Below are 72,089 nucleotides of genomic sequence, written 5' to 3'. Positions count from 1 at the left end.
GATACGTTCCTATAAAGTTTTTTGTAACTAACAATCATTGCTAGTTCAGAGCCTGAAAGGCTCTTGGTGACCTTGACGTATTGTTGTATATATGTGCCCTCACATAAACCTGGGTATGCCTTGAACTATTTTGAGACCTGACATCTCTTCTGCTCTAATTAAATTAAATTATAAACATAAAATATTATTTAGAGATGTAATCATCCTGTCCCGTCACAATTATGTAGCGACTGAACCTGTTGCACTAAAACCAGCGCCAGGAGGATAACTACCTTATGGGAGCCGGCCAAAGCTAAGAATGTAGCTGGAGCCCCCTGGTGAAATAGTGTAACACAATGTCAATATCCCATACAGCATTGTACTTGTCCTGGGAGAACTTGCGTGAAAGATATCCTTTACAAACTTGATATCCGGGAGTGAACCCGACAGAGTGGGTCCCGTTTGTTGCAGCAAATATGATGGGAAGGCACGTTGGCACAGTTAATGGCCCTATAACCCAATTATTGTCAAAAGACCAATTAAAATGAACTCCAAGACAACAGTAATCAATACCGTTATAAATGTAACGTAGCATTAAACAAAATGCTTCCAATCTCTTGAAGAAGAAATGTACTGCTTTTTTGGTGCTATCCCAGCACTCTGGAGTGAACACATACAAGGATAGGTGTGACACCCTAGCCGTAGGGGCAGTCTATTCAGAATCTGCAGAAAATAAATTGATTTTATCATGCAAAGGCTGATTTCCCGAGCCACAGGCTGAACCAGCAAAGTGTTATGCCACATATTTTGGCAACCTGTGAATAAGCATGAAAACCAACATATTGATATTCGGTGTTCCATTGAACTAGAATTTCATAAATACTCTGATCCAACACACATTCTGTATTGTCATTGATCTGTACTTGATGATACACCAGTGACAAATGAGATTAGGTAAACTATTACAGGATACTTTTACTTGATTGCACCCATGTGACTAACATATGCCTCCATCATAGTGTATCAACCTGAAGTTGAGCATGCAGATTATGCATATTCGCTCAATCACTCTTTAACCCATAGAATGCACGTAGGGTCTATAGATAGTTGATACCAATAACTGAAGAATTGGTAAATCATGCAAATCTCCTTCACCTCCAAACTAGAGATGACATTTGCAATTTCCCACGGTAGGGCCATTAGCATTGATTTGCAATATAACTGAATTTTTTACTGACCGAACTACTGGAGCAATGCTGAATACTGTTTGTGCATCATTGTGACTTTGGTAGCTTCAGCTGGTAATAGCATAGGTGTGTTAACAATGACCTACATGGCACTTTAGAGTTTGCCATTTAGCATGATGTCAGTTCTCCCACTTGCACAGCTGAATCACAGCTATTATATTGCCAATTACTCTTAATTACTCTTAATTACTCATGTCTTATGAAGGGGGCGCTGCAGTGGCAGCAGCCTGTCAGCAGCGCGTTAGTTTTTTTTCAACTTTTTAAATTTTTTTTAGTATGTTTTAAAGTATGTTTTTTAATGTTTCTCGGTGTGTTTTGTGTGGGGTGGGGGGTGGTGTGGGGGGGTAAGGGGGAAACCGCTTTGGTCGCCTCCTCCACGGAGAGGCGACTTTTCCCAGGTCGCCTCCTCCGTGGCCTAACAGCAAGGATCGGCGCGGCCTTTCCCGGAGACGTGCCCGGGGCTTCAGCGGCGGGCGCAGCGTGGACTCTCTGCGCGGAGCGAGTGAGCCCTCGCTGGGGCTCGCTGGAGGGGAGCGCTCCGTTTCGCTGGCCTGGGGCTGCCGGCAGCCTGAAGCCGCGGTCTGCAGAACTCCAGCTGGTGCGGCGTCTACAGCCCGGGATCCCTCGTGGGGGACCCGGGGGAAGAAGAAGCCATCATTGCCGGCCCGCGGCCAACTTCTACCGCGGGGCCGGCATGGACTTACCATCACCCCTGGAGGGGAGCTTCCACCATCGGCCCTGCGGTCTGCGGTGCTTCTTGCTGCGGCGTGGCGGGAACCTTAAATCTTCGACCACCGGCCTGCGGCCTACACCAGCCTGAAGCCGCGGTCTCCGGTGGGGAAGAGCCGATCCTGGACTTACCTTGACTTTGACTTTGTCCCTTACCATCTGGACACCCGCAGCAACGGCTGCGGAGGTGGAGGTCCCGACCACGGGGGAAAATGGAGGAGGTCTGACCAAGCTCTGTGCCTTCCACCACAGTGATGAATGCTGTGGGGGATGTTTGTGTAAAATGTTTATTGTGGTTGTGTGTTCTTTATTACTGTACCGCTGCTTGCAACCCAATTACCACCGACCCTGGTTGTGTGGCAAATAAAATTCTATCTATCTAATGATTAGAAGGCTGCTTTATAACAACAAGGCTGTTACAGGTTTCTATTAACTCCAATCTGTTGCCCAGGGCGGAGTCATAGGCCAATTAATAGCTAAAGGTAAATCCCAATGACCAACAAGTCTATTTGGTAAGAACTTAATTTTAACTGGATAGAGTAGCCCAATTTCTCAAATATAGTTTGAGACTGAAACAGTGGATTTTAGCAAAATACAGCATTAAAATATCATCCAGACAAGACATAACAAGTGTTTTTGAACTCTGAGTATTCCGCTTTGAATGCTTTATTGTCATCATACTTATTATTGCCTCATCATAGCAATTGCCTCCTCCAATGATCGCTGTAAATGGGAATACCCTATGAAATCAGTTGTTAATCAGCCATCTTTCATAATGAACAGGCCACGCCTGCCATAATTTCATGCCTGCCTTGAAGGACAACTCTGGCCCGATTTCCGAGCCTGTTTTGCAAGACAATACTGGTCATAATACTGAGCCTGTCTCGAAAGACAATTCTGGCCACAATTCTGAGCCTGCCTCGAAAGACAACTCTGCCCATATTTCAGAGCATGTCTCAAAGGCAATTCTGGCCAAAATACTGAGCCTCCCTCAAAACACAATTCTGGCCCAATTCCAACCTGCTTGGAATGCTAACATTGTCCAGTTTTACATGGTTAGATGCCTCTAACTAGATGACAATGTCTTAACCATTTGTACAACCAAGTATAAATATTACCAACTTGTAAGTGGTCCCTTAGTTGTAGAGTAGAACTGGTAGAGTGCGTGGAACCTCTGGCCAGCTTTCATGCTGCCACCAGCTTCTGTGAACCGCTTACTGCCGATGAATACGTAGGGTGCGTTGTCGCCGAAATGATGAAGCTTTGCTCGTCGTTGGCCTTGATTGGTCCAACAGCTTGTGTTTCATCCTCCAGGTTTTGCCTGTTGAATTGGTCTTACCTGAATAGAAGATTCAGCGGCTGGCTCTAATATCCCCCTGATAGCGGTGTTCACTGCATTGTGTTGGGATGGCAAACCTTGCTGCGAGGAATGGTACCTCTGACACGTGCCCTTCTTCCCTTGGGGTATGCTCCACAGCTATACTCTCAGAATCGGCATCAGATTAACACTGACCCGGCATGCTCTCCAGCTCTAAGAGGGAGACATTAATCAGCCCTGTTGCAAGGCACTGCTGGCGCGGCTCTCCCATAGGCCGGCGCTGACACTCCTGCTGTTGGAGTGTATCTAGATGGAGCATCCTCTCCATTAGGAGCTCCATACTGGCCAACCTCCAAATTTTTATATATTACCGGAGGGGAACCCTCCCAGCACTAGGGCTGACCGTTCTGGTCAGTTTTACCCCATATCCTGGGGACCACTGCGGTCTGGGCGCCGCATTGCTGCTGGATTTCCCCTCCCTGGGAACCACAGCGTCTGGAAGTCACTGACCATCTTGTCAGTGACTGGGATCGCGAACCCAACATTCGCCAGCTACCCGCTTCCGCGGTCGGAACCAGGGTCTCCCCACAGCCCATAGCTGGTTCCCTCGTCGGCCTTCGCGAAATATCAGACAGTAAAAAAGAGGTTCCTGCCAGAAATCAAAACCAGGTAAGAAATACAAAACTTACCTGTAGTTTAAACTCAGCTGATAGGAGCGACGCGCCTACCAGTCCGGTGCTTCGCCATGCGAGCGACGATAATGACACGCATGCGGATGAGCGGGATCTTCAATTAGTCACTAACATGACTCCGAAGTAAAATAGAGCCTTGGTAAGACCTCATCTGGAATACTGTGTACAAATCTACTAATGGAAGACTATTGTTGTGATAAAGAGAGTGTGACAAACCATCCCTTGATTGATTACTTATTCTGCATGTGGAGATTAAAAGACTGGACCTACATTCGCTTGGAATGAGATGTACGAGAGGTGATCACACTGAAGAAAACTAAATTTAAATGATATGTTTTCTCTAGTGATGGTCATGAACTATCTGTCACAATTTCAAAATAAAGAAGTAATTTGAGGACAGGGATGAGTTGAAATTTCTCCATAGAGGTAGTAACATTTTGGAATTTCTGACCAGAAGGGCAGAAGAGACTTGATACCTGAGTATATCCAAACAAGAGTTTGATGGATATGAAGGGAATTGAGGGATATTGAAATAGTGCTGAGGTGAAAGATCAGCCACGAACTACGTGATTGGTAAGTTGGGCCAAGTGGGTGACTTTGTTTTTACTACTTATGTTGTGCGATTTCATCCTTTTTTCTAACTTCATGCATATCAGCGTTTATTTTTAATCAGTGTTGTGTTACAAAATTATGAGAGGCTTATATAGGGAAGACATTCAGAACCTTTTTCCCAGATTGGAGATGTCCAAGAGGGCATAGCTTTATGACGACAGTGGCAGAGTTTAAAGGAGTTACACAGGGCAACTGTTTTGAACAGTGGGTGGTGAATGCTTGGGGTGGTGGTGGAGGTAGGTATAATAGTGCCATTTAATAGGCTTTAAGAGAGGCACATAGACATGGAGGGATATGGATAATATGCAGGCAGATGAGATCGGTTTATCTTGATATCATGTTCAGCATAGACAGAAAGGCTCAGTGGGCCAAAGGGCCAGTTCCTGAGCTATACTTTTCTATATTCTATGTTAAGAAATTGATAATTGATTGATTGATTGAAATATGCAGCATTTGAAACTAGCCCTTCGGCCCAATGTGTCCATGCTGATCATCAATCATCCATTCACGCTCATTCTATGATGATGTGAGAAAGTTGCACATTTGAATTTTGTCAAGGGTAATCATTTGTTTCAGGTTTTAAATAATTGAGCTTTCTCTTCTGCTCCTTGGCAGTTTGCTGATATTCAAGTTGACTGCACACCTTTACTATTCTGTTTGATAGGCTTCACTCCACATTTAACTGCCATCACTAAAATCAGGCATTTCAATATTAAGCAACCTCACTCTCATTGTTGATAAATTAGTTTCATGGACTGGATCCCAGGTAACTTAGTCTTCATCTTGCACCACCTCAAATTCATTGAAGATGTAACTAGGAAAATGGACAAAGGAGAGCCAGTGGATGTAGTGTATCTGGACTTTCAGAAAGCCTTTGATAAGGTCCCACATATGAGATTAGTGGGCTAAATTAGGGCACATGGTATTGGGGGTAAGGATAGAAAATTGGTTGGTCGACAGGAAACAAAAAGTAGGGATTAACGGGTCCCTTTCAGAATGGCAGGCAGTGACTTGTGGGGTACCGCAAGGCTCGGTGCTGGGACCGCAGCTATTTACAATATACATCAATGACTCAGATGAAGGGATTAAAAGTAACATTAGAAAATTTGCAAATGACTCAAAGCTGGGTGGCATTGTGAACTGTGAGGAGGATGCTATGAGGATGCAGGGTGACTTGGATAGGTTGGGTGAGTGGGCAGATGCATGGCAGATGCAGTTTTATATGGATAAATGTGAGGTGATCCACTTTGGTGGCAAGAACAGGAAGGCAGATTATTATCTGAATGGTGTCAAGTTAGGAAAAGGGGAAGTACAACGAGATCTGGGTGTCCTTGTACATCAGTCACTGAAAGTAGCATGTGGGTACAGCAGGCAGTGAAGAAAGCTAATGGCATGTTGGCCTTCATAAGAAGAGGAGTTGAGTATAGGAGCAGAGGTCCTTCTGCAAGTCTACAGGACCGTGGTGCGACCACACCTGGAGTTTTGTGCCTAGTTTTGGTCTCCAATTCTGAGGAAGAACATTTTTGCTATTGAGGGAGTGCAGCGTAGGTTTATGAGGTTAATTCCCGGGATGATGGGACTGTCATATGTTGAAAGAATGGAGCAACTGGGCTTGTATACACTGGAATTTAGAAGGATGAGAGGATATCTTATTAAAACATATAAGATTATTAAAGGATTGGACACGCTAGAGGCAGGAAACATATTCCTGATGTTGTGGTAGTCCAGAACCAGAGGCCACAGTTTAAGCATAAGGGGTAGGTCATTTAGAACGGAGATGAGCAAAAACATTTTCACCCAAAGAGTTGTGAATCTGTGGAATTCACTGCCTCCGAAGGCTGTGGAGGCCAATTCTCTGGATGGTTTCAAGAGAGAGATAGAGCTCTTAAAGATAGCAGAGTCAAGGGATATGTAGAGAAGGCAGGAACGGGGTACTAATTGTGGATGATCAGCCATGATCACAGTGAATGGCGATGCTGGCTCGAAGGGCCAAATAGTCTACTCTTGCACCTATTATCTATTGTCTATTGCCAATTACAACAAGGAAGCTCAACACCCTCATTGGGTCACCCCTACCCTATAACCCATTTCCTACATACCTCAGGGTGAAACACCTTGAAGCTCCCCATGCTAAAGTCATGGGGCACCTGGACATCTACTCTCCGAACCAGTGCCCTTGCACTCATGTACAGTGCAGCTGAGTACGCCGCCCCAGCATGGTGCCACAGCGCTCATACTAACAAGCTAGACGCCATCCTCAAATACACCATGCGGATCATCACCAGCTGCCTACGTCGTACTCTGATAGATCTTCTGTAGGTGCTCGCTGGTATCGTACCCGCCAAACTTTACACAGAGTATTTCACCCACAGGCTGGTGTGCAAGGCCCCATCGTATGCCAAACATCCTTTGCACCACCTTGCCCAGGACTCACAGCAACTGGGACCTCAACGCATGTCATCTCATCGCCCCTTCGCCCATCACGCAGCGACCCTCTGTGTCTCCGGTTTCAACACACTAGGAGCTTGGAGAACTGGCTGGGAACAGACTGCGCGACATCCTCAAATCATTGTTGCACCGAACACCACAACCCCACCCAGAGTGGGTCGCCCTGAACCGGCTCCGTATAGGGCTCGGCCGGTTCAACGCCAACATGCATCGCTGGAGGCTGCATTCATCAGCAGCCTTCATGTGTGGAGCAGACCAGCAAACAGCGCAGCACGTCATACATCAGCTTCTTAACACTGAAAAGATTTAGAGTGTTTGATGGAAGTATATTGAATGTGGCAGCTGGAACCATAGATGGATGAGAGTTTATAAATGTAGTTTAAGCTGATTGCCATACAGCCACATTTGACCTTCTGTGCTTTGGGAGGATAAAGATAAAGTTATTGTGAAGTCTAGGTGCAATGGAATGCAGGGTTTAACTATTGTGCACCTCCTCCAGACGGCTCACCAATGGCACTGTCAGTTCCAACAAGACGATGTTTTTGGTCTCGTCTGAGACCAGGAGGATATCTGGCCTCGGGGTGGTCGTGGCAATGTGCTGTGGGACCTTCAGCTGTTTCACCAGGTCTACGGAAAGCTGCCAGTCCTGCGCAGTCGCCGGAATTCCTGATGGATTCCTGGCTCCTGGGGTTTTTGGCAGCTGCACTCCGGCCTTCACGAAGGTGACCATCTGGGTGGTCGGGTGTGCTTGTCTGCAGCTGCTGATTCCCATGCTGATGGCTTCTGCATTAGGTTTAAGAACCTGTTCGTGACACCAGGTGTACTGGCCTTGCCGAAGAGCCTTTGGACAGCAGCTCAGGGTGTGTTCCAATGTCCCCTTGCCTGAGTATTGCGGGCAATCTGGAAATTCCGCTTTGCCCTAGATGAAGAGGTTCGATGGGCTGGGCAAGACATCGTACACTGCCTGGATCAGGAACTTGATGTGCTGTGGTTCAGCCTGCGCCTCTCCTTCCCCTTGGCCTTGTCAAACTGGGGAGATGGGAAGATTCCCAGGCCGGCTCTTCCCCGAGTCACTGCTCTCACCTGTGGCGTATCTGAGACTCCACTTGCAGCACAGCTTTGCCGTCTCTCCACTTCCTCCTAGTTTTCACATCCACCCCTGCCTGAGCCACCTTGGGGTCGCTGGAGTCCCTGTACAGCATCACCTCTCTGGCCCGAGTCACCTTAAACTCCTCCTCCAGGGACCTCAGGGGCAGCTGGAGCTTGATGTTATTTCCATAAAGGACGATGCTGCTAAGGCTTCTGGGCAGTCCCAGCCACCTTCTGAGAAAGCTGCTGACTTTCCTCTCCACACTCTCTACGATGGAGATTGGGACTTTGTAGACAAGCAGTTGCCAGAGTATCCTTGGCAGGATACCATGTTGGTAAATCGATGCCTTGAACTTGCCGGGAAGCCCCGACCAGTCCACTGCTCTCAACCAGCTCTCCAGCTCCTGACAGGTTGCCTGGGCAGATGCTGTATCCTTCAGGCTGCTGTTAAACACCTTGCCAAGACTCTTCACTGGCCTTTCAGAGACAGTTGGGATTGGTGTCCCTTTGATGCTGAAGCGGAACCTGTCTATGACTTTGCCCTTCTTCAGCACCAGTGACCTTGATTTTCCTGGCTTAAACCTCATCCTTGCTCATCCAATCAGTCTCTCCAACCCCTGCAGGATCCACCTGCCTCCTGGCACTGACTCAGTGGTGGCAGTCAGATCGTCCATGAAGGCTCTGATTGGTAGTTGGCGCATTCCTGACTTAGTCTGAAGCTCCCGGTACTCTGGCTCAGCAGACTTGACGATCACGTTCATCACCAAGGCAAAAAGGATCACAGCCTGTGATAATCCCAACCTCCAGTCTGTGCCACTCTGATGTTACTGACCCTGGTGAGACTCTCATGCTGAACTCATTGTAATAGTCCAGGATGAGATCTGCCACTTGGCCCAGCACATGATGCTTGGCCATGACTGTCTGGATCAGCTTGTGCAGGATGGAGCTGTAGGCGTTGGTAAGGTCAAGCCAGAGCACTGTCAGGTCTCCCATATTCTCCCTGGCGTCTCTGATGAGCTGGGTCACCACTCCCGTGTGCTCTAGACACCCCAGCACTCCAGATAAGCCTCCCTTTTGCACTGAACTGCCAATGTAGCCATTGCTGGAGAGGAAGTTGGTCAGCCACCTCGCTATTATGCTGAAGAAGATCTTGTCTTCAACGCTTAGCAAGAAGATGTTCCTGAACTGATCAATTTTCTTGGAATCTTCTATTTTTAGGATCCAGACTCCTTCAGTGAATCGCCACTGCTGCGCCAGCTTTCAGTAACAAGGGGCAGTTCTTGTAGACCCTGTAGGGGACGCTGCTCGTGCCAGGGGCTGAGCTTGATCTTGCTCTCTTCGCAAAGTACTGGACCTCTTTCTGGAGTGGCTCTCTACTATCAAACTCCTTGATGGGTGGAGATTGTTTTATCAGGATGTTGCACTGGCCCAGCTCCTGCTGCCTGACGGGGTCACTGTAGGTCATCTGGATGTGCCGGTCGATCTCCTCCGTAGAACAAGCCAAACTCCCGCTGCGCTTCAGCACTAGCAGTTGTTTGGTGAAGCCGAAGGGGTTGGCTATGAAGGATGCTCGCTTCCTGGCTCTTTCCTTCTGACATCTTTGGTGCCATCAGCTCTACAGAGAGTCATCAGTTTCTTTCTCAGGATGGTTCACAGCTCAGCCACGGGGGGACGTTGTTCTTTGCTGGGCTCTTTGTACTGCTTCTTGAGCGACTTCAGCTCCTGCCAGATCTTGTGGATCTTTGTTGCTCTTTGTTTCATGGTGAAAGGTGTTCTGGCCGGCTTCTTCTCCACTGCTCCAAACCTTTCCACAGCTGGGCTGACAATGATCATCATCCGCAGCCTTCGATCCACGTCTTCCTTCGCAGCTGTTTCTAGCACCTTGTCGACGTCCTCGTCGAACTGATGCCAGACTGTCGTCTTGCAGGCATGTGGCAATTTGACTAGAACCTTCTCCGGAGGTCTGTTCTGAGGGGCTAGTTGCGCCACTTGGAGGCTTTGGGCTCTATGGGGTGCTTCCGGGCCCGGCTCCTCCTGCATCTCACCAGGTAAAATACCTGTGCGATGTGACACTCCTTCTCCCTCCAAACACTTCATCCGGGTCTGGTGAATCTTCAGGCCTTGGCTGTTCTTGCAGACCCAACTGTTATCAGGCAACTAAAACATAATCTCCTCATCTGGAGTGCGTCTCTGACCTCCCATCTACCTCATTGGAGGCCGTTTACCTATCTTTAATCATACTTTATTGGACTTTATCTTGCACTAAATGTGTTGTGACTACTTTGTATAAATTGATTTTGGTTGACAGTTTGACCATTCTGTAGTTCGGCAGATGAGGGCACAGATGGCCAAGCGACTGACTGCCTTGTTCATTAAAGCTGCCATTTCATGGTGAGAGAGCCATCAAAAGTGATGAAGTTTCCCAGGGACTAGATGTGATCTTCAAATCAGTGCCATTAATGCAGACTTGGATAGGTTTAGGTTTATGTTTAATATTGTCAGGTGTACCGACATACAGTGTAAAGCTTTGTTTCGCATGCTATCCAATCAGATCAGATAAATACATTCGTCAAACTCAAGTACAATAGATAGAGCAAAGGGAAGATGCAGATTGCAGAATATAGTTCTCAGCATTGTTTCTCAGCATCAGTTCCATGGAGCAGATTGGTCCACGACCTTGGTTTTGTTGAGACTGAATGCAGGACGGAGCAGTCATGATGCTTTGGTAAATGATGATCAGAGTGGTGGAATTTGGTAAATTTTTCAACAGTGACGAAAGTCAACTCCGAATGTACCATTCGGGCTCAGTCATCAGCAAGCAGTGCCTCTACGATCAGTCTCTTAAGCATCTTGGTCCTTCAGTCACCAGAGGTCAAAGAGTGGACCGCCCATTGTGTACCTTACGTGCATTCCTCTTTCGAGGTCATGCAGGGCATGGTTCGGGACACACAGGAAAAACAGGCTGAACAGGACTGGAGCAAGTACAAATCCCTGTATCATACTATTCAAATGTCACTGCTGGAGAGAACAAGACCCACTGTGGTACCATGGAAAAGGCGAATAATCTGGATTGTCATAACCAAATTTGCGAAAATGACAGCGAATGTTTCCCTATTGTCCTTTGTCAGATCATTGGAAACAACCCGGGAGTTCATGTGCTGCTCGATGCATTTCTCCTGGACCAGTGTCACCAAGAAGATCATGTCAACAGTCTGGGGCCTGATCTGAAGTCTCTGGCAGCCTTTCTTCTGAGACAGAGCTAATCAGGCAGTTGAAGGCAATCCATGCAAGAGTCATCCAAAAAATGGATATGAGAAAGATACCTCAATAGGTGCCATAATCTGCTTTTTAAGAAAGACAAATGCAGCATCTTGAAACCCACAGTTTGAAGAAGGGTCTCGACTTGAAACATTACCCATTCCTTCTCTCCAGATATGCTGTCTGTCCCGCAGTTTGCTCAAGCATTTTGTGTCTATCTTCGATTTAAACCAGCATCTGCAGTCTCTTTGGCTTCCTATGGTATTCTGGAGCAATGTGGAGGCTGGCGACAGATCTGAAAGATTAGAAAGTCAATGAATCCTTGCTTTTAAGAAGTGTGAGAATGATCATTGTGCACCAATATGACCAGTGGGTATGTTCATGGACACACGTGCAAAGAGCCCTGTAATCTGCCGAGTCGTACACACATCAAGGTACAACACATATTTATTAAAGTACACTTAGAGCCTTGGTCTGCAGGACTTTACAGTAACTAACAGCTACTCAGACTGAATTACGTAAGCAAACTCCTGGAGATATAAATCGCATAGTAGGCGGAGCTACTACTAACAAGCACTACAATTGGTTAGTAGGAACTAACCAATCTACATATTTCCTTATAGGAACAAAATAAAGCATAGATATGTGGATACATGGTGGCTAAACATTGCAGCAGCCCCAAGACAAACTGATACTGGTCACATGCTCAAAACTAATTTGGGGAACAATTTTGAGAAATAATAGGCTGTGTGATTTCAATTGTTTGTAATCAAACCTGGGAGCGGTATAGTAAAAAATGCCAAGTTCTGCATAACATTTACACTGAGTTTCTCATGCCAGAAGGTGATGTGGGTTGAATGCAACTCATTATTTGCTGTAAATTATAGCTGTAAAGCATGTCATGGAATTTAGAAAAGCTGCTTTCATTTGATTTATGGTTCTATAATTTCATCCTGCAGAGTAATCAAGAAGGAAAACTACATTATCTGTATCAAAAATGACAACCAAGAAATATGACGTGACATTAATGGCCAAATTAAACTAATTTCAGTTTGACATATTGGAAGAAAGTCAATCCACATCCCATATGTTGGCATTAGGAACTGCAGATGCTGGTTTACAAAAATAAAATAAAAGTGTTGGAGTATCTCAATGGGTCAGGCAGCAACTCTATGAGGACATTTCAAGTTGGGCCCCTTCTTCAGACTCCCTTTCCTGTAAAAATCACTTGCTGATTTTATTTATGGTAATGACATTTTATTTTTAAACTGCAGTTGTTGGGAATAAAAATAGACACAGAACAGTACAACACAGAAACAGGCCCTTCAGCCCACAATGTTCAGGCCAAACATGAAGCAGGTCAAACTGAACCCGTCTGCCTGCAGATATTCAATATCCCTCCATTCCCTGCACATCCATGTGCCTATGTAAAAGCCTCTTAAATGCCACTATCGTATCTGCTTTCGCCCCTGGCAGAACATTCCAGGCACCCATTGTCTATGTGAAAAGAATTGTTCCGCATGTCTCCTTTAAACTTTACCCTTCTCATCTTAATGCTATGCCCTCTATTATGCAACATTTCCAGTCCAAAATAAAAACAGAAAATGCTATAATGCCTAAACAGATCAGAGAGCTTACATTGGATGTGTGGGAGGCCACAAGCAGATAGGTTAAATACATGTGTAACAGAGAATTAAAATAGCTGACAACAAAAAGCTTGGGGTCATGTCCTGCAGGCGGAATGAAAAGGCTTCTGGAAAGCAACCCCCAATCTGCATTTGGTTTCTCCAAAGTAGAAACCACTTAGTGAACACCAAAACACAGTGCATAGATTGGAAGAAGTGCAAGTGAAATACATTACTTTGTCTAGAGGACGATTTGAATGAATGAACACTTAATTGCCACATGTGACAAGTGACAGTGGAATTCTTAGCTTACATACCCAAGGTATGCAAATAGTCGCCACATCATGAGTGCCAACAAAGTTACAAAGTATCCCATGCAAGGTCCAACTTTGTTCTACCCCCACTCCCCCACCCTCCCTGTGGTTCCCCCACGCCGGGTCTTCCATTGTTCCTCCCCCCAGTAGCAGTGCCTTCACTCCCACATGGTGCACCCTCATCCCGTCGGTCGGCACCTACACCAACCACTGCACCAACCTCTCCACTATCGCCGCCAGATCTCCTGGATGGTGGGAAGAGAGGAATGGTCATTCATTCATAAATTAAAATAGTTCTGCTCTTCATCTATGAGGAGCAACATTTCTGTAAGGCTTAATGGATCTATGAATTGAATCCTTCGCAATGGCTATGTCCCCGCTGCACTTTTTAATTAGTGGCCTTGTAAATATCAGAGTGAGGAAGGAGTAAAAGCGTGTCACAAACACACTTTCAAAACCAAGCACTGTGCACTCCACCTCCTAATCAGTAAAGTGCACATTGTCTGTTTTCCATATTCAAATTGCAAGTATAATCTTTTTTTACACACGAGTAAAAATGAGCTAGTGGCCATTTCCTATTGGATTCCTACCTTCAGGAAACTGGCCACTTCTGGCCACAATCTGTGTAAGTGCATCTGATATTTTCCTAGCACCAGACCCATGTCTAGTGACCCATCGCTGTGATTCCCAAGAATAATCGGACCTGCATTTTCAATCATAGAAAAATAAGTAACAAACCCCAGCAGCAAATGTAAAAAAAACATGAAAGCTGTGACAATTGTGCTTGACTCTCTGTAGGTATACTACAAAACTTACCTTAGCGGCACTGCAGTTCTGCCGCTGCCTGTATGCGCGACTTTGGCGCCTTTGAGAGGGGGGCGGGTTTAAAATGCGATTTTTCTGCAGCTTATTCAAATCGATCTCTGTTAGGCTGTTTAGTTGCTATGCAGCTTATTCAAATCGATCTCTGTTAGGCTGTTTAGTTGCTAAAGAAAAATCGCTTTGACTGCCGTTTTATTAAGTTTATTCAAATTAGCGCTGGATAATTTAATTGTTAGAGTAAATTAAAAATCATCTTCTAAAGCCGTGAACGCCGACAATGGGATGGATCTCACGTAGGGGACAAGGCAAGGTAGGCTGTTTATTTTTACATTAAAAAGTACTTCTTAAGATGCCTTTAATGAAAATTTTAAGTTGCGAGAAGGTGACTTGGAGCCCATTCGAACCGGCAGTATTTTTCATGCCGACAGGGGGTTCAAATTCACTGCAACTGCAACCGCAACGTTCCAAACCATTGCGTTCCACAAAATCCCACTCGCAAGATGATTTAAATGGCCATTAATTTACAGCAATTAAACACTAAATTCCTTCCATTTGGCCTATAAATTTATGACAATGAGATTTTAAAATCATGTTATATTGTGAATTCTTGTGTGAATGTTATTTGGACATTTAGGCTATTTAAAAATGTAAATCTGTTCTTAAGTAATGGATAGATGTTTAGATCTAGTAATTGAATTTTGTAATTAGCTACAATTGGGTAACTAACTAATTATATGCTTTAATTTCAGGTCATCCAAGTAAGATTGTTTAATATTTGTTTCAGAATGCTTCAATCTATAATAACTGAAAATGTCTTTCAGTTCTCTTAATTTTTAATAAAGTTATGGCCATTTGACTGCCCTTGATCACAGCTTTTGTGTTAAGTCAATGGAAAAGCAATAGGGAACAAGATGCTAATTTCCGAGTATGAAAATGGCCATAACTTTTTTAATACTGAAGACATGAAAGTGAATTGGGTGTCAAATTAAACTTATTTTTATACTTTATCTAATGGGATAAATTGCAGACTTGATTTGTAAAATCTCAAAATTTTGTAACATTGCTACTCTCTGCAGCTGGCAATCGCAACTTTCACTGCCCATCATTTTTGCTATAACATTACTGCACCCACCTCCCCTTCTCTATTGAAATGGCTGCTTAATGTTGTGATTTCTTCCAGAGTGATGCTCTGCCTCACAGTGGTGTGGGCGGACACACACGTGGCAGGGAAATCCGCTTAAAGAACTTGAAACTAATGGGAAAAGAGGGAAAGGGTAGCAGTGGAAGCTGATGGTGGTGGCCAGATACACCAATGCCATTGTTCCTCCCTTCCCAGCGTTTTCACCTGCCTGTCCATTCCCTCTGAGGATACTGCCTGGCCTGCTGAGTTCCTCCAGCACCAATTTGATAACAATTTTCTGAATGTGCTAATCATTAATTGGTCTCCATTTTGCATTGGCATTGCATGCAGTTTAATGCACTAAATAAGGCTGAAGGACAATCAGTAGATACAAAAATTTGAATTACTTTGCAGAAATCTTAACTTGTCACGCATTTGCAGTCAAAAATTATACAGTACAGGGCTAGGAAACCAATAGTATGGGCACGGTCAGAGTCATGGAGTCATACAACATGGGAAGAGGTATTTCAACCCAACTCATCCCTGCTGACCAAGATGCCCCTTCTAAATTAATCAATTTGCCCACATTTGGCCCACATCTCTCTAAACATTCCCTATCTGTGGTCCTGTCCAAATGTGTTTTAAATGGTTTTATCCATTTAACTATCTGCTTCAACTATCTCCTCTGGCAGCATGCTCCAAATATCCACCATCCACTGGGTGAAAGCATTGTCCATTGGGTCCCCATTAAATTTCTCTCCTGAATTATGAGTTACCTGGAAATTAGATATATTAGAATCCAATCACTAACCTTTACTTTTAAAGTGGAAAACAAATGTTAAAAATATTGCAATTGACCATAAAGTCACATGCAGAGTGCAGGCCACCAAATCTACATTCATTTTCATACCATTTCAAGCAGAGTGCAGGTCACCAAAATTCAAATGCAATTTCATACCATTTCAAGCAGAGTGCAGGCCACCAAATTCAAATGTAATTTCATACCATTTCAAGCGGAGTGCAGGCCTCCAAAATCAATGCCATTTCATACCATTTCAAGCAGAGTGCAGGCCACCAAATTCAAATGCAATTTCATATAATTTCAAGCAGAGTGCAGGACACCAAATTCAAATGCAATTTCATACCATTTCAAGCAGAGTGCAGGACACCAAATTCAAATGCAATTTCATACCATTTGGGCTTTATACTCCTGGCCCCCCAGAAGTGATGATTGACAGGCGAGAGGACTAATCAGCTGATCTCAAGATTTTTTAAACATTCAGAACTGTTTTATATTTCATCGATCAGAAAAATCCTCAGGGCTGCCTCAGCAGAGGAGGACTGTGAGTAAGATGGCCAAAAATCATAGCGGATCTATCTTTCTCTCTCAACCCCGTTTTCCTGCCTTGCCGCTGGCACCCTTACTAAAATCAATATACAACGCTGACAGGAAGTGGTCAAGATGAGACTTTTAATTATATAGATAGCAGAAGTCGAATTATATAAATTAGACAGTATTGCAGGGTCAAAAAATAATGAACCATCACCGTTTTATTGATAAACTGGTTTCAGTTGGAATAATCGGTGGCTTTGAGTAAATTTATTTTCAAGTTTTTATGCCTCCTGCTGTTCATTACTTTAGCTCCGATCTACTTTACCTGATGATGCCTTATTTGATGTCTCTCACCCAGTGCAGTGAAATCCAGCAGGGAAATTTTTATTTGACAGAACCAAGACCCACAGTAACTCAAGAGAAGCTGGAGTGAGTTTCTGGAGGGAGCAGACAGACACTTCTTCCATTTGATGCTACAGTTTTCATTAGGCTGTTTCCCAATTTGCTCATTACTTTCTGTTGATAAACTGGCTTGCATTTGTTATCCGATGCATCTGGATTCATTGGTCTGCCTATTTGAAAACTCAGTTGTTAATGTCAAATCCACCAGCTGCCCTGTATGTATGTATGACAGCCTTGGTGGTACGTCAACATAAGAATGGTGGCATTTACCAATTTGAAAGAGTTCAAATTTCATTACTTGATGATATCATCTCGATATGGTAGAGTGCTGCCTGATAGAACCAATTAGGTAAATGGTAGTCCATTAGCAACAAAATGGAGATCAATTGTTGAGATAGGAGACAAAACACAAAAGCTTTCTTTGGACTCTACAGAATCATCCATTCTGCATAATTCATCAATGTTATGCGTAGATTTGAAGACTCTGCCATTATATTTATCTTTCTGATTTTGACATTACATATATGCTGTTTATGTCAGTACATAATTTTTACAGAACATATGAGAAGCATTAAAGCAGGCTTTCATTGGAATGTTGTAAACTCTTTCCAGCCTAGATTGCTACAATATTAAAGTGTCGGGGTGGAAGTTGAAGCCAGTTGATGGTCTGCAGCGTGGAAGTTATTATTGCTGTCATTGTGCAGAATCCAGTAAATGGCAGGATCTATGGTGAGCATGACAGGCCTGTGCTGCAGGGCTTAACTGAATATTTCCAGACACCTGAAGCAAAATGTCCATGATTTCTCTATTAAAATTGTTCTCCCCTGCAGGCCTCATTATAGTTATATTTTTCTCTCTCTACCTGTCATACAGGAATGGAATCATGGGGCAACACGATGGCACAGCGGTAGAGTTGCTACCTTACAGCGCCAGAGGCCCGGGTTCGATCCTGACTAAGGGTGCAGTCTGTATGTTCTCCCTGTGACTGCATGGGCTTTTTCTGGGTGTTCCAGTTTCCTCCCACACTCCTATGTAGGTTAATTGGCATCAGTAAAAAATTGGTGCAAACTGTCCCTAGTGTCTAGTGTGCGATAGTGTAACGAGTTGATTGTCGGCACAGACTCGGTGGGCCAAGGGGCCTGTTTCCTTGCTGCAGCTCTAAAGCAAAAAAATTAAAACTAAAGCCTTGACTGCAGGGGAAATTATTGATCATCACATAATCATCCTGATGGATCTTACACCTCAAAGTCAAGATAGCTGGCATGGTGGGTTTGTTCCACAATACAAGCATAACAACACCATTCCCGGTGACATCCATTTATATGTACTAGAGGAGCTGACCATTAAAAAATTGAAAACCTTTCTTAGGAATTGTATTCATGGGGTAACTGGAGTCAAAATGAAGGTTCCCAGCAGTCCACCCCCTCCACAGATGTTGCCTGACCCACTGAGTTTCTCCAACAGCTCCTTATTTGCGCCGTATTCATGGGGAAATTGAGTGGAACCTTCAATGCCTTGTGCAATATCTGCATCAGGGGTGTTGCACTGAGTTTAAACCAGGCATGACTCCTGCCATTATTTGAATGTAGTTTGACGGATGCCACATTGCAACAATGTTGACACCGAAAATTTGAATGTTACTTTGGGAGTGAAGTCTTGGTAATAAATCATGTCATCTCATTTTATTTCCTTCCAGTTTGAGTATAAGAGCAGGGAGGTTCTACTGCAGTTGTACAGGGTCTTGGTGAGACCACACCTGGAGTATTGCATACAGTTTTGGTCTCCTAATCTGTGGAAAGACATTCTTGCCATAGAGTACAGAGAAGGTTCACCAGACTGATTCCTAGGATGGCAGGACTTTCATATGAAGAAAGAAGGCTTGTACTCGCTAGAATTTGATTGAGGGGGGGTCTTATAGAAACACAAAATTGTTAAGGGGTTGGACGGGCGACGCAGGAAGATTATTCCCGATGTTGGGGAAGTCCAGATCTAGGGGTCACAGTTTAAGGATAAGAGGGAAGTCTTTTAGGACCGAGATGAGAAAATCATTTTTCACACAGAGAGTGGTGAATCTGTGGAATTCTCTGCCACAGAATGTAGTTGAGGCCAGTTCATTGGCTATATTTAAGAGGGAGTTAGATGTTGCCCTTGTGGCTAAAGGGATCAGGGGGTATGGAGAGAAGGCAGGGATGGGATACCGAGTTGGATGATCAGCCATGATTATATTGAATGGCGGTGCAGGCTTGAAGGGCCGAATGGCCTACTCCTGCACCTATTTTCTATGTTTCTATGTTTCAACAACCTAAAAATGGAAAGATTTTCTTCAAGAAAATCCAATCCATTGCATTCAAATGGCATCCACATCTTCCTTGGTGATTCTTCCCTTATTCCAGTAATGTCACAATTATAATGTACATATCTCTAATTCCTACAATGTAAAACTTAATACAGATCTATTTCAGATTATTTGCAAACCACTTCCTGTCCTTGGCAACAGAATTCAACTTTGAATCGTTGTATTTGAAGAGTTCCAATATGCGAGCATTTTTGCGATGCAAATCACATCATAGAGTCATAGTTATTCGGTGCAGAACAGGCCTTGCATCACACTTCCCACAACATCCATCAAACATCCATTTTATATTAATCCTACTCTCACCACAACAATCGCAATCTCACCATATTAATCTTAATTTTACCACATTTTCATGAACTCCCCCAGATTCTGTGGCAGACCAGGGCCAATTTACCAGGACCAATATACTATCAAAACTTCCAGTCTTTATAATGTGAAAGAAAACCAGAGCACTGGACCAGAGATGCAGTCTAGGACCAGAGGCCATAGCCACAGAATAAAAGGACTTGCCTTTAGAAAGGAGATGTGGTGGAATTTCTTTAGTCAGAGGGTGGGGAATTTGTGGAATTCATTCCCACAGGCAGCTGTGGAGGCCAAGTCAATGGATATTTTTAAGGTAGAGATTGACCAATTCTTGTTTAGTAAGGGTGCCAGCGGTTATGGGGACAAGGCAGGAAAATGGGGTTGAGAGAGAAAGATAGATCCGCCATGATTGAATGGTTGAGTAGACTCAATGGGTCAAATGGCCTAATTCTGTTCTTATAACTGATGAACTGGTGGGAACCTACATGGTCATATGGAGAATGTGCAAACTCCAGCAGACAGCACCAGAGATTATGTCTGAACCCTGGTCGCTAACATTTAGAGGCAGCATGTTTGTTAGCTGCACTATTGCCCACCTAATTTATAAAGGCTTTAATACGTGCCATTGGAAGCATGCAGTGCAGACAGATATGAGTGTCCATACACATACAATGCTGATACAGCACCAGCATTGAAGAATCAGTGTTCAACATTCTCACTCTTAGCATCGCAAAACTGAATACGTGCTCTGCAGAATAATCAAGATTGATAGTGACACACTGTGTGCTGCATGATTTGGTCATTAATAGAACACAGACCTTCACAATATCTGAGATGAGAAGCTGAGAATGAGAGTCAGAAGAAAGAAAGATGAGACAGAACAAAATGGGGAAAGAGGAGGAATAGGGAAAAGAGAAAGGAAGACAATTTGATCCATGCTGAGCATTCAGCACGTACTGAATACACAACAGTAAACTAATCATCTTTATGCAGTGGAAAGGCAAAACATACAGCTGTTGGAATTCTGAAAGCAGGAATATCCAGTTTCATCACCAGCTCTGTTAAAAAACAGCCAGTCAGAAATGTAACTCTGTTTCTCTGCCCACTGATGCTGCCCGCCCATTAAGCATCCGCAGCTTTTCATTCATACCGACAAAACGCCAGAAGAGGGGATGGGGATTGCAGCTTTCAATTAGCCTCCATCTATTTGACTCACACACAGTTTGTATGGCATCTGCTTACGTTGGCTGTAAACATGTTTCTAAAGTAATTAGTATCCCAGTAAGATAGACACAAAATGCTGGAGTAACTCAGCGGGACAGGCAGTATCTCTGGAGAGAAGGAATGGGTGACGTTTCAGGTCGAGACCCTTCTTCAGTCAGTGGTAAGGAAAACGAGAGATATAGACAGTGATGTAGAGATATAGAACAAATGAATGACAGATATGCAAAAAATGTATCTTCATTAAAGGAAGAAGGCCATTGTTAGCTGTTTGTTAGGTGAGAATAAGAACCTGGTGAGACTTGTGTGGGAAAAGGATGAAGAGAGAGGGAGCACAGGGGTTATAGAAATTAATTGATACCTCTGGACTGTAAACTACCCAAGCGAAATATGAGATGCTGTTCTTCCAATTTGCGATAAGGACAGAAAGGTCAGTGGCGGAATGGGAAGGGGAATTAAAGTGTTTAGCAACTAGGAGATCATGTAGGTCCAGGCAGATTGAGTGAAAATGTTCAGTGAAACAATCGCCCAGTCTACGTTTTGTCTCGCCAATGTATAAGAGTTTACATCTTGAACAACGGATACAGTAGATGAGGTTGGAGGAGGTGCAAGTGAACTCTGCCAAACCTGAAAGCACTGTCGGGGTCCCTGGACAGAGTCGAGGGAGGAGTTGTACAAACAGGTGAGGCATAGAAACATAGAAATGTAGAAAATAGTTGTAGGAATAGGCCATTTGGCTCTTTGAGCCAGCACGGCCATTCAATATGATCATGGCTAATGATCCTAAATCAGTACCCTGTTCCTGCTTTCTCCCAATATCCTTTGATTCCATTATCCCTCAGACCTATATCTAACTTTCTTGAAAATATCAGGTCAATTAGCTTCCACTAAGCTCTGTGGCAGAAAATTCCACAGATTCACAACTCTCTGGGTGACAACGTTTTTCATTTGCTCAGTCCTAAATGGCCTACCCCTTATTCTTAAACTGTGACCCCTGGTTCTGGACTCCCCCAACATCGGAAAAAAAATTTCTGCATCTAGCCTGTCCAATCCCTTAAGAATTGGATATGTTTCTGTAAGATATCCTCTCATCCTTCTGAATTCCAGTGAATACAAGGCCAGTTGATCCATTCTTTCATCAGAATGTTGAAATCATTGTTATCCCCACCGCTGTGCCTGATGCCACTATGCAAACTGCTGGGGCAGCGGCGGCTGAAAAGGCCTCTCCGCACCAGTGGTCGGCTCCGGGCAGGTCATGCGGGGAGCATGGCAGCCGTCGCATAAAACAGCCTGTCCCGTTGCGGGGAGCGGGAGAGCGGCAGCAGCGACGGCTTCTCAGCTCCGTTGAGCAGCAGCTGGTGGGAAAGAGGCGGCATACCTCACTGCAGGGCCGGGTTGGCTGTAGCATCGTTCTGCAGGGCTGGGCAGCCGGCTGCAGACATCACGTCTTCCGAGGCTGCATGTTTCAGCAGAGTCCAAATTTCAATTCGGACAGTCGGGGGTCACCAGTGTAGCGGCACCATACGTGATGAATAAAGGTGAAACTTCAGCCGGTTCAAAGAATCATTTATTCGGTGGTAGTTGGTGCGCTAACTATATACAATGTTGTTGCAGCTGAGTGAGGTTGTTCCCTCGTTCTCAGCTGCCAGTTCTGTCTTAGGTCTCGTGGTGAGAGAGCTTTTGTATCAGGACACTCCCTCTAGCCCATGACGTCACGTGCCCGCCCTCGTATCTCCTGACGAGGGTTCGAGCATGAGTGGCCCTGTTTAGGCTGCCGCCACAATACTTTAATTTATTGCCCAAGCAAGAAAAAAATGTTTACACTTACCTACTGTTGAGTTATTTGTATAATACCACACTTACCACAGATCTGCTTTCACCAGCTACTATTCTCACTATGTACCATTGAAACTAGGCAAAATCTCTGAAACTGGACATAAACAGTAGGATTAATTTGGACATCAGCCAAATCTCTTGATATTCAGATTATCTGTTTGCTAAACTGTCCTAAAAAAATGTTCTTGTGCAATAGCTTTTGCCTAAAGAGTGTTCTCAATGCACCTTGGAAAGTGATAACAAAGCAGAGGGCTATCTAAGGGTGCTTTGGAAACTAGATAATGTGTTTCCAATTAATTATTTTAATTAAGGGGTAATATGAAATGCAAGACAGAAAACTTATTTTTTGCATTTACTTTAAGAAATTAGAAAAGACAAAAATCAGAGGAGAGTGATTTGCCCTAAAGTTACGACACATACTGTGATAATTGTTATCCCCACAGCTGTGCCCCATGCCAGTATGAACACTGATGTCACTATTCCAGAGCAACAGCAATCCCCACAGTTATTATTCCCTCCCAGTGATCAGTACAGAGCTAGTGTATCAAGGCAGCAATCTCACCTGCAGTTCCAACACCAGTGGTGATGGCCCCCCCTCCCTTGGATGCCGCTCTGATCCCTAGCACTAGCTGGCTGATCAGGAGAAGCCAACCTGCATTATTGGTAACAGATGGGCCCTGTGGGAGGAGAGGGGGGGGGGGGGGGGGGGGTACAGGAGGGGGGGAAAAGAGGGGAAGAGGGGAATAGCATGAGGGGGGAGGAAGGGGAAAATGAAGAGGGAGAAAAGGAGGGGAAAATGGGGTGTAGGGCGAAAGGGAGAAGAGGGAAAGAGAGAAAGAGGAAGGAAGTGGGATGCCTCCCTATTAACCGTGTCCCCCTGTCGCAGGTTCAAACCAGAGACCACCAGCTCCACCTGGTGGTCAAAACTGGCCTGCCAGGAAGAAGCCCTAGACAGCCAGTGCCTCTACCTGAGTCTAAGACTGAGTGGCCAAGGCAAGCCCGAGACTCCAGTGCCTCTTCCTGGTCACAGACATCGAGGGACTGTGCCCAAAACTGAGGCAAAAACTAAGTTGCCAGGATATGTGCCAGATCTGTCCCATCATAATCATAATATTCATAATCATAGGTAGACACAAAATGCTGGAGTAACTCAGCGGATGAGACAGCATCTCTGGAGAGAAGGAATGGGCAAGGTTTCGGATCGAGACCCTTCTCCAGACTCTCGACCCGAAACGTTGCCCATTCCTTCGCTGCAGAGATGCTGCCTCGCCCACTGAGTTATTCCAGCATTTTGTGTCTACCTTCAATTTAAACTAGCATATGCAGTTCTTTCTTATGCAAATAATCATAATCATACTTTATTAGCCAAGTATGTTTTGCAACATATGAAGAATATGATTTGCCATACAGTCATACCAATAAAAAGCAACAAAACACACAAAATACATTTTAGCATAAACATCCACCAGTGTAACTCCTCCACGTTCCTCAATATGATGAAAGGCGAAAAATAAGTTCAATCTCTTACCTTCTTTGTTCTTCCACGGTCGGGGGCCTTGAGCCTTCCGTTGACGGGACGATCTTGGCTCCCGCAGTCAGCGGTCGGGCCCTCCACGTCAGGGCAATCATCGGGAGGGTCTCAGCTCTGCGCGCAGGGCGATCGGACCCCGGGTCAGGGCTGGTTGAATCTCGTGTGGCTTGGAGCTTCCCAAGACTCCGAGTACCTCGATGTTGAAATCTGCAGGTTGAGGTTGGACCGTTGATCCCAGGCAAGGTTACGTCCACGGCCCGGGCCCACCACGTCAGTCGAGCAAGGTCCATGATGTTGGGTCACAGAGCAACCCGAAGATATGATCTGGAAAACAATTGCATCTAAGAGATTGAAAAAATATTCCCCCTCCCCCCTCCTCCATCCCCTACATAAAACAAACCAGAGAACATTAACACATACTTTTAAAACACACTAAAAATAACAAAAAAGACGAAAAGACAGACAGACTGTTAGCGAGGCTGCCATTGCTGATGGCGCCACCTGGTGGATTCTTCAAGCCCAAAACTGAGCTGCCAAAATAAACCTGAGATCGCCAGGATAAATCTGAAACTGTCAGCGCATCCTCTTGAGGAAAAGGTGGACTGTAGAGGGAAGCCTGAGATCGCCACTCCTCCTCCTTTAATCCCCAGGACTAAACTGCTGGGACTACCCTGGGATCACCAGTGCCACCATACATAGGCCCTGTCAACATGGGACAGCGCCCCCATGTGGTCTTCGACTTACTTACCACTGTAAATAAAATATATACATGACTTCACCCGACTGAAAGTGTTGATGCAATCACTGCTAAACCTGGCGTTATCCCAGACACCACACAGTTCCGTAAGTAGAATTAACCCCACTTCTATGGTGATGTGGCCAGAACACAAGGGCCTGAGCTATAGGGAGAGGTTGGGCAAGCAAGGAGTTTATTCCTTGGAGCACAGAAGGCTGTGGGGTAATCTTATAGACATGTAAGGATTATGAGAGAATTACAGTAGATGGGGTAGATGCACAGAGTCTTCAACCAGAGTATGGGAATCAGGAAGCAGAGGACATAGGTTTAAGGTGAGAGGGGTAGATTTAATAGGAACCAGGGGACAACTTTTTTACTCAGATGATGGTGGGTATATGAATCAAGGTGCTAGAGGAGATAGCTGAGGCAGGTGCTATAACAATATTTAAAAGACATTTGGACAGGTTCATGTATAGGAAAGGTTTAGAGGGATATCAGATTTCAGATTCAGATTCAATTTTAATTGTCATTGTCAGTGTACAGTACAGAGACAACGAAATGCATTATGAGTCAACTGCAGGCAGATGGAACTAGTGTAGATGGGGCATCTTGGTCGGCATGGGCAAGTTGGGCCAAAAGTCTTGTTTCCATACTCTCTATGTCACTCTTCGGTGCAATAAAATTAAAACGTCCAAAACGTGTGTTTTGCTGCAAGCATATAATGAAATTAAACATTACAATTTAGGGCTGCATGGTGGCGCAGCAGTAGAGTTGCTGTCTTACAGTGCTTGCAGCGCCAGAGACTCGGGTTCGATCCTAAATACGGGTGGTGTCTGTATGGAGTTTGTACATTCTGCCCGTGACCGCGTAGGTTTTCTCCGTGTTCTTCTGCTTCCTCCCACTCTCCAAAGACGTGCAGGTTTGTATGTTAATTGGCTTTGGTTTGTATTCTTGGTATAAGTGTAAGTTGTCCCGAGTGTGTGGAGGCTTGTGTTAATGTACGGCGATTGCTGGTCGGTGCGGACTCGGTGGGCCAAAGGGCTTGTTTCCAATATCTCTAAACTAAACTAAACCAAACAAATGTAATCCTTCTGACCTTCGTAAATCTTCTAGACTTTGCATATTTCATAATAGCCAGGATTTATTTTATCTCCAGTTTCTACAGATTTGATTAAAATTATCTGGAAATTATCCCTCACGAACTTGTAATGCAGGCATGCTCCAAATTAGTACCAGCCTGAATGTATCCATCCATTTGTTTTCAACCAGTTTTATTTGAAGAAAAAAAACATTTAAATGGTTCTGACTAGTTCCCAATTCCCCCAATGTGGATGGGTGCTTAGCATCTTTCTGTTGTCCTGCTGACTCCCACAGTCTACTATTCTGATTAGCTCAATGACTTTGTAAAATGAAGAACTAGTGGAAACTAGATGGTATTTATTTTTAAATCCATGGAGCACAATCGCATCACCTTTTGTCTGAATGCTATTTTAATCCCGGAGATGAGATAACAGTTAACCTAAGTGAGAAAAGAAACTGGCTGCAGAAGAAGCCAAGGGTCTCCTCACCTCTCCACTGGAGGACAAAAGATGTCTGACTGTAATAGAACCTTACTCTGGCCTGTGAGAAATGTCTGTTTCCGGAGGACTGAGACGTGTGAGTTAAAAGTCTCTGATCCTTGTGCTGCTGAAGTAGAGCAATCAATATCAGGGGTATTTCAGAAAACAGTTAAAATCAAGAGCAGAGTCGTTTTGGAGAGCAGTTAAAATCGAGTGAGGTAGTTTCTGAGAGCAGTTAAATATAAAAGTGGGGTAATTTCAAAAAGCAGTTAAAATCAAGAGGCGAGTAGTTTCTACCAGGAGGGAGCTGGGAGTGAGAGCAGAAGTCCAAGAAACAGAGGAAATGTGAGACATTGGTCTACCACTCACAGCAGAATAGAACCACATTACCTGAAAAAGGAGAACATTCAGAAATGCAGAAAAATCAAACATTTTGGACCCTTGCAGTGTATTGAGATATTAATATTACCTACATGCATCAAACCACTTTCTTCTTTAAGTATCAAGAACATAATCTAATGTTCCCGGCCCGCTGCCACCCTCCCCACAGCATATCACTGAAATTCCCAGTGACTCCCATATACTGGAGTTGCAATGCTACAACCTAGTGAGAAAAATATCATATAATTATGGATGGGATTCTGAATATTGCTGTGAATTAACAAATGATTCAATATAACATCTCTATTCCTGATCATCTGGCTGCATTCACCAGCCACATCCCATCAAAAGAGGAATGTTCATCAGTCTGAAGAAGGGTCACGACACAAAACGTCGGGTCCCGACCCAAAAAATTCCCTTCACAGATGTTGCCGGACTCAATGAGTCCCCCAGCATGAAGATAGACACAAAATGCGGGAATAACTCAGCGGGACAGGCAGCGTCTCTGGAGAGAAGGAATTGGTGATGTTTCGGGTCGAGACCCTTCTTCAGACATATGATTTCTCCAGCACTATGTTTCTCGCTAAAGGAAGAACAAATTTGTTGCTTAAGTACACTGAATGAGATCGGCAATGATCAAATGGTTAACCAAACTTGCAATACTATTTTGAGAAATCATTGACAAATGCAACAAGCATTGAAAGAACGATCTGGGTTGTCTACTAATCGCAAGTATGTAACACCATCTGTTTGCCATAATTAACAAAATTTAATTGGGTATTAATGAGTGCACATTTTAACAAAACATGCTGTAACATGGAAACATAGAAACATAGAAAATAGGTGCAGGAGGAGACTATTTGGCCCTTCGAGCCAGCACCGCCATTCATTGGGATCATGGCTGATTATCCACAATCAGTAATCCGTTCCTGCCTTCTCCACATTCCTTGATTCCGCAACAGTTAAATAAATTTGCTAAAAGCTATAAAGATATAAATCTGAAGAGGCACATGCAGCCGGTTTTAACTGCTGTTGAAGACACTTTGAAATTTCATTGGGATAAATGATGGCCTTACAGTACTTAGTTTATTTTTATCTCATGGTAAACCCTTTTTAATCATTCTGGAATGCAACCCATGCTGATAACAAGCAGAACACTGCCCATTTAAATCCTTCCAAGGATTGATATATAAATTGAAACACATTTCCATTTCTTGCTGCTTCTGTTTATTAATTTTTTTCAAGCCATTCAACAATATTACAGTGCAAAACCAAAATAACAGCAGGATTTAAATCATCTGGATTTATATAATCTGCATCTTGGAATAATTCAAGGTCACAACAGATTGTGCTATTACTACAGCGGTTCCCTTACTGGATTAACCGTTTATTTTTGGCGTTTTGGGAAGCAGTGCCTCAATTCAAATCCTTCCCAGCTAAAAAAATAAGCCAATTAGGCAAAATCAATCAGAAAGAACATGATAAATAAGAAAATTTATTTGCCTGATAAAGAAGCAGGGAATTTCACGTAATTCTTCTTTCATGATCTTAATGTGCATTACCAATATCATGTTAGAAGCAGGGAAGGTGTAGTAAACACAATTAATGCAGACCGGACCAGAGCTTCAGCAGCGGCGGCGAGGTGCTGGAAACATCGCGGAGCGGGCGAGGCCTTCCTGGGATCGCTGCTTGGATCTCCGGAGTGTTGGGCCGCTGCTCCAACATCGCGGAGCTGTAGGTGCGGAGCTGCCAACATGGGCGGCGCTGACTTTAACATCGCGGAGTCCTGAGACCCTTTGCCGGGGGTTGCCAGCGCGAATCTCCGCCCCACGCGGCCTGTGGACATCGGGAGCCGTGAACTCTGGTGGAAGGTGGCCGATGAGAGGTTCCCGGCAAGAGGGCCTGAACATCGGGCCGCACGTAGCGGTGACTACGGGGTGCTCGGGAGACCCCGACCACGGTGAACAGTGGGGAACATCAGCGAGGAGGTTGACTGGACTTTGGTTCCTTCCCTCACAGTGGGGACCTTTGATGCCGCTGTGGGGGATGTTTATGTTGTGGACTACTGTGTTGTGTTTTGTGTTTTTTTAATTTTATTTTTTTGTATGACTGTAAGGGAAAAATAATTTCATTGTCTCTTCATTGAAAACAATGACAATAAATTAAATCAAATCAAATCAAGTACATTCCAGATATCAACCACTCTAAAAAATATCACTCAAATCTCCATTAAAGCTCCTTCCTCTCACCTTAAACTTATGCTCTCTGCTCAGATAATAACAAATGTTTACAACATTAGATATAACTAAGGCAACTTAGGTAAGTCAACCTATCTTTTGATGGGTTTTACAATCTCTTGAAACTGATTGTATCAAATTTCCTCTGGACCAGTTTTGCCTAGTAATGGAGATCCTTCACAATATTACAGTTCCCAGCCCAACTTCCATTTGCCCTGGAAGCCAAGTAAGAAAGGTTCACTCGGCTGCTTTTCAGGACCAGAGAACTGTCTGCTGAGGATAGGATGAAATGAGCCTGGATGAGCCGAAGTAACACTGAGGCATTCCTGAAGAAGCTTTATCAGATGGTGCTGAGAAGTTGTTTCCCTAGATCGGAGAATCTAAAACAAGAAGGCATAGTCTCAGAAAAGAAATGAGATTGGGTGGTATTTCCTCATTCTGAGGATTGTCAACTTATGGGTCTGTCCCACTTACGCGACTTTTTTGGTGACTGCGGCACCAATCTTAGGTCGTTGCAGGTCGCCAAAATTTTTCAACATGTTGAAAATCCAACGGCAACCAGAAAGACGCCACAACTCTTTGGGCGGCTGAGGAGATGACTCGCGACCATACAAGCGACACCCCGGCCCGGCGACATGTTCTGGTCGCCGCTGGATTTTCAACATGTTGAAAATTTTCGGCGATCTGCAACGACCTATGATGGGTGCCGGCAAGTCGCCGAAAAAGTTGCGTAAGTGGGACAGGCCCATTAGGAAGCCTCCAACCAGAAGAAAAGTACATTCTCATTCATGGAATATATTCAGTGGGATATAAAAGATACACTGGGCATCGGGTAGTGAAGATAATTTGAAGGAAAAGATCGGCCATGATCCTGTTGAATGATTGACTTTGAAGGAGCATTCAGTACATTTCTGCATGAGGAAAAAATAGAATATTTACAGTTGAATAATATAGAGTAAGGTAAGTGTAGATGGTTATGCATGCAACCATATATGTAACTACCTCATTAGCATATCGTCCCACCCACATTCTATAGTATAACTGTAGTGTCTGCATGTTCCCTCCCTGTTAGGTTCCAGTACGTGTGTAGACCAGTTGTGGTTAGTACTGGAACGTGTGTTATTAGTGTTTGAATAAAGACTTAGTTAAAGGACTATGGACAACGTCTAGTTTCCTTTACATGGTGTCAGACCCTGTAAATCTGCGCCTCTGTCTATCGGGTTTTTTTAATTTAGTTTCTCGTGTAAGTGTGTGCAAGGATGGCTTCGTCGTGTCGCAAGCCTTCCCCGTTAGTTTTTGATGCTGACATCGCGGAGCGATGGGAGACGTTTGTAATGGACTACAATCATTATGTGAACATCGCACACCACAATGACTCTCCTGCTCTCAGAGCATCCTTGCTGCTGAATCTCGCTGGTCCGGATGCCATGAGGAGAGCTAACTCGTTTGAATACCGTCCAGCAGTCATGGACGCGGCTGACCAGGTTGTTGAGCCTGCTGAATCTCCTAACGACCCTGCCTGTCTACTGAGAAAGTTTACGGAGATCTGTGACCTGCCTTCAAATCGAATCTTGGAGCGAGCACGTTTGTTCTCCCGCAAGCAGCAGCCTGGGGAGCCGGTGGAATGTTTCATTGCTGACCTCCGCCACCTGTCGCAGCGCTGTCGTTTTGGTGAGTTACGTGACGAGCTCACACGGGACATACTGGTTAATGGAATGCTTGATCAAAAGCTGCGAACTGATTTAATGCGGAAACCTGACCTCACGTTAAATGAAGCTGTGCATGCCTGCCGGTTGGCTGAGGTTGTTACTCCGGTCAGTGGGGAGAGGGGTTCTGGGAACCGCACCATCGCTGTGGCTACTCTGTCCGTGCCAAGAAGGGCACCTAGCAATTCCAGACCACAGTTTCGCCCCCAGTTTGCCCCCCGCCCCCAGGGTGCCAGAAAGTGCCCTAATTGTGGATATGGTCACTTGCCACAGGCTGCTTGTCCTGCTATCGGAAAAGCCTGTAACTACTGCAGAAAGCTTAACCATTTCGCGTCCGTCTGCCGTTCCCGTGGGAACGTGGCTCAGCCACCTCGCCAGGTGCTCAACAATCTCCAAAGGATCGACAATGTCCTTGATTCTCAGCTCGAAGAGGATTCCGCCCTCGAGTCTGACTCCAGCATTTCGATGGGGGATGCTAGTGTTTACGCTCTGCTGCACAACCAGACTCGCCTCCCCGATCCATCGGTGCTAGTCACTGTCAATAACAAGACCTTCACAGCGAAATTGGATACTGGAGCGAAGGTCTCTGTTATTTCAACAAAGCTCTTCCACAAGATAAGAAATAATGAGCAACTGTCTGCTGATCGATCGGTGCTGAGAGCCTACGGTGGGGAGGAGCTGACTCCTGTGGGGAGGGTAACTTTCCACTGCAAGCTACAGAAGACATCTCGTGATTTATCGTTTTTTGTTTTGGACTGTGATTGTGTGCCTCTGCTAAGTAATCAGGCTTGCCAGGATCTGGGCCTGGTTGCATTTGACAGTACTGTCCATGAGGTGCGGGTAAAGTTAGACCCCGTGTCCGAATACCCCGATCTTTTTGATGACAAGTTGGGGAAGCTACCCCTCGTGTACAAGATTGCCATTGACTCATCTGTCACCCCAGTGTGCCGTCCGTCTCATAGGGTTTCATTTGCAATGAAGGACAAGGTTAAAGCTATGCTAGACAAAATGGTGAACCTGGGGGTCCTGGAAGCTGTCAGCGAGCCCACTAGCTGGGTGTCCACCATGGTCGCAACCATGAAGAAGGGCAAGAACGAGATTCGGGTCTACATCAACCCGAAGGACTTGAATACTGCCATCAAAAGACCACACTACCCTATGCGGACTGTCGAGGATGTAGCTGCCCAGGTGGGCCAAGCCACCGTGTTTTCTGTTCTTGATGCCAGAAGCTCCTTCTGGCAGATTCCTCTGCACAGCAAGTCGTCCGACCTCACTACTTTCGCCACGCCTTTTGGGAGGTACAAGTTCCTCAGAATGCCTTTCGGGATTAGCTCCGCCAGCGAGGTTTTCCAGCGCTCCATGGAGCAGTTGTTTGCCGGGCTCCCATGTGCCATCATTGTAGATGACATCCTTGTGTACGGCCGGGATGTCGAGGAGCATGACCGTAATCTCCGCCGGGTCCTCGACCGTGCTCGTCAGATAAACCTCAAGCTGAATCCCTCCAAGTGCCGGTTCCGGCTGTCTGAGGTCTCTTACGTCGGACACATTTTCACCTCTCGGGGTCTGAAGCCCGACCCTGCTAAGACTACGGCTATTTCAGAGTTTCCTGCCCCTGTTGATGTTGCAGGTCTGCAAAGGTTTCTCGGGATGGTGAATTATTTGGGCAAGTTTATCCCGCGCCTCAGTGAACTAAGTGCGCCGCTGCGCCTTCTGACCAAGAAGGACGTTGCCTGGTCTTGGAGCCCGCAGCACCAACTGTCTTTTGACGCTTTAAAAAAGCAGCTGATTGACACTCCAGTACTGCGATTCTTCGACCTCAAGCTGCCGATTGTCGTGACCTGTGATGCTTCCCGTTTTGGCCTCGGTGCTGCCTGCATGCAGCTCTGCGAAGGTGATTCTCTGCTGCCTGTCTCGTTTGCTTCTCGCACCATGACTGACACGGAGCAGAGGTATGCTCAAATCGAGAAGGAGCTCCTGGCTGTGGTGTTTGCCTGTTCGAAGTTTAGGGATTTTCTTTACGGTGTGCGGTTCACAGTCGAAACGGACCACCAGCCGCTGGTTACTATACTTAATAAGCCCATTCATGCTGCCCCGGCCCGTTTGCAGCGGATGATGTTACAGCTGCAACGTTTTGAGTTTGACATAGTGTACAAGAAGGGCACGGAAATGCATGTTGCTGATGCCCTGTCGCGGGCGCCTTTGTCCTCCTGTGTACAGCATCCATATGAACAATCTGATCTGCATGTCCTCAACGTGAATTTTGTCCCCTCGAAGCAGTTGCAGACACTGATTGAGCACACCGCTGCTGACTCTGATTTGCAGCAGCTGTCGGCTGTTATTCTGCGTGGTTGGCCCTGCAAGCCACACTCCCTGCCTGCTGCCGTGAGGCCGTTCTTCCTTGTTCGGGACGAGCTTGTACTTCGGGATGGTATTGTCATTAAGGGCCACAAAGTGGTTATTCCTGCCTCGTTATATGACGCCTACTATACTGCTGCACACTCCGGGCACCCGGGTGCAGACGCCACCGTTGCCCATGCCCAAGGGCAATACTATTGGCCTGCTATGGCCAAGTACATCAAGGCTCGGGTTGCTGCGTGTGCTGCTTGCAACTCCACGGCCCCTCACCATCAACGACAGCCCCTGCTACAACAGCCGGCACCTGAAATGCCCTGGTCTTCGCTGGCCGCCGATATCTTTGAGTGGCGTGGGAAGAACTATCTGGTACTTGTTGACTCATATTCATCTTGGTTTGATGTGGACCTTCTTCCCACCATCACCTCGGAGATGGTCATCAGTAAGCTGCGCCGTCACTTTGCCACTTTTGGCTCTCCAGTGAAGCTTCAAACTGACAACGGCCGGCAGTTCACTAGTGCTGAATTCGCTGCCTTTGCGACTAAGTGGAACTTTGCCCATTACACTAGCAGTCCGGAATTCCCTCAGAGCAACGGGCTGGCAGAACGTGCTGTGCGCAGTGCTAAGACTTTGTTGGAACAGTCTCGTTTGTCAAATTGTGATTTCTACCAAGGACTTTTGAATTTGCGTAATGTTTCTCGCGATGGGGTTTTGGGTTCTCCTGCCCAACGGCTCATGTCTCGCGTCCTCCGTCCTCCTATGCCTATTTCTCAACAATTGCTGACTCCTGTGGTTCGTTCCCCTGAGGCGGTCCACCGCCGCATCTCTCATCGCCATGAGATCCAGCGCCGGTCTCATGACAAGTCTTGTCGTCCTCTGCCTTCCCTCTCCGCGGGCCAGGTGGTTCGCATGCAGACTCCTACTGGTTTTTCCAAGCTTGCTACTGTTGTAGGGCTGGCTGACTCCCCTCGCTCCTATTTGGTGGATTACGAGGGCACTGTATATCGTCGCAGTCGCCAGCATTTGCGTGCTGTCCGTGAGCCTCCTCCACCGATCCCTTTCCCGTCCACATCCACTCCTTTACCTGTTTCTCCCCCTCGGGCTATCCCATGTGCCCCTGCTGTCATTCCAGCGCCTACCCAACCTGCTCCTGTGAAACCTGATCTCGGCTCTCCTGTTCTTTCCCCACGGTCTTCTCCTGTCAGTTCTCCTTCTTCGTCCTCCCCTTCTAGTTCGTCTTTTGCCTCGCCGGTTTCTAGTCCCCGACCTGCGTTACTGCCTGTTCCGTCCCCCCGATCTTCGCTGCCTTTGCCTTTGGGAGAGGGGAGTGAGGGTGGTGTACGGACCCGCTCTGGCAGAGTTGTGCGGGCCCCTGATCGGTATGGTGATTATGCTTAGTTTGAGATGTTCACTGACCATTATTGTTATTATGACCATTATTGTGCTGTTCGTCTTACGGGCAGGGATGTAGATGGTTATGCATGCAACCATATATGTAACTACCTCATTAGCATATCGTCCCTCCCACATTCTATAGTATAACTGTAGTGTCTGCATGTTCCCTCCCTGTTAGGTTCCAGTACGTGTGTAGACCAGTTGTGGTTAGTACTGGAACGTGTGTTATTAGTGTTTGAATAAAGACTTAGTTAAAGGACTATGGACAACGTCTAGATTGTATAAATTTAAACAGTAGTATATGCCCAATCAGGCAGAATTGTTTGTTTCCGTGCTGCGATTTCCATGCAATGCTTTCTTATTTTACATAATGCAAATAGTTAAAAGCAGCCTACATTCATTCAACAATCATCCTAATTAATTCATAAACGCCACTGTTGACGATACATAAAACTCCCAAGAAATAAAGCAAACCATGCATTTTTCATTATTTACAAGTTATCTCTTGTATGTATCTCCTGCTAAAATACTCAATATGTAAATTATTGTTATTAGTATTAGTGAGTGAAGGTTAAGTTGCAACATGCTTGATTTGCCATGAATGTATTGAGGTCATTATTTTCTCTTGGTCACTGAGAAAAGGTCAAGCATTGGTTCAAGTAATGCTGATTTCTTGTGATGGAGAGTAACTGAAAATAACAATGATTGTCCTTCTAATCAATGTAAGGATGAGGAAAAAAATGGGGCAAGTTTAAGTAGGGAATTCCATACACCTGAAAATAAAAGAAGCTCAGATACATGTTGGTATTTCCCATCTTATAAAACAAGAGTCATGAAAGGTGACACACTAGACTTTCCCTCAGTGTTCCTTCTCCTTTAATGGAAGTGTTCAATAAGTTGAAGAATATTTGTGACATTACCTCTATTGCATAATTCTCTAATTTCACTTTCTAAGCACATCAGCAATTGTGGAGATGTGGTGAAGTTGTCGCTATTTAGAGCATACTGCACACCACTCTACACTGCACACCTGTGGTCGAACTATGGAAAGGCAAGTATGCAAAGACTAAAGGTAGCATATAACAATGCCATGAGAACACTGCTAAGGCAACCTAGATGGTGTAGTGCCAGTAATATGTTTGTGGCTGCAGGAGTCAGTACTTTAAAAGCTATCCTAAGACATCACATGTATAAATTAATTTGCAGGATAAATGACTAAAAATGTGCTTATTGTGGCCTTGTCAAACATAAGGGTTAGCACTACACGCTACGAATCCCAGCTGTGGAGACAATGGTATCGTTGTCTCATTGTAGGACATTAATAATTCTTTTAATCTGGATTTTTAACTTATGTATTGTGTTTTAAAAAATATATAAATTATGATGTTTTTATGTGTTATACTAAGATTTTTTATGTATTTTATGATATTTAATATGCAATGCATTTTTAATGTAATGTTGCCCCTTGTCTGGACCTTGAATCTGTAATAAAGTTTATTATTATTAATATTATTATTATTATACTTGGTAAAAGAAGGAGAATAAATTCTAATTGATTGCAAACACATCTAATGACATGTTCAATAAACCATGACAATTGCCTTTGCAAAGAAGATTTTCAAGTATTTGGATGCGGCTGAAAGGAAGAAAAAGGTTATGAGACGAGTTTCATTGTCATACATACCAAGTTATTAGTTATCAGTCAGTTTAGTTTATTGTCACATGTACCGAGGTATAGTGAAAAGCTTTTGTTGCTTGCTAACCAGCCAGCGGAAAAGGTGTATAAAATTATGAGAGGAATAGATCAGGTTTCGTGTCCAGAGTAGGTGAATCGAGGACCAGAGGACAGGCTTAAGATGAAGGGGAAAATATTTAATAGGAATCTGAGGGGTAACAAAGGGTGGTGGATATATGGAACAAGCTGCCAGAGGAGGTGGTTGAGGCAGGGTCTACCCCAACATTTAAGAAACAGTTAGACAGGTACATCCTGTAGATAGGACAGGTTTTGAGGGATATAAACCAAATGCTGGCAGGTGGGACTAGTATATCTGGGACATGTTGTCCAGTGTGGGGAAGTTGGGCCGAAGGGCCTGTTTCCACACTGTATCACTCTATTACTCTATGACTCTACGACATTCATTTTGCACCACTTTTTTAATGTTGTATCTAAATGTTTTATGAAGAAAATAGCATAATGGTTGTGATTACATGCCAATGGGATAGTTCCACTTGAAGCTTAGCAATGACTAGGGATCAGGTTATTAGTGAGTTTAATAGAAGAGCACAATCCACAAGAGTCAGAGAGTTGGGGGTGCAAATACCTGGCTGTGACAGATGGCTAAGCTAAGTTGAAATGAGCAGGTGCCAGAGTCTGAAGATGGGTCCCGACCCAAAATGTCACCCACCCTTTTTCTCCAGAGATGCTGCCACTGAATTACTCCAGCACTTTGCATCCATCTTTGCCAGAGGTGTGTCTAATAGCAACAGAATTCATGAGTTGTAATAATGGGTGAAACACACAATGTGACCTGTATGTCTTTGTGCATGCAAATCATATCCTATGGAACAATGATCTCCTTAACTGAATCTTCCAATAGAAGGTAAACAGATAGTGCCACCCTACTAATCTGTTGACATCCTACTTTGATGCAATCACTTGCTGCTTTAAAATAAAATGTCATCACACTCAATTAAAAACTATATTTAAAAAAAACTAGCAGAATGAGCATGATCAGGTGTTATCTCATCCTCACCATGTGATGCAAGAAACAGGCTTCAAGGCTTCATCACTACTTCTGCTAAAAGTGCCAAAGGTAGCAACATTCTTCCATTATCACAGGTGCCAATTCTCAGCTGGTTTAAATTGTGCTGCTTGACATCAAGAAGTGACTGAAAGCACTGGACATGGAAATGGTTCCAAGAACATTACCCATGATGTGTTGAATGGCTATGTTTCTGAGCTTACTTTGCAGATAGTCATGTGTGCCAGTAAAAAACTGCTGCATAGTCATCTGGTCATCGGTTGCCCAGATAGGCCTTGTCCACAAAAGAACAGGTAAGGACATTAGCCACAGTGATGTTGCCAGGTGTTGCATCTCCTGCGTTTGCAGGAAAAAGTACCTGGGGAGGGGGTGGTTTGAGTGGGAAGGGACGAGTTGACCAAGGAGTTGTGGAGGGAACGGTCTCTGCGGAAAGCAGAAAGGGGTAGAGATGGGAAGATGTGGCCAGTAGTGGAATCCCGATGGAGGTGGAGATAATGGTGGAGGATTATATGTTGTATATAGCATCTAATCCTCCAAAATGTTCACCACCTCCAACTCCCTAGTCAACTCGTCCCTTCCCACCCAAACCACCCCCTCCCCAGGCACTTTCCCCTGCAACCGCAGGAGATGCAACACCTGTCTCTTTCCCTCCCCCCTTGACTCCATCCAAGGACCCCGGCAGTCTTTTCTGGTGAGGCAGAGGTTCACTTGCACCTCCTCCAACCTCATCTACTGTGTCCACTGTTTCAGGTGTCAACTCCTGTACATCGGTGGGACCAAAAGCAGGCTCGGTGATCGTTGTGTTGAACACCTCTGCTCAGTCCGCCGTAACCTACCTGATCTCCCGATTGCTCAGAACTTTAACTCCCCCTCCCATTCCCAATCTGACCTTTCTGTCCTGGGCCTCATCCATTGTCAGAGTGAGGACAAGCGCAAGTTGGAGGAACAGCACCTCATATTTTGTTTGGGTAACTTACACCCTAGCGGTATGAATGTTGACTTGTTTTTCCTCTCTCTCCATCTTTTTCCCCTTCCCAGTTCTAACGCCAATCTTACTGTCTCCGACTACATTCTATCTCTGTCCTGCCCACTCCCCTGACATCAGTCTGAAGAAGAATCTCGACCTGAAACGTCACCCATTCCTTCTCTCCAGAGATGCTGCCGGTCCCGCTGAGTTACTCCAGCATTTTGTATCGACCTTCAATCTAATCTAAAACGAAACTAGGTTGGTGATCTATTGGTATTGATTTATTTTAGTTTATTATTGTCACCTGTACCATAACTGTTGTTATGTGTACTGTCTAGGCAAATCAAACCACATAGGAGTACAATCATACTATATGCAAGCACAATAGGTAGTGCAAAAGAGAAAGGAAACAGATTGCAGAATGTAGCATTACATTCACAGAGAAAGTGCAGATTAAAAAAAGTGTGAGGCAGCAACGTCAAATGGAAAACCGAGAATCCATCTTTAGCATTTGAGAAGGCCATTCAAGAGTTTATTAATAGCAGGGAAGAAACTGTTCTTGAGTCTGGTGTTCTATGTTTTCAAGCATTTATATCTTCTACCATACGGAAAAGGGGAGAAGAAAGAATGACCAGGGTGTGAGTGGTCATTGACTATGTCAGCGGATCTCCCAGGACAGTATGAAGTATAGAAGGGGTCAACAGATGAGGAGAGGCTGCCTTGCGTAATGGGGTGGGCTGTGCCCACAATCCCATGCATTATCTGCGGACTTGGGCAGAGCAGTTGCCACACAAAGGTGAGATGCATCCAGATAGGATTCTTTCTGTGGTTCATCTGTAGAAATTGGTAGGTCATTGAAGTATGCCAATTATTGAGTATTCTAAGGAAGTGGAATCATTGGTATGCTTCCTTGACTGTGGTGTCAATGTGTCAATGGTGTCACAATGGTTCAGCGGGAAATTTGCAACCTTACACCGCCAGTGACTCGGGTTCGATCTGGTTTCCTCCCACACTCCAAAGACGTACAGGTTTGTAGTTTAATTGGCTTCTGTAAAGTGTAAATTGTCCGTAGTATGTAGGATAGAACTAGTGTATGGGGTAATTGCTGATTGGCATCGACTCAGTTGGCCAAAAAGCCTGTGTCCACACTGTAAAGTTGAAAGTCTAAAGGACAAAGGTAAAGTTTCATCTTAAAAACCTGAAGCTCTCAACCATCTCCACCTCAGCACCAATGATGCAGTCCAGGTATGTACTTAATAGGAACCTGAAGGGCATCTTTTTCACACAGAAGGTGGTGGGCATATGGAATGAGCTGTCAGTGAAGATAGTTGAGGCAGGTGCTACAACAAGATTTAAAATAAATTTGGGCAGGTACATGGATCGGAGAGATTTAGAGAGATATGTGCCAAACGCGGGCAGGTGGAACTAGTGTAGAAGGGGCATCTTGGTTGGCATGAACAAGTTAAGTTGAAGGGCCTGTTTCTGTGTATGAATTATGGTGTTGAAGGCAGAGCCAGAATCTCTAAACAGGTATCCGACAAAGGTGTCTTTGTTATCAAGATGTTCCATGGATGAGTGCAGGGTCATGGAGAAGGTGTCTGCTTTAGACCTGGCCTGGACTAAAGATCACAAGCCATGAATTTTAAACCCTTTCTTGTAGATGCAAAATCTGAACTACATTTTTTAACAAAATCTGATTGAATAATAAAACAAACCTAACATCAGCCATGCTGACCATGAATTTTACTTCGGAGTCACGTGAGTGACTTCGTGAAGAAGCCCGCTCAGGGCGCAGGCGCGGCATTACGCCAGCAAGTGCAACAGCGGCGGCAGCTGGAGTCAGGCTCTCCAGCTGCACTTTAAAAGCGCACTTTCAGGTAAGTGAAGGGTGCGTTGGGAACGGAGCGAGTAGGAGTTGGTTTTGTTTTTGGAAAACATGTCCCAACGTAAGAAACTCGCGACTAGAGCTGCCCGAGCTTTAACTCCGCCAGAGGAGTCTATTCCAGCGGGGCAGCAGCCAGCGGCACTACCGCTGGAACAGCGGTTGAGATTCCTCAGACCGAGCCGGGCCCAGTCACGCCAGAGCCTACACGGCGGGCTGGGAAAGCCACCCGTAAAACTAACCGGCCGGTCGATTCCGATTCGTCGGAGGAGGACGTGTCCACCCCGAAGCGGGGGAGAGACAGCCGCTTAAGCTGCATCATGCAGCTGTTGGAGGGGATGGTTTACCGGGAGCAGCAGCGCTCTCGGTCAGACAGGACAGGCGCCCCCTCCATGGTGCTGAGTCCGGCACCCCCCTTTGCGACCTCGGACCAGGACTGGGAGGTCAGCATCGGTGACCAGGAGCAGGCTGGTCTGAATATGGGGCAGGCGGAAGGTGCCGAGAAAGAGCAGGGTGTGCAGGAAGAGCTGCTAGGGGTAGTAACCCGATTCGTTGCTACCCCACGGGTTGGAGCACCACTGCAGCCTAGAATGGCTGCAAGTATAAATCATCTATCCAACAAGCCACTGCAGGAAAAGGTGCTCGCCCAAGTGCTGGACGAGCACATCGCCCCGGATAACTGTGAAGCCCTGAAGGTCAAGAGCCTCAACCCTCAGATATGGGGTAACGTGGGTGGACCTATTCGCACACAGGAGGTCAAACTCCAGCGCGTACTGCGCCTCCTGACGGCGGCGATAACAGCATACGCACGGGGAGTCGAGACCACAGAAATGACAGCTCATCAACAGGATGTCTTGGCGCTCATGTGCACCACGCAATACGAGCTGAACAATCTCAGGAGAGATAACATTAGGCCGGCACTGAATCCTAAATTTGCAGGATTGTGCAAAGCTCCCACTGTAGAGACCGACTCATTTCTTTTTGGAAAAGACTTAAATAAGCAACTGAAAGAAATGGAGGAGGCTTCAAAAACCTTTAGCCTCATGAGGGCAACACCGCCAGCACCTATACCGAAGCTCTTCATAACACCAAGGCGGCAGCACACCGCTGCATCCACCAGTCGGCATCATCCATATGCGACTGGTCAAAGCTTGGGGCCGCACTATCCCCAGAAACCTTTTTTAGGTCAGGGCCTGCAGCGGACCCCCTGGAAAATGCGCCTCCCCCCAACATCGCCAGCTCGTCGACAGAAAACATCCAAAAAGAGAAAACCTCAACCCCGCCAATAACCATGGAGGTAGGTGGATCTGGTTCCTACCCGCATATTGTGAATAAGGGTGAATTACTAACAGGGGGAAGGTTACACTTATTTAAAAAAGCATGGGGGAGGATCACAGATGATAAATATATACTTAATAGTATTCAAGGTTATAAAATAGAGTTTATTTCGAATATACCGCCAGTTCAACACATGCCTAAGAGGACATTTGTACTCTCCAACAAACAACAACTGGAGGGACAAGCTGAACTGGTAAGGCTTATAAACAAAGGGGTCATAGGAAAAACTATTCATGAGCCCTTGGAATTTGTTTCCAACATATTTACTAAATGTAAAAAGGATGGTGGATGTCGCATCATCATTGACTTAACATCCTTGAATGTATTTGTTAAGTATATACATTTCAAAATGGAAACATTTGCGACTGCTAGACAATTGATTTTCAAAGGATACTATATGGCCAGCATCGATCTCAAAGATGCTTACTATCTAGTACCGATACATAAAGATTATAGCAGATATCTTAAATTTATCTGGATGGGGGAGCTTTGGCAGTATAAAGCACTGCCTAATGGGCTTACTTCAGCTCCAAGACTATTCACTAAAATATTGAAGCCAGCCATGGCAATATTAAGGAAACAAAACCATATAGTCATGGCATATTTGGACAACATCCTCATAGTTGGGAAAACTATGGAATTGGCTGTAGCAGCAGTATCAGCTACAAAACAGCTCCTAGAAACTCTAGGCTTTGTCTTACATCCAGATAAATCCAAGTTAAATCCATCCACAATTATGGACTACTTGGGGTTCACAATTAACTCAGTCCAAATGACGATTACCATGCCAAGGGAAAAAATGATTGCATTAACACAATCATGTGAAAACTTAAAAATAAAGAAAAAGCCAACTATTCGACAAGTGGCAGCAGTAATTGGCAAAATGGTAGCAGCATTTCCAGCTATCCAATTTGGACCTTTGCACTATCAAAATTTGCAAAGAGCAAAGATAATAGCATTAAAATGGCACAGAGGTCATTATGATCGGATCATGACTATACCCCCTGAAGCAATAGCAGAGCTACAGTGGTGGATTCAATATATTTGGCACGGTTATAGTCCTATAGTTATCACTAATCCTACGTTAGTACTCCAAACCGATGCTAGTGCTCAAGGCTGGGGAGCAACTAACTCCATATCCAGCACAGGTGGTAGATGGACTAACTCAGAATCCTCATTACTATCTACACTGGGCATTAACACTTTGGAAATGTTGGGCGCCTTTTATGGTTTGAAAGCATATGCGTCTGATATGCGTCACTTGCATGTTAGATTAGAAATAGATAATACAACGGTGGTGGCTTATATTAACCATATGGGCGGCATCAAATCTTTATCATGCGACAAATTGGTTAATATGATTTGGCAATGGTGTGTCGAAAGACATATTTGGCTTTCAGCTACCTATCTACCAGGTAAGCTAAACATAGTGGCGGACACCAGGTCACGGAAATTCAATGATAACATCGAATGGATGTTAAATCCTAAAACATTTGCTAAAATTGTAAAGCAATATGGGAAGCCAGATATAGATTTATTTGCATCAAGACTGAATCACCAACTACCAGTCTATGTCGCGTGGGAACCAGATCCGGAGGCAGCAGCGGTAGACGCTTTTACGTTAGATTGGGGAAAGTTTGTGTTTTATGCTTTTCCCCCCTTCTGCCTCATTAGTCGGGTGCTTCGAAAAATCCAGACGGATTCAGCGTCTGGAGTTTTGGTGGTGCCCGACTGGCCTACACAGCCATGGTTCCCAATTCTCCAGGACATGGTGGTGGAAACACCTATGGTATTCCCCAGTCATCTAGGGTTACTGACTCACCCAGTATCAGGCATCAGCCACCCATGCCACAAAGATATGAATCTCCTGGGTTGCAGATTTTAGACCGACCTTACCTGGATCTGGGGCTATCGGAACAAACCATCGCCACCATGTCAGCATCCCTACGGATATCCACGAAGAGGCAGTACCTAACCTGCATCAGGAAATGGGAAACGTACTGCCAGAAAACCGGGATTGCTTATAAAACAGCCACAGTAGCGGATGTTCTGGAATTCCTGGCAGACTTACATCATCGTGAAGATTTGAGCTACAGTGCCATCAACACGGCACGTAGTGCTCTTTCAAATTACCTCAAACCTGCGGGACATCAGGCCATGGGAGCCCATCCGCTGGTGGTAAAACTGATGAGGGGCATATTTAACAGCAAGCCCCCCACCCCTAGATATACAAAAATCTGGGATGTCAGTATTGTACTCACATACCTTCGGGACAGACCACCAGCTAGATCTCTCAGCTTAGAGCAGTTGACTTTAAAAACACTCATGCTCATGGCGCTAGTATCTGCACAGAGGGTCCAGTCCTTACATAAACTTCGACTGGACAACATGGACACTACATCGGATCAGATCACATTCACTATTCAAGGTCTGATAAAACAGTCCAGGCCAGGAACATCCAACACGCTAGTGGCATTCCGGGCATACCCACTAGAGCCACGATTGTGTGTGGTGACCCACATAAATATTTACATAGACACAACCCATAACATCAGAGGAAGTGAGAGAGCCTTATGGGTCAGCCACAGGAAACCACATGGCAGGGTAACAAGTCAAACCATTTCAAGGTGGTTGAAACAGGTTTTGGAAGCTGCTGGAATTAACATTAATCTATTTAAATCTCATTCCACCAGGGCAGCATCCACATCATCGGCAGCCAGAATGGATGTGCCTGTGGACTTAATCCTCAACAAAGCAGGATGGTCACGGGAAGCCACATTCCGAACATTTTATAATAAGCCGTTGGTGGAACCTGATATATTTGCAGTCAGCATTTTAGAAACTGCAAATGTTTAATTTAAAGCCCGGGGGAGCTATTTTTCTTTTGTTCTTGTTAATAAATACCGTTTTGTTTTCAAAACAGATTCATTGGTTGATTACAATAACACTTCCTTCCTCAAGAGCTTTCGGTAGTGAGTGTATAAAACTGTTACACGGTTTGAAATCACAGAGCTTTGAAATCTTCACGAAGTCACTCACGTGACTCCGAAGTAAAATAGTAAGATTAAACGAGAACTTACCAGTTTGAAGTTTGATCTGTATTTTATGAGGAGTTACGATGAGGGATTACGTGCCCTCCGCTCCCACCCTCTCATTACATGGATCAAATCGATAAACTGATGTCTCTTTGTTCTTTACTATGTTACTTCAAATACGTGTCTGTCTGTGATTCCACACCGCTGCTTGGAAGCATGCCGCACCTGCGCCCTGAGCGGGCTTCTTCACGTAATCCCTCATCGTAACTCCTCATAAAATACAGATCAAACTTCAAACTGGTAAGTTCTCGTTTAATCTTACTATTAAAATTCAGACCCATTCTTTCTCTCCAGAGATGCTGCCTGTCCCGCTGAGTTATTCCAGCATTTTGTGTCTACCTTCGACTGTAATAAAATTCCTGATTAAATAATGTTTCTATGCAGGAAGACCTGGACAATATTTTGGTTTGACTGGTAGCGATCAGTAATATTTTCACCACATAAGCAATTGGTAATGACCATCCATAGCAAAAAAAAGATTAATGCCACAAACTCTGATATTAAATGGTATTGCCATTAAGCAGCTCCCAATGCCTTCAACAACTTGAATGATATGAATGACTGAAATTAAATGGACCAGACACATAACTGCAATGGCAACTGGAGATGTGTGGGTGGTATTCAATTGGGAATTACTGCAATTCAAACTCTCCAAAGCCTCTCCACAATCTTTATTGTACATAAGAAGTGTGATGAGATATAGTCTCTGCTTGTTCTGAGGATGTTGTTATGAGCTGTTTGATAAACAAGCACATCAAAGCAGTTTCTTCTTCTGGCACTAAATCCATAAGCAAATGTTTAGTTCTGCAATTTTTGTGCTTGTAATCTCCTGGAGGATAGAAGGATGAAATCTCAACTACAAACTGCATTGGTTGCACTCGGGACTTTGGGCTATGATTAGTTTTTTCAATATATTGGGCGTTTTATTTATTGATCCTTTTTTTAATCTATATTACATTTTGTATAGAGTACTGTGTTTACAAACTAGTTGTGCTGCTGCAAGTAAGAATTTGTTCTGTTTTGGTGCATATGACAAGAATCCCTTGAATGTCTCCAAATGCATTTCTGTCAGCTACAGGATAGACTTGGTTTATACTCTCTAGAATTTAGGAGATTGAGAGGGGATCTTATAGAAACTTACAAAATTCTTAAGGGGTTGGACAGGCTAGATGCAGGAAGATTGTTCCCGATGTTAGGGAAGTCCAGGACAAGGGGTCACAGCTTAATGATAAGGGGGAAATCCTTTACAACCGAGATGAGAAGAACTTTTTTCACACAGAGAGTGGTGAATCTCTGGAACTCTCTGCCACAGAGGGTAGTTGAGGCCAGTTCATTGGCTATATTTAAGAGGGAGTTAGATGTGGCCCTTGTGGCTAAGTGGATCAGGGGGTATGGAGAGAAGGCAGGTACGGGATACTGAGTTGGATGATCAGCCATGATCATATTGAATGGCGGTGCAGGCTCGAAGGGCCGAATGGCCTACTCCTGCACCTAATTTCTATGTTTCTATGTTTCTATGATCCTCGAAATAGCCAACCATGTGGTGCTGAGCTATTTTTTCATCTTTTAATATTTGTAAAATTACAAAATATTTGTTTTATAAAAAACATAGAACAATTTATCTTATTACCCTTGTGACGGGTAGGAAGGGTGTCAGGCATATTTCAAATTAAGAAAATGAGGAATGTGAGAGTGAGAGGATTTGTAAATATTAATCCAGCCAAGTGTCTAGCCATTGAGTTTATTAACATGTTTAAAGCAGATCTCTACAGTGCACTGGTATGATTGCTTTAAACTTTACAGGATCTCTTGAAGGCTCAGGGCTTTTATAATTAATTCACGTAATGTGAACATTGCTGCCAAAGACAACATTTACTGCCTACCCTAAATGCTTTGCAACTGAGGAAGTTAAATAGATAGAGATACAGCATGGGAACAGATTCTTTGGCCTACCATATCCATACTGACTATCATCCACCTGTTTACACGAATCATACACTAATCTAATCCAATATTTTCTCCATATTGATATTAATTCCCCTGATATACTACCAGTCATCTACACACAAGTGGCAATTCACAGCAGCTAATTTATCTACCAACCCACACATCTTTAGTATGCCAGCAGGAAACTGAGGCAAACTTCACACAGACAGCACCCAAGGTCAGGATTGGTCACCAGTGCAATGATGCAACAGCTCTACAAGAAATGAGACAGTGCACCACAGTGCAGCTTGGAGCTGTGTTGGGAATTACATACATCCTACTCAGAAGGACATTAATAAATTAAATTAGTTTTACTGATTAAATTAAATAGCAAAGTGACAAGCATGCACGTATGTCAAACATAGTGAAGTATACACATTAAGCAAGGGGACATTAAATTGGATGCAACAATGATTCATCTGCCCAGTCAAATTGAACATGCATGTGTCTAATTTGATGTGTGAACCAGATTTGAACACAAAGAACCTTCCTATCTGAGCTATGAATTGAGCTGAAAGAAGGTTCATTCTGCAGTACAGGATTAAGAGCAGACCGAGAAGTATTGCTTCAATTTGAGCTGGTCTACTTTTACTCTGTGAAATGCGGGACCCTTGGCGGAGTGTTAATTTAGTTTTTGACATCATCGGGAGCAGGAGGAGAGAGGGAAGATAAGGGAAGAAGATTAGACTTAATTGCCTTCCATCACAGTGGGGAATGTGGGGAATCCGCTGTGGTGGATGTTTATGTTAACTTTTATGTAGTTATGTCTCGTTGCTTTTTTTTAGTCTGGCTGTATTGTAATACAAATATCACTGTATCTTAATTGGTCCACGCGACAATAAAAGACCATTGAAACCTTTCAAATCAGAGGAGTGGGGAAAGCAGTCTTTGGCCAAGAGTAACAAACAGTCTGACCTCCATCTGTCAAAGCAGCAATGTATCCAGCGGCTCAGATTTTCAAAGCAACTGCTCACTGACCTCTGCCAATCTGCACCACTCAATTCTGCTGCTGAATGATTGCCAGAGTGAAGTGAGGCAAGCACTGCAACATGAGGCGGTGACAGGCTCAAATATCAAGCCAAAAGTACAATTTAAACCATTCACTGATCTTGCATTACTCCAATAAAATTCAGAGCAATTGGAACCAAGCTAAAAATAATTCATTTATGGCACCAAAATCTTAAATTGGAGAAAGTAGAACATCCCACATCTGCTTGTTAGAGCCGTAACATTAGCCTGTGGGTTTCTAACTGGTATCCAAAACAACTCCACAGTTGATCTTAAAATTGAGGCTTTAGACCTGTGCGTGCTCATACTAAAAATAATATTAATAAAAAATGTCTCAATATTTTCCCATTACACCCAAAATTCCAAATTAATGTTAAAGAGTATTTCCTTTTCATGCTGATGGTGTGAAATTCAACCAACACATGTTACTGAAGCAAAGATTAGTGAATTTTATGCATGAATTTAATTTACATTAGACAGTTAATAAAATTATTTCATCTTTTTTTTGAACATGCAGTATCATCTCCTGCAGTAGTTTTACAACCTATCCAAAGTAAAAAGTCCATAAAACATTTGTATTTTGGGTCATATCATCAATCCTGTGGGCATTCCATCATCTTAAAGAACTCCACTCGCTTCCTCAAACAATTCAAATGATTATGGGGTCCTCCATTCCAATGATACTTTGGTATTTCATTGGCCAAATCTGAGTTTCACGTTTTTAACAAATGACTGAAGGCGAAGACAGACAAAGCTAGCTCGCACATAGTCATAGTCATACAGCGTGAAAACAGGCCCTTCTGCCCAACTTGCCCATGCCGACCAACATGCCCCATCTACACACATCCCACCTATGTTTGGTCCATATCCTTCTCAACCTATCCTATCCATGTACCTGTCTAAATATTTGTAAAACTTTGTGAAAGTACCCACCTCAATTACTAATCTGGCTGCTCATTCCATTCACCAAACCACACTTCATGTAAAAAAGTTGCCCCTTACATTCCTATTAAATCTTTCTCCCTTTACCTTAAACCTATGTCCTCTGGTTCCAGACTCCCCTACTCTGGCTAAAAGACTGTGAATTTACCCTATCTATTCCTCCAATTATGTTATCCACCCCTAAAAGATCACCCCTGCGCTTCGAGGAATATAGTCCTAGCCTGTTCAACCTTTCCCTATAATTCAAGCCCCTGAGTTCTGGCAACGTACTAGTAAATCTTCTCTGTACCCTTTCCAGCCGAACAACATCATTCCTATAACAGGCTGACCAAAACTGAATGCAATGTTCCAAATGTGCTCCCACCAATGTCGTGTACAACATGATAAGTACAGATCAGATAATAAAATACACAAAGACAAATCAAGCCAACGTCCATTAATCAAATGTACCATGCGTAAATACAATCAAGTCAAACTTATGTACAATAGATAGCGCAAAGGGAAAGGTACAGAGGGCAGAATATAGTTCTCAGCATTGTAGCACATCAGTTCCATAGACAAAATCCAATGTCCTTACTGATATGAAGTGCACAGCAAAATGCAAGTTGAGCTTGATATCATATCATTGATAGTCCCAAAAGGTCTGGTTAAGAATCATTTTATATGGTAGGATATTTAAAAAACATTTATTGTGATTTAATGAAATCAGCAATGTAGTAGGGCAGCACAGTGGCACAGCTGGTTAAGCTGCTGCCTCACTGTGCCAGAGACTTAAGGGCCTGTCCCACGAGCATACAACTCCATGCGGCAAGCGAGACCTAACGTGGTCGCTTGAGCCGTACATCCTCGTGGGGCCGGTCCCACTTCGATCGCCAGAGCCATATGGAGTTGTGTGGAGCTGGTCTCGACATCACGCGGGGCTCCGAAAAACTGACAGTGTTCAAAAATTCCGCGCGGCAACGGCCTGCTGGCCCGCAGCCGCCTCGACGCCGTACGCACCGTCTCAACGCTGTACGCAGCATCTCGATGCCGTACGCAACGTCTTGACACCGTACGTCATGGGCGAACTTCCCGCGGACTTCGCTCGAACTTCATGTCGCTCACTTGACCTCCGCACGTCCCGGCTTCCGGTTTGGTTGCGCTCGCCGCATGCAGGTCGCATGCTGGTGGGACAGGCCCTTTAGGGTTCCATCCTGACCTCGGATCTGTGCGGAGTTTGTACATCATCCCTCTGATCACCCGGGTATTCCTGGGTGTTTCAGTTTCCTTCCACATCCCAAAGACGTTCGGGTTGGTAGGTTCAATGGTCCCTTTAAAATTACCTCTAGTGTATAAGGAACGGATGAGAAAGTGGGATAACTAGTGTGAATAGATGATCAATTGTTGGTGTCGGCTCTTGGGCTGAAGGGCTTGTTTCCATCTCTAAACCAAATAAACTAGAAAATTCAAGTTTTCGTTGCTTGCAGCTTGTCACCCATGGTGGCTCCAGCAATGGCTGCCTCGCCAACAGTCTGTCTGTCTGTCCCTTCCTTGTTTGTGTCTGTTTTGTATGTTTTTTAGTGTTCTTTAGCTTGTTTTGTGTGGCTGGTGGGGGGGAGGGGGGAAGTTGGGGAAAACGTTTTCTAATCTCTTACTTCGACAGAGATGCGATTTTTACTGTATCATATCTCCGTCCGCACTGCGGCCTAACATCGTGGAGTTGCCGGCCTTGGTTGGAGATTGACCGGGAGCTCCATTGCGGGAGCCTGCGGACTTACCATCATGGAGCTCGCGATCCCTGTCAGGGGGGTCGTCTTTGGGGCTTCGACCGTGGGTGCCTGCGAGACTTTAACATCGCGGATTCCTGGTCTCTGGTAGAGACCGACATCAGAGACTCCAAGCCGCTGTAGTTTCAACCTCCCCGACGCGGGAGTTTCGATCGCCACCTGCGTATGGTTCGACTGCCCCACCACGAGAGAATAAAGAGGAAGGAGATTGGCCTTTATTGCCTTCCATCACAGTAAGGAACATGAGGGATCCACTGTGGTGGATGTTTATGTTAACTTTCATGTTAACAACCTATAGTTGTGTGTCTTGTTGCTTCTTTTAGTATGGCTGTATGGTAATCTGAATTTCACTGTACCTTAATTGGTACATGTGACAATAAACTGACTGGGAACCTTGATCTTTGAAAACAACGTACACAATAAAAATATTTGTCATCATTACAGTAATGTGAATGTATGAATGATTGAATGAATGAATGAATGAATGAATGAATGAATGAATGAATGAATGAATGAATGCATGAATGCATGAATGCATGAATGAAAGAGAGTGGTGAATCTCTGGAACTCTCTGCCACAGAGGGTAGTTGAGGCCAGTTCGTTGGCTATATTTAAGAGGGAGTTAGATGTGGCCCTTGTGGCTAAGGGGATCAGGGGGTATGGAGAGAAGGCAGGTACGGGATACTGAGTTGGATGATCAGCCATGGTCATATTGAATGGCGGTGCAGGCTCGAAGGGCCGAATGACCTACTCCTGCACCTAATTTCTATGTTTCTATGCTATGTTTCTAAGAATGAAAGAATGAAAGAATGCATGAATGAATGAATGATAATGTGCCAACTCGTAACATTATTGTCTGGGTCACCAACAGTGAAGAATGGCCTCCCACACAAAGGGCCAGTAAATTCCACTGAGTCGATGATTCACACTACTTAGCCATTGATCTTCTGACAAGACCAGCCAGTGAGTGCCTACCGTTACCACTGTAAATGCCAGTGGTAGATTGATTGATATAGCCCATTGTATGTTTGCAGTCCAGACATGGATGCCATGTGGCTATTTTCCTATATTTTGAAATGAAAGCAATTATGGAATAAATCAATAGCTGTAAAACTATGTTATGCACTTTGAAATTTTGAGTAATTGAGAGTGATGAGGAACTGGCACAAAGCGTGGTTGGTTGAGGGGCCGACTCCTGCTTTTATCTTCATATGTTCTTGTGACTATATTTGAATTGAATTGAACTGAATAAATTTTATTAGCCAAGTATGTATACTGTACATATAAGGAAGTTGCCTTGGTGCTTTGCTAGCAAAAGGATAAAAACACGATCTACAGCAGACAATTAAAAATAAAACATTATAATTTAAACATGTGAAAATAAAGTACCAGAGTAAAAAGAGGCTACAGATTTTTGGCTGTTGAGTAGAGCTACTGCTCGTGGAAAAGGCTGTTTTTATGTCTGGGGAATGATGAAAGGATTTCCCTGTTTAAAAGTTGAGGTTGTAACTCTTTGATCTCACAAAGGAACAAGTCGTTTTACTTTCTTGATATGGTGTGGATTAATCAATAATCTCAGCAAGATAAATGTGAGGTCTGCGCATGATGCACAAAATATGAATGTTTAAATTGTTGCAGGTAAGTAAGAAACAACAGAAAATCATTACTTAATGGTAAAAGAATGCCTACTGAGCTCTCAATGTGATATTTTTGGAGAAAGCTTTTTGCAGCAATAAGACAAAATACAACTTTCACGATGTATAAATGGACACATTTTTTAAACATCTACTTTCATGCTCATTATCCTATCATTTTCATTTATATAATTAAAACTCAAACCTTGACCACTTCCTGTTTGCACTGCATATTAATTTTAGAAAAAACGCTACAATTTACAGCTATGAATTTTGGTCATCTTACGCAGAGTCCCCTCCTCTGCGCAGGACAAGAGGATTTTTCCCATTGATGAAAAATAAAAGGCTTATTAATGTTTAAAAATGTTGAGATTCTCTCTCCTGTCAATCATTCCATGAAGGCCATGCCCCTTCCGGTGGGAGGGGGGAAGGGACTATAAAACCCGGAAGTGTGGGTGTGGCTCAGTCTCTGCAAGATGGGGGAGCAAGAGGTCACGACTGTCTGAGCTGTGAATCAATTGAACACACTGCATGTCTACTGAACTGTGAATGTTTTTTACGTGGTTTTTATGTGGATTTTTATGAGGATTTTATATAGTTTTGTGGTGTTTTATGTAGTTTTATTGTGTACAGTTTTGGTCTCTGAGGAATCTGAGGAAACACATTCTTGCCATAGAGGGAGTACAGAGAAGGTTCACCAGACTGATTCCTGGGATGTCAGGACTTTCATATGACGAAAGACTGGATAGACTTGGCTTGTACTCGCTAGAATTTAGAAGATTGAGGGGGGATCTTATAGAAACTTACAAAATTCTTAAGGGGTTGGACAGGCTAGATGCAGGAAGATTGTTCCCGATGTTGGGAAAGTCCAGAACAAGGGGTCATAGTTTAAGGATAAGGGGGAAATCTTTTAGGACCGAGATGAGGAAAACTTTTTTCACACAGCGAGTGGTGAATCTGTGGAATTCTCTGCCGCAGAAGGTAGTTGAGGCCAGTTCATTGGCTATATTTAAGAGGGAGTTAGATGTGGCCCTTGTGGCTAAAGGGATCAGGGGGTATGGAGAGAAGGCAGGAACAGGATACTGAGTTGGATGATCAGCCATGATCATATTGAATGGCGGTGCAGGCTCGAAGGGCCGAATGGCCTACTCCTGCACCTATTTTCTATGTTTCTATGTTTTATGGTGGTTTCACCCTGGTTGAAATGGTATGAGACTGCATTGGAATTTGGTGGCCTTGCAGCCGGTTTGAAATGGTAAGAGATTGCATTTGAATTTGGTGGCCTTGCAGCCTGCTTGAAATGGAATGAGACTGCATTTGAATTTGGTGGGCTTGCAGGCTGCTTGAAATGGTATGAGTGCATTTGAATTTGGTGGCCTGCACCCTGCTTGAAATTGTATGAGACTGTATTTGAACATGGTGTCATGGCACCCTGCCTGAAATGGTATTTCATAGAAACATAAAAACATAGAAAATAGGTGCAGGAGGAGGCCATTTGGCCTTTTGAGCCAGCAGAGGTGGAATATTGCATTGGGGGACCAACCCTCCGATGTGAAGCAGGGACCCAATGGGTCCCACTTAGTCTAGTAAGTATATACAATTATGGGAGGCATTAATAGTGTAAACTGTGAGAATCTTTTACCCAGGTTGGAAATGGCAAGACAAGAGGACATAGTTTTAAAGTGAAAGGGACAAGGTTTAATGGAGATATGCAGGGCAAGATCATGTTCATCAGTTATGGAAGCAGAATTAGGCCATTAAACCAATCAAGGCTACTCTGCCATTCAATGATGGCTGTCCTACCTTTCCCTTTCAATCCCATTCTCCTGCCTTCTCCCCATAACCTCTGACACACTTATGAATCAAAAATCTGTCAATTATCGCCTTAAAAGAATAACCATTGACTTGGCCTCCACAGCTGTCTGTGGCAATGAATTCCACAGATTCACCATCCTCTGACTAAAGACATTCTTCCTCATCTCCTTTCTAAAGATGTTTTTATTACCCAGTGAGTGGCGGGTGCATGGAGCCCATGCTTGCATGGATGGTGGTGGAGGCAATACAATAGTGGCATTTAAGAGGCTTTTAGATGGGCAGATGGAAATGCAGGGAATAGATGTATATGGATCACGTACAGGCAGAAGAGATTATTTGAACGGCATCATATTCGGCATGGACATGGTGGGCCAAATGGCCTGTTCCTGTGCCATACTGTTTTTTTTTTTTTTTTTTTTTTTTTTTTTTTTTTTTTTTTTTTTTTTTTTTTTTTTTTTTTTTTAATTTTATTTTTATTAGAAGTACGGTAAATTACAATTCTGCACAACACATATATCTTAATACATTTTTTGTACCGCTTCTTTTTTTTTTTTTTAGAGCTTTAAGAAAAAGGTAGAAGTTAGGAAAGTAAAGAAAGTGCAAGAGAGTCGTGCAGTGCAAGAGTGTAAGGAAAAGAAAGCCCCTTAGGAAAGAAGTTAGAGAAGGAAGTAAAGTGAGAAAATAGACCCTAGAAAAGAGAGAAAGAGAAAGTAGAAACAATCGCTCTATTATAACATTAAACTCCGCAGAAAGGGGACTACCAACCAAGTCTGTTTTACCTCCCGTTACCAGGTCCTGATTCCGCTTATTTATATATTTGTTTTTTTTTTCTTTAGGTTACTATTGCACCTCATGCTTGTAATAGGTCCAGAAACATAGACCACGTCTTTTGAAATTGGTCTGCTTTACCTGCTAGGAGGAATCTCATCTCTTCCAGATGTAATGTTTCAAACATATTTGATATCCACATTTTTATTGTTGGTGTCATACTGTTCTATGGTCTAGATTTATGACAGGTTTAGTTTAGTTTAATTCAGTTTAGAGATACAGTGCGGAAACGGACCCTTTGGCCTACCGAGTCCACACAAACCAGCGATCCCCACTATTCTACACACACTAGAATCAATTTACATTTATACCAAGCCAATTAACCTACAAACCTATTCATCTTTGGAGTGCGAGAGGAAACTGAAGATCTCGGAAAAAACCCACGCAGTCACAGGGAGAATGTACAGACAGCATGTAGTCGGGATCGAACCCGGATCTCTGGCACTGTAAGTGCTCTAAGTTGCGCGGGTTTTGGTTCCTAGGTTTTAGTCTTAAAATTTATTTAATGGTGATTTAGAAATCATTTGGAAATGGCATCAAGCCAGTTCCATCACTCAGTGAGATCATAGCTGATCTTTGACTTAAGTCCAAATAAATGTCTGTGTTCCTTATTGATCAATAACAACATTACAAAAATATTCAGATCAATATTTAAACTATTATTGACAGAGCATCTATTTCCGCTCACAGAAGAGTTCTATTCATAACTGAGTTGTACAAGACCTTGGTGAGGCCGCACTTGGTGTATTCTGTTCAGTGTACCTCCCTTGTAAATAAGTACATTGTAGGCATTACTCCAGATGTGTTGTCACCAGCACTCCATAATATTGTAGTAAAGCTTCCCTATTCTTTATCCTTTGTCCTGCCCCTCCTTTCTTTCAGCTTTCTCCTCCACCAGCCCCCAGTCAGTCTGAAGAAGGGTCCTGACCCATAAAGTCACCTATCCATGTTTTCATGAGATGCCGCCTGACCTGGTACTCTGTGTCTTCTTTTGTAAACCAGCAGTTCTTTGTTTCTACATTTCCCTATTTTTTCCATTCATCTTGCAAATGCCAGCATTTAATTTGCATTGCTAATAAATGATTGTACTGGCTTTCTTTCAGCTTCTCCACCCCTGCCCCCCCCCCCCCCCCCCCCCCCCCCCCCCCCCCCCCCCCCCCCCCCCCCCCCCCCCCCCCCCCCCCACCCCCCCCCCACCCCCCCCCCCCCCCCCCCACCCCCACAATCAGTCTGAAGAAGGGTCCTGACCCAAAACGTCACTGACCCATGTTCTCTGAAGATGCTGCCGGGCCTGGTGAGTTACTCCAGAACTCTGTGACTTACTTTGTAAACCAGCATCTGCACTTCCTTATTTCTACATTTCCCTATTTTTATATTCATTCCTCTTGCATTTAATTTGCATTCCTAATAACTTATTGTACCTGCCTGCTAATCCTCTGTGTTTCTCTTACACTGCAGTGTTCTGTAGTCAATTCGTAATTGGTTGCTCTCATCCTTAGCTTCAGGTGCATTCCTTCGTGAGCATCTGAGAACAGCATGATAAACAATTACCAGGTGTTGTGTTCAGCGTGATCCGCTGAGAAAGGAGCTCTTGTCAATAAATTAAACAACTGACACCATCATACTTTTCACTATTTGTTGAAACATGACCTAGAAAAAAAGCATTTTTGCTGTGTGCAGATGGAGAATATTATGAAAGACCTTGATGTAAGAGCAGCAGTGAACTGGACTCCTGACAACAACATTATGTATCATCTGACTTACAATTTGACTGTGGATAAATGTTTACCTGCAGTATTGGGATAGGACAACGCACTAGAAAATAATTTGATGAGATTTAACCAGCACTCCAAACATTTTGCTCTTTTATGACAAAATAAATCAATGGTCTAGATTATATTCTTCATAAATAACATAAAAAAGCAAAGCAAGATAACAGGGGTTTAAATAAAAAGCCCCAATGTACTTCTTTATAAAAAGTTAATTGGATGAGCATTTGTCAGTGATTGAATAAATGCCTTGTCCAAAATAATGGAGAAAGAATTTCAGATGAAAAATTTAATAATTTTATACATTATCCTAGACCATATTTTCAAGGGTTCATCATTTTTTAAGGTGTTGTAATTAGCAAATTATACATATTTAGCAGTCCAATTGCACACAAAAATAGATTGTCATCTTGCACTTTTGCTAAAAGCTTTTTCATGTTAGGTTAAGGAGGTCAAGGCAGGCAATATGTGAATATATCTTTCATGAACATTGCTCTCTTGCAATTTTGATTAATATAAAGAATCTATGGGCTGCAGTAAAGGGCTTCAAAAATATATTTCAAGAAGAAACAACACCTATTCCTTTTCTCCAGAGATGCTGCCTGACCTGCTGAGTCACTCCAGCATGTTTTATCTATCTTCCGCATCAAAAATGTCATCAGATTTATTCAAAACCATTGAATATACATAGAGGTAAACAAGTCATATGTCATTCAAAGATATCTCAATATAAAAGGCTTATTGATAACTTTGACATATAAATAATGCTTGAAACCAAGAACAGTTTTTTTTCTTGATAAAATCTATTATATATTGTAAGATGTTGGGCCTGCGAAGAAGAACTCTTCAAGAATAACAATTAGGAATTGATGAATTTATTTCTGTGATGTTTGATAGTATTAAGTTCAAAGGAGAAACAACTGGCCTTGCAGCCAGCCTGTACTTCTGAAAACAAATAAGCTCACTACATCAACTGTAACTGAGGTTTAGTATCCTTAGTATTAGATAAATGTTTATTACTGTTAACTTATATCCAATTAAACTAACTGATATGCAAAAATGCTGATGCTAGGAATCTGAAATAAAAACTGGGAATGCACAAATATTCAATAGGTCAGCAGGAGAGAGGGAGAAAGGGAGAGAGGGAGAGGGAGAATGTTCCAAATGAATAACCTCTATCAAAACTGAATTTGAGTTAGTTTGAGGTTGATGACCTTTCTGATGAACGATGATGGACCTGCTTCTCTCTCCACAGATGCCACCTGGCCTGCCAGGTCTTTCCAACATTTTCTGTTTTCAATGTTATATATTTGCACTGAATGATGTACCCTTTATCCTTTAACTGTACACTGTGGACACCTTGATTGTATTCTTGTTTAGTATTTTCTTTGACTGGATAGTATGCAAACAAAAGCGTTTCATTATACTGCAGTAAACGTGACAATAATAATTTAAACAAATTATCAGAAGGTGTGACAATTTCTGCGAGAAATTTCGACATTTACCCATGCGGTGAACAACATAATGTGTATTGTACCGTGGTACCGAGGTATACGATAAAAATGTGTATTGTCACATATAGCAAGGTGCAGTGAGGTAGTAAATACTCTGTATTTAGATAGTGTAAATACATGTTTGCAAGCCATCTAAGCAGAACAGACATACTATACATAAATACAATCAAGTCAAACACAAGTACAAGCTATATTACTAAAAGTAAGATCTTGACCGCTTTTGACTCACTGCGATGAGCTTTCCGTGAGAACGCCGCCACTTACGGCCGTCATTTTTGGCCACCTCGCTCAGAGCCCCCCTCTGCTGGACTGGACCAGAGGATTTTTCCCATTGATGAAAAATTAGAGAACTATTAATATTGAGTTTTCTCTCTGCTGCCCCTGCTGCTGGGAGGGGGGAGGGACTATAAAACCTGGAAGTGGTGTGCCTCACTCAGTCTCTGCAAGATGGAGGAAGCGAGAGGGTCGCATCTCTCTGAGCTCTGAATAACACAGAACACATGTCTACTCAAAAGTGAGTGGCCTTAATGTGGTTTGAAAATGAAAATATGGTTGGTTTGAAGTAAAAAGGTACTGCAAATGGTTGTTTGGGGCTTTTGGATTGAAGTAAAAATGCACTGCAAATGGTTGTTTGGGGGTTTTGGGTTGAGGTAAAAAGGCACTGCAAATGGTTGTTTGGGGTCGAAGTAAAAGGCACTGCAAATGGTTGTTTGGGGGGTTTGGGTTGAAGTGAAAAGGCACTGCAGAAGGATGCTTGGGATGGTTTGGGTTGAAATGAAAAGGCACTGCAAACGGTTGCTTGGGGGTTTTGGGTTGAAGTGAAAAGGCACTGCAAATGGTTGTCTGGGGGTTTTGGGTTGAAGTAAAAAGGCACTGCAAATGGTTGTTTGGGAGGTTTGGGTTGAAATGAAATGGCACTGCAAAGGGGTATTTGGGGGGTTTGGGTTGAAGTGAAAATGCACTGCAAAGGGTTGTTTGGGGGGGTTTGGGTTGAAGTGAAAAGGCACTGCAGAAAGATGCTTGGCTTGGGGGTTTTGGGTTGAAGTGAAAAGGCACTGCAGATGGTTGCTTTGGGGGTTTGGGTTGAAGTGAAAAGGCACTGCAGATGGTTGCTTGGGGGTTTTGGGTTGAAGTGAAAAGGCACTGCAAATGGTTGCTTGGGGGTTTTGAGTTGAAGTAAAAGACACTGCAAATGGTTGTTTGTTGAAACTTGACAACTTCCTGTTTGCACTATATCAATTTTAGATAAAACGCTACCACTTACGGCTGTGATTTTTGGCCATCTTACTCGGTCCCCCTCTGCTCATCAGGTGCAGAGGATTCTTCCCATCAATGAGAAATAAAAATGTTACTAGTGTTTAAAAATGTTGAGCATCTCTCTCCTGTCAATCACGCCATGGAGGCCACACCTTTTCCGGTGGGAGGGAGAGGGATCATAAAACCTGGAAGTGTGGGTGTGGCTCAGTCTCTGCATGATGGGGGAGGGAGAGGTCATGATCCTGTCTGAGCTGTGAATCAACTGAACACACTGTATGTCTACTGAACTGTGAGTGTGGTGTTTTGTGTGGTTTTATGGTGGTTTTAAGATGGTTTCAACCTGCTTGAAATGGTATGAAACTGCATTTGAATGTGGTGGCCTTGCACCCTGCATGAAATGGTATGAAACTGCATTTGAATGTGGTGCCATTGCACCCTGCATGAAATGGTATGAAACTGCATTTGAATTTGGTGGCCTTGCACCCTGCTTGAAGTGGTATAAAACTGCACTCGAATTTAGTGGCCTTGCACCCTGCTTGAAGTGGTAGGAAACTGAACCTGAATTTGGTGGCTTTGCACCCTGCTTGAAGTGGTATAAAACTGCACTTGAATTTTGTGGCCTTGCACCCTGCTTGAAATGGTAGGAAAATTGATTTGAATTTGGTGGCCTTGCATTCTGCTTGAAATGGAATTTCAAGGAATGGCCGTGAGTCAACTGCCAGCCCACCACCCGTGAGTGAGCTGCCAGCACACCCGGCTTGAGGGACTGAGCTGCCACCCCAAGAATCCATTTGGCCCACAGTCCATACTAGCCCTCTAGAGACTAGTAGTCCCTGCAGCCAAGAACACCCATACCAGCCCTCCCCCAACGGGTCCCACTTAGTCTAGTAATAGAATAAAGGGGAAGATCAAAGTGCAGATATAGTTCTCAGCATAGTGGTGCATCAGATTCCCCATTAACATTCTCCATTACCTCTTGTGTGGAATACATATGAGTATCATACACCAAGTAGGACCTGGCACACAGATTGCCAGACTTCAAAAGATAAATATATTTGTGAGTAACTACATGGAAAATGCAATGTATTAAAAAAATTGTTTGAGTGTTTGAGTCAATTTTTTTTTGTATCAATGTTGCAAATGTTTTTCTAGTTTGACATGATTCTGATTGTTTTCTTACTGCTCCAGAATGATTTCAAATCTTGGACACATTCATTGCCTCTGACCACTGCCAGGCTTTTATTATTGGGTGGGATCTTCTCTGATTTTACAAGTGAATGATTCTGTTGCAAGGTGGCGGTCACAGGAAGAACAGACAAATTCCACACGGACACAGCAGTCGAGATCAGGATCGAACCAGGGTCTCTGGCTCTGTGAGGCTCTACCAGCTTTGCCACTGTGCTGCCCTTACAGATACTTTCTTTTTTTTTTGGATTTCCAGCATCTGTAATCTTTTGTTTATTGGATCAATGCTCATGGAACCCACTGAAGATTTGTAGTTCAAAATGTAATTGAAAAAATTAGATTTTTTCTAGATCGATTTTTCGGCTTCTACCACTGCAAACCTGTATATGTCCATGCCTTCACTACAAAACTGCTAAACCAGCAGCATAGTGACTTATTTCCTGCCTTCATTATTTGCTTGATTTTTAATCTGGTGTTTGAAAGAAAATCTGAAATTATTGAAATTTAGTTTTCCTAAAATTAAGAAAGCTAAAAATGAACATAAATAATAAGCCAAGCTAATATGAACCTCTTCTAATGAGAATAATGTCGATGGAAGGAATTAATAGTACAATGCACTCTGATAAATGTTATGCAGAGTTTAAATCTTAGCATTTGATTTGGCTTAATAAAACTCTTTTTGAAGACTAGAAGACATAGCTTTAAGGTGAGAGGTGGAACGCTCAAGGAGCCAGGAGTGGTGGTGAAAGCAGAAATGATATTTTGATATTTCAAAGTTGTTCAGAAAACACATGGATATGTGGGAAATGGAGGGATATGATGATGTGCAGGCAGAGGAGATTAATTTAACAGTCTCCTGTTCAACACAGACATTATGGGCCATAGGCTTGTTCCTCTGCTGTACTGTTCTATGTTTTGTGCTCTATGCTAATTGTCATCTTATTTGTATTGCAAACTGTGCAGATGCAAGCAGTAAATTTAAAGAAATTATAGGAGAAAAAGGAACAACTCACCAGTGCCTCCACTAGATAATGGCTCCTCTTTCCGAAACATGGTGATCCTGTTCAAATCTAGCTCAGTGTGTTTTCTAGAAAATCTCGTTCATTATATTTTTAATTTGTCTTCTAATATTACTGAAGAATTTTCTTTCCATCCTGGGATGGAAAAATGGTTCTGACCATCTACCGTACTTTATCTATGCCTCTCATAATTTTATGTACCTCCATCAGTCTCCCCTCAACCTCGATGTTTTAGAGAAAATAATCCAAGTTGTCAAACCACTCCTTACCCTATAATCCAGATTGCATTCCGGTAAACCACTTCTGCATCTTCTCCAAAGCTTTCACATCCTCCCTGTAATGGGGCGACCAGCCTAGACACAATACTCCAAATATCGCCTAACCAAAGTCTTATAAAATTAATTTCCTGACTTGACTAATGAATCCAAGCACAGCATATGCCTTCTTTACTCTATCTACTTGTGTTGCCACTTTCAGGGAGCCATGGACTTGAATGCAAAAATCCTCTGTACATCAATGCTGTAGAGGGTCTTGCCAATAACTATATACTTACCCTACACATTCGACCTCCCAACATGCAAAATCTTACATTTCTTCCAATTCAACTCCATCTTACTCATCTGTAACTGATCTCAGCAACTCACAACCAGAAATAGGGTGACGTGCTTGTTTCCCAATTTGAAACTAAGCTGAATATTATATCAGAGAGAAACTAATGAACTGGACACCCACCCCTGCTCACAAATCAAAAGATAGAAACACTAAGAAAAGAAAGAAAGGAAATACAGGTTGAAACTAATGGACATGGAAGAAGGGTCTTGACCTGAAATGTCACCCATTCCTTCTCTCCAGAGATGCTGCCTGTTCCTCTGAGTCACTCCAGCATTTTAGTCTATCTTCAGTTTAAACCAGCATCTGCAGTTCCTTCAAACACCGGATTAAAGTTGTGATAAAACAAGCAGAAATCTGAGTTACATTAAAACTCTTTCTATCTGTCATGTCAAGGAACAAAGAGGCAATGAAATTGAAGTAAAGGTCTTGAAGATCTGCAAGGAAGTCTCCAAAATGAGGCATTAATCCGAGGGGAAGAGAATTGCCACATTACAGTGAAAGGGTCAAATTGATTTTGTTGGATTAGTCCGATGAAAAACAAAGCCTTTTCCAATCTTGTATTTACCTGATTTCTATCCTTTTGATATGATATTTTAAGACATTGGATAATTGAAAAAAAATAAATGCATGGATTACTGCTTATCATTCCATCTGCTAGAAAGAGAAATTGGTGATAATGCCAGAATAGACTTCCTGCAAAAATGGAATAGGATTACAATCTACTGTTCTATAGTGGTTGTAGGGAGCAGAGTAATCAACAAATTGAATTCTTTCACTGAAATGTAATACCGACTAAAATTTTAGGAAGAAATTAACAAAAGTGAGTTTAATTTGTCCCTATTGAATTTAAATCTCAGGAAATGCAGTGGTGAGGAACAGCAGATGGCATTCCTCAGAAGTAGGCCAGAAAATCAGCTGGTTCATATCTCTGATATTGGCATTGGTTTTGATTGTCTCGTATACCAAAATACAGTGAAAAGCTTTGTTTTGCACACTATCCAAGCAAATCATTACATACAGTATACGAGTACAAAGGGCAACTAAATACAGAATATAGTGTTAAGAGTTAAGGGCCTGTCCCACTGTGGGGACCTAATATGCGAGTTTAGGAGAGTGTCATGGACTTGTTGTATCGCCGAAGTAGAACACCTCCTACGACCTCCTTCGTCTGTGTAGAGAACCTTCTACGAATATGTAGAAGAGCTCGTACGACCATGTAGAAGACCTCCTTCAACCTCCTTCGACTATGTTGAAGACTAGCTTCGACTATCTACGATTTACTCGCCGATGCTCTCGGGAAAATTGGACACCGAATAGGGAGAGTGAAGACGACCACCTTCGACTATACTAGTATCTACGACTACCTTTGATTACCTTCGATTATCTTTGATTGCCTTTGATTACCTACGAATAACATGCCTACCTACTACAACCTTTTTCGACTAAACCTACGAGTAAAAAAATATCGATTTTTTTTTCCGAGCAATTTTTACTCGCGGACAATTTTTCAGCAGACTAAAAAATTATCTTCGACCGAACTGAGGCCACGAGTATGCGGGAACTTCTCTCGAGCATGAAGGAGTGATACATTGACCTCCTTGGACACGTGTCGACCATGCTGCGAGTTTGTAGCGAGCGCAAACGCTTCTAAATTCCCAAATTAGGTCCCCACAGTGGGACAGGCCCTTGACAGAAAAAGTGCAGATTTTGAAAAATATATATACAAGGACTACAAGTTAGATTGGAAGATACGGAAATCATCACTAGCATATTACAAGTCTGTTCCAGAGTCCGATCACAGCAAGATTTAAACTGTTCTTAAATCTGGTGGTACATGCTTTCAAACTTTTTGATCTTCTACTTAATGGGTGAGGGGGAAGAGAGAAGGAACTAGGGGTGATTATTGTGTCTGCTTTCCAGAGCCAACATGAAGTATTAATAGAGTGGCGGATGGGGGTGAAGGCTGGTTTATGTAATGGACTGGGCTGAATCCACCACTCTTCTGGTCCACCTAATTTCTTCTGGTCTTGGGCAAAGCAGTTGACATATTAAGCTGTGGGGCATCCGGTTAGGATGCTTTCTATGATGCATCTGTAGAAATTGATAAGGTTTATTGGTGACCAACCAAATTTCCTTAGTGTTCCAAGGTAGGAGAGCCTTTTGGTGTGCCTTCTTGGCCAGACTGTCAACATCACTGTCCATACCAAATTGGAGGTGATATTTATACCTAGAAACTAGTCACTCTCGATGATAATCACTTCAACAACATTGACACATACTGAAGCCACCCTCTTTCCTAAAGTCGATGATAAGTTATTTCTAATGACATTGAGGGAGAGGTTGCTGACAGCATGGGGGTTATATTGCACTAGTATGGGTGTTGTGGGCCACAAGGAGGGTTGGTTCCAACACAAGGGCTACCTATCCACCAATTCCAATATTGGGCCAATGGATTCTGGGGGGGGGGGGCTGGCAGCTCAGTCACTGATGGGGCTGTGGCCAAAGTACTGGTTTCCAGAGGGCTACCTGGACATTGTGGGCCAATTGTGGGCTGGCAGCTCAGAAACTGAGGCCAGAGCTCAGTCACTGAGGCCTGGCAGTACAGTCACTCAGACCTGGCAGGGTGGCAGCTGAGAAACTGCCAGATATTCTGCCCAAAACAGGTGACAGATTCTTTGAGAGAAACATGGAAACATAGAAAATAGGTGCAGGAGTAGGCCATTCGGCCCTTCAAGCCTGCACCACCATTCATTATGATCATGGCTGATATAACCACATAACCATATAACAATTACAGAACGGAAACAGGCCATCTCGGCCCTACAAGTCCGTGCCGAACAAATTTTTTTTTTCCCCTTAGTCCCACCTGCCTGCACTCATACCATAACCCTCCATTCCCTTCTCATCCATATGCCTATCCAATTTATTTTTAAATGATACCAATGAACCTGCCTCCACCACTTCCACTGGAAGCTCATTCCACACCGCTACCACTCTCTGAGTAAAGAAGTTCCCCCTCATATTACCCCTAAACTTCTGTCCCTTAATTATGAAGTCATGTCCTCTTGTTTGAATCCTCCCTATTCTCAAAGTGAAAAGCTTGTCCACATCAACTCTGTCTATCCCTCTCATCATTTTAAAGACCTCTATCAAGTCCAACTCATCATCCAACTCATTATCCTGTACCTGCCTTCTCTCCATACCCCCTGATACATTTAGCCACAAGAGCCACATCTAACTCCCTCTTAAATATAGCCAATGAACTGGCCTCAACTACCTTCTGTGGCAGAGTATTCCAGAGATTCACCACTCTCTGTGTGAAAAAAGTTTTTCTCATCTCGGTCCTAAAAGATTTCCTCCTTATCCTTAAACTGTGACCACTTGTTCTGGACTTCCCCAAAATCGGGAACAATCTTCCTGCATCTAGCCTGTCCAACCCCTTAAGAATTTTGTAAGTTTCTATAAGATCCCCCCTCAATCTTCTAAATTCAAGCGAGTACAAGCCAAGTCTATCCAATCTTTCTTCATATGAAAGTCCTGACATCCCAGGAATCAATCTGGCGAACTTTCTCTGTACTCTATGGCAACAATGTATTTCCTCAGATTAGGAGACAAAAACTGTACGCAATACTCCAGGTGTGGGCTCACCAAGATCCTGTACAACTGCAGAGAGAAGGGGGAGAGGGTGGACTGAATGGATTATTCGGCTGGCAGTTCAGTCACTTACGGCTGCTGGGCTGACAGTTCACTTACTCACGGCTGGTGGGCTGGCAGTGCACTCACTCACGGCTGGTGGGCTGGCAGTGCACTCACTCACGGCTGGTGGGCTGGCAGTGCAGTCACTCACAGCTGGTGGGCTGGCAGTGCAGTCACACAGCTGGTGGGCTGGCAGTACAGTCACTCACGGCTGGTGGGCTGGCAGTGCAGTCACTCATGGCTGGTGGGCTAGCAGTGCAGTCACTCATGCCTGGTATGTTGGCAGTTCACTCAGTCACCCCTCCTCCCTTCACCCCCCCACACTGCTCCTTGCCATTCCCCTCCCCCCATGCATTGAATCCCTCCTCACAACCACGTCCCATGCACTCTCACACAGAGCATCCATTCCTGCCCATTAGGTTCCCATTGTGATGAAGGACACGCAGGCATGAAAAGTGGAAAAAGGATTTATTAATGTTTCAAAAATGAATGACTTTTAAAATATAAGAACAATTTAAATGTTAAAGATGAGAATTATTGAGTTATTTCTTGTTCTGTCTCTTGTTGCTGCTCGCTGCGCCTTTATGTCTCTTTGCTGTTGATAAAGAAAGGAGACAATTTAAATATAGAGAGATTGCGCGGTCAAATTTTAACAAAGAAAATCTGAGAATTTATCTCAGAAGTCATCATTCAACGAAGCACGCTGTTAATGACAACATTCTTGGTCGATGTTCCATCTTTCAGAAAAACTTTGACATTTCCCTTCATCTTTCCTCGGCTAAGAGACAGATATAGTTTTCCATGCTGAAATACCGTTTTTTTAAAATAGAATACGTTTATTGTCATTGCACAATACTGTGCAATGAAATTCCATTGCATCTTCTTCTTTTAAAAATAACAAAACACAACAGCCATTGACTCACATATACACAAGATCCACATAACATATACACATAATAAATAAGTATTAAAAATATTTAAAAAGAGTATTGTGCATTACCTTGCACCCCAAATTATATTGTGCTTCCCCAGTGTTCTCTGTTTGAATTAAGTTATTTTATCGCACATGGGTAGAAACTATTTTTTAGTCTACCTGTGCGAGCCTTCAGAGACCTGTATCGCCTCCCAGAGGGTATCAGAGTGAAAAGGTGGTTGGCAGGGTGGGATGTGTCCTGCTTGATGTTTGTGACCCGGCGCAAGCATTGGGCCCTGTACATGTCATCCAGGCAGGGCAGTTGAGCGTTTGTGATGCTCGAGGTAGATCAACACCTTCCGCAGTGTTTGTCCTTGTGCTGATCTAATAAAATGTTTATTTTACGCTTTATCCATCCGAAAACTGTTGCAACCATTTTAAAAGCCAAGACAGACAATTTGGCAAACACTTTACAATGAATACATTTTCTGAAAACTTTTTAAAAGCCAAGACAATTTGGTAAACAATTTACAACCAATACATTTTATGAAACATTTTTTAAAAGCCAAGACAATTTGGCAAACACTTTACAACCAATACATTTTCTGAAAACTTTTTAAAAGCCAAGACAATTTGGCAAACACTTTACAACCACATCGAGGGGACTCATCATCAAGTAGACATGCGTTCTGTGTTATTCGCAGCTCAGAGCGCCGTGACCCTCTCGCTTCCTCCACCTCGCGGAGACTAAGTGAGGCATGACATTTCTGGGTTTTATAGTCCACCCCCCCCCCCGCACCCTGCTGCCAGCGGGAGCAGCAGAGAGAATGGCGACATTTTTAAAAACATTAATAACTCTGATTTTTCATCGATGGGAAAAGATTATCTGGTCCAATCCAGTGAGGGAGACTCTGAGCGAGGTGACCAAAAATGACGGCCATAAGTGGCGGCGCTCTTTCGGAAAGCATGAAACAAAAAGTTAAAATGCGTTCAAGATCCAAGTTTTAGTAATATAGATAATAAAGGGCTGATGGGAAAGCATTGCATATGACATTGAAGGAGACCATTTAGCCAAATTAGTCTATTTTGGTTTTAAATGTAATCCCAGTGCCTATTTATTTCCAACTAATCTATTTTTCCCCATGTCCATCTACTCTCTGCTTTCTCCTAAGGTGCATCCACACAGGGGATCATTAGACTTCAGACTTTAGAGATACAGTGCGGGAATAGGCCTGTTGGCCCATTGAGTCCGCGCCGACCAGCGATAACCCCATACATTAGCACTATCCTACACACCGGGGATAAATTACAATTTTAACAAAGTCAATTAAATATCACACCTGTACGTCTTTCCAGTGTGGGAGAAAACCGGAGCACCCGAAGAAAACCCATGCAGTCACAAGGAGAATGTACAAACTCCATACAGAAAGCAACCCAGAGTTAGGATTGAACCCGGATCTCTGGTGCTGTAAAGTAGCACAGCACAGATAAAGTCACAAAATCACAGAGTGATACAGCGTGGAAACAGGCCGTCCGGCCCAACTTGTCCACGTAGGCAAACATATCCCAGATGCACTAGTTCCACCTGCCCACGTTTGGCTAATATCCCTCCAAGCCTGCCCTATATATGTACCTATCTAACTGTGTCTGAAGGATCTGCAGATACTGGTTTAAACCAAAGATAGTCACAAAATGCTGTAGTAACTCAGTGGGACATGCAGCATCTCTGGAGAGAAGGAATGGGTGACGTTTCGGGTCAAAGTCCGAAGAAGGGTCTTGACCCGAAACGTTACCCACTCCTTCTCTCCAGAGATGCTGCCTGTCCCGCTGAGTTACTCCAGCATTTGGTGTCTAGCTATCTAGCTGTTTCGAATGCGAAAGATAATGCTATTTTTCTTTAAATTTTGACAAGCAATTTTAACTTTCTAAATTATTTGCTGCATTTTTAAAGATCTTTGTTTCTGAATGTCAGAGACATTTAGAAACATTCAGAGCTTTGACAGCTATTGAAGCTGCCAGAAATATTTCACGATTAAAGCCCTAATAGAACCAAAGCATTTAAGGGCAGGCCCCCATTGATTTCAGACCAGGTACATTTGGGCATTTGTGTCACTGTAAACTGCAATCCAAGATCGTGCCAGCAGAATTTGCCCCAATAGTTCAGACTATTGTATATTGGCACAAGCTCAAATTTTGAGGAATTACAACTGTGATGGATGGACAAAATGAACAACTGTGTATCTCTCTTCCATTAAATCTCTTATTCCAGGAATTATTTTCAAATGAAAAGGAAAAGTAAGTATTAACATATAACATATAACATATAACAATTACAGCACGGAAACAGGCCATCTCGGCCCTACAAGTACGTGCCGAACAACTTTTTTCCCTTAGTCCCACCTGCCTGCACTCATACCATAACCCTCCCTTCCCTTCTCATCCATATGCCTATCCAATTTATTTTTAAATGATACCAACGAACCTGCCTCCACCACTTCCACTGGAAGCTCATTCCACACCGCTACCACTCTCTGAGTAAAGAAGTTCCCCCTCATGTTACCCCTAAACCTCTGTCCCTTAATTCTGAAGTCATGTCCTTTTGTTTGAATCTTCCCTATTCTCAAAGGGAAAAGCTTGTCCACATCAACTCTGTCTATCCCTCTCATCATTTTAAAGACCTCTATCAAGTCCCCCCTTAACCTTCTGTGCTCCAGAGAATAAAGACCTAACTTATTCAACCTTTCTCTGTAACTTAGTTGTTGAAACCCAGGCAACATTCTAGTAAATCTCCTCTGTACTCTCTCTATTTTGTTGACATCCTTCCTATAATTAGGCGACCCAAATTGTACACCATACTCCAGATTTGGTCTCACCAATGCCTTGTACAATTTTAACATTACATCCCAGCTTTTATACTCAATGCTCTGATTTATAAAGGCTAGCATACCAAAAGCTTTCTTTACCACCCTATCTATATGAGATTCCACCTTCAAGGAACTATGCACGGTTATTCCCAGATCCCTCTGTTCAACTGTATTCTTCAATTGTATTCAATTGTATTGTATGAAATGTGGGAAATCCATTACCAAACATTTTGCCAATACATATGAAAGTCATTTGCTATATGTACACACCCTTAGAGATTATCGTGATTGTTATACAATACCCTTTATCTAAAAATATATCCTTAATAGTGTTTCATATTACATATCAAGTGGGTACTTGTCTTTGACAACTTTCACTTAAGATTTACTACTTTGTCAAATAAAATCAACCTCAGCAAACCTAGATTTGTGGAGAGGGTTGTTTTAATTGAACCCCATCCATCACACAATTTTCCAGAGACTATACTTGAAAACTGCCCACTGCAAAATAAAATAACTTTAATGCAATTTAAATCAGGTCGACAAATGAAAAGTGCAGTGATAAATGGGAAAATATAGCAACATGAATATTGACTTTCAAATGCAATTTCAGACATATTAACTGTAAACCCCTTTTTTGTATTTTTCATCAGATCGTGACCTAACAACATGAAATGCTAAAAAAAAAACATCACCTCTTTCAGCTAAGCTTCTTTGGGGAATATCCAAACAATGTTTCGGGGCCAAAGGAAAGGAAATTTGTAAAAACTTCACAGAGATAATCTGTAGTTATCTATATTTAATCTGTTAGAAATTTAGGTTGGTTTGCCAGTCTTGGTGTAACATTAAAATGGGGCATATCTTCCTGAGTATAAGGAAATATAAGGACTCTTGAGTATACCAGTCAAGAAGTCATGACTGATAAGACTTTGGTTAGGCTGCATTTGGAGCATTGTGTGCAATTCTGGTCGGCCCATTGCAGGAAGGATGTGGAGGCTTTGGAGGTAGTGTTGTTCACCAGTGTGTGTGCTGTTAATTTGACACCAGCACTGCTATTTGGAGCTCCATGTTCCAGCACAGTCCTTACCCTCACATTGCCTCAAGGTGATGGTTTCAGGTACTCAGTACCTCGCCATCTGGGGGTCCACCTCTTTCATATCTCTAAATTACCTCAAAACCCAATTACATAGTGCTGCATTTTTCAGAATATCTCTATTTTTTAATTTCTGAGGAAAGGATGATGTAAATCTCATGTAACTGTCCTTTTGGTACATTTCTGGAAACCCTGGTCCATGTTATCCTGGGAGCACAAATTAAAGAGTCTTCCCAGTACAAAGTCAAACTAGGATCCTTGATAGAGAAATCAATTGTTTTCCTTGAATCATTCACTGCTGCTCATTTTGTGTTATCCAGGAACTGTGCCGGAATAACATCCATATGCTTTTCATTTTGACTGAGAGGATTTCTTTGGCAACAATTTTAACGGCTGTTTCATTTGTCAGGTAAATTATGAATTTCCTTATTACTTTTCCATGTTGGTGACACAAATATGATTTTCTCAAATGGCAAAGCATATGTCCTAAGGCGTAGGGGTAAGAATGATGTCCTTCAGCCCAAGTCTACTCTGCCATTCAATCATGAATAGTCCATCTCTCCCTCCTAACCCCATTCTCCTGACTTCTCCCCATAACCTATGACACCTGTACTAATCAAGAGTCTAGAATCTATCTACGTGGTTCTATCTGTATGGAATCTATCTATATGGTTCTTTGATAATTAACACATTAAATTGTTTCCACAACATTTGTGGTCAGCTATAAACGTTACTCATCAACTTCAGTGTGCTGGGATACAGGTTCTTACATAGCATTTCTCATAAGAGATATATTTCAATTATTCACTTGCACACGCACCATTATCCACATATTATCTGAGATCTGGCTTTTGTTCTTTCGTGTCCATCTTCCATGTTTTAAACATTGACATCGCTGTCATCGTCCGTCCCGAAAAGGACGCAAACTTCCGGCGACAATCAGTGGGAGCCATCACTTATTGCAATAAATAAAATGTATATAAAATTCACAAATCTTTGTGTATTCTTCATTTAATAAATTTGCTTTGTGCAAAGCCGACTGTTTAGGTTCTGCAATGAAAAGATCTATGACAATCTGGGAATCATATTCCTTAAGCCAGGTGTTAATGCTTGAGGCTTGTAACCTACTAAAAATGTCATTTGCTTGCAAACAGAAATAGGGTCACTATGTACCTACTGCATCCTGTAATTTGTTTTTCGTTGATTTATCCGGTATGCACACATGTGATGACACTGTTAGTGCTGACTGCGCAAAGTAAAAATCTGTTGATGAGAACAGAAGTAAAACTGGTGCTAAAAAAATACCATGACGTTGTCTTGAAATGACACTAAGAATAATGCAGTTAATATCTCCCATTTTGTCTCATGATAGGAACACGGTTATAGCCCTTTAAAAATAGATTTATTACATCTCATATCTCATGCAACCAAAGAGTAGCACAGAACAATTATTTATATTGATTGATGAAAACCTACTATACCAATTCAGTCTTCAGTGCTCATCTTGATCCAGAGGCTAACGTCTTGAGTTGAAGAACGGTTT

Source organism: Leucoraja erinacea, chromosome 1 (assembly GCF_028641065.1).
Source record: "Leucoraja erinacea ecotype New England chromosome 1, Leri_hhj_1, whole genome shotgun sequence".
NCBI classification, from domain to species: Eukaryota; Metazoa; Chordata; class Chondrichthyes; order Rajiformes; family Rajidae; genus Leucoraja; species Leucoraja erinaceus.
This window is presented reverse-complemented; position numbering follows the sequence as displayed.